General features: G+C 45.3%; 3 protein-coding genes and 1 long non-coding RNA gene across 5 annotated transcripts; 3 read left to right on the top strand and 1 right to left on the bottom strand.

The window, feature by feature from the left end:
- Nucleotides 1-2,531: 2,531 nt before the first annotated feature.
- On the top strand, nt 2,532-13,903 carry LOC117051523. The gene is made up of 3 exons (XR_004427192.1): nt 2,532-2,902; nt 10,403-10,554; nt 12,093-13,903. It is a non-coding gene; the product is annotated as an uncharacterized LOC117051523 (long non-coding RNA).
- Nucleotides 13,904-23,532: 9,629 nt separating this feature from the next.
- FABP3 (fatty acid binding protein 3) lies at nt 23,533-34,468 on the top strand. Its single transcript, XM_033158015.1, has 4 exons — nt 23,533-23,765; nt 30,316-30,488; nt 33,263-33,364; nt 34,297-34,468. Exons 1-4 carry the CDS (start codon nt 23,693-23,695, stop codon nt 34,348-34,350), a joined length of 402 nt encoding a protein of 133 aa, XP_033013906.1. The 5' UTR covers nt 23,533-23,692; the 3' UTR covers nt 34,351-34,468.
- Nucleotides 34,469-39,865: 5,397 nt separating this feature from the next.
- ZCCHC17 (zinc finger CCHC-type containing 17) lies at nt 39,866-48,683 on the bottom strand. 2 transcript variants are annotated; one of them, XM_033158013.1, is made up of 8 exons: nt 48,587-48,683; nt 46,965-47,084; nt 44,796-44,853; nt 44,521-44,621; nt 44,079-44,170; nt 42,791-42,891; nt 41,550-41,686; nt 39,866-40,587 (listed from the first exon to the last, which is right to left on the bottom strand). In XM_033158013.1, the coding sequence occupies exons 2-8, from the start codon at nt 47,004-47,006 to the stop codon at nt 40,405-40,407; spliced, it is 714 nt and encodes a 237-aa protein (XP_033013904.1). In that variant the 5' UTR covers nt 47,007-47,084; nt 48,587-48,683; the 3' UTR covers nt 39,866-40,404. The 2 variants fall into 2 exon arrangements, with proteins under 2 accessions (XP_033013904.1, XP_033013905.1); XM_033158014.1 differs by lacking the exon at nt 39,866-40,587 and having other exon boundaries at nt 41,549-41,657.
- Nucleotides 48,684-48,906: 223 nt separating this feature from the next.
- On the top strand, nt 48,907-62,319 carry SNRNP40 (small nuclear ribonucleoprotein U5 subunit 40). Its single transcript, XM_033158011.1, has 10 exons — nt 48,907-49,078; nt 50,849-50,978; nt 52,666-52,759; nt 53,850-54,015; nt 54,642-54,764; nt 55,337-55,457; nt 56,995-57,077; nt 57,512-57,573; nt 60,925-61,028; nt 61,876-62,319. The coding sequence occupies exons 1-10, from the start codon at nt 48,932-48,934 to the stop codon at nt 61,923-61,925; spliced, it is 1,080 nt and encodes a 359-aa protein (XP_033013902.1). The 5' UTR covers nt 48,907-48,931; the 3' UTR covers nt 61,926-62,319.
- The last annotated feature ends 6,958 nt before the right edge of the window (nt 62,320-69,277 follow it).

Raw genomic sequence — 69,277 nt, 5'->3', positions numbered from 1 at the left:
AGCCTTGTCCTGGAGATTGCACCTAGTCCTGCTGGACAGTTCTACTGCCTCAACAGTAATTGAGGAACCTGAGTCTCCCAGTTCCAGCATTGGTGAGAATGGGGCACTGCACTTAACAGTTACTTTGTACCAGTGTAGGGTCCTGCATTCCTCAGGATTCCTTATTAGTAGTGTGCTCCAAGCAGCTAGAAGACTGAAGATCCTAGGTAAGACATGGTGCAGCCAGGACTGACCATTCCACATGACGCACAAACTGAAGCTATTGTAGAATGTTGCTTCAGCAACATAAAACCTCAGGGTAAGCCTTAAATAAGGCTGCAGCTGAGTCTGGGTGATTTGCTTGACCACCTACTGGAAGTAACTCTTCTGGTTAAAAGGGCATAGCCTGTTTCAGCAGCCATGGACTCTGCAGTGCAGGGGAGGCAAAGGAGAGCATTTAGTTAGAAAACCACAAGAGGTGAACTATCTTTTAGTCCCCTTTAAGACTTTTCCTATTTTAGTACTAGGTCTTCATTTGGTTGACTGAGGGCCATAAAGGGATATACACACACAGATGCACACAATCCTCTAAGATGGGTTGCATCCCAGTTTTAGGGTTTTCTCTCTCTCTTTTCATAAAACAACCCCTACAAAACCTAAATACAACTAAATGGCAATAAGGAGAGAGAAAAAGAGGGGGGGACCCAAAATGGGTCCTGTCTTGACTATGGAAGAGTCTGGAGGAAGCAAGGTAGAGTGCCCAGCAGGGACAACGGACCAACAAGCAGAGACAGAGTAGCAACTGGGCAAGAACTAGACTCTGGAAACAAGAGTGGTCAGAGACAGCTTCAGAACCCTGGACAGGTCCCATGAAAGAGGCAACTTCTTCCAACAAAAGCTGGGTTCTTGCATAGTTCCCCAGCTTGGTTACCCTTCCCAAGCTCTGCCCTATTGCTGAAGAATGCAGATACTTGAAGGGGTGGTCCTCTGGCTTCACTCTTGTCACATCTCTGCTAACTCTTCAGTTGTGCACAGACTCAGTAGTACAGGAGGCCCTTGGGATCCTTGTGTAGGGGTCTCCAGTTCAGAAGGTCCTTAGCTGCTGGACAGGGTCTAGATTCAGATTTACACTTGCTGCCCTGGGGCCCTGAAACCTTGAGCCTTAGAGTGAAAACCAGGGCTGCCATTTGACAGACGAATGCAGCTGTGCGCAGAGGTGAAATAGGGAGCAGTTGGGTGGGCAGAGCTGCAACCCAGCCTGCAGCCCTCAGGTGTAATGGAATATGATGTGCCATCAACTAGCATGGAAGGAAGGTTCAAGTGGCTACCAGTTAGCTACCAGGCTAAGTTCAAAGTGTACTGGTGTACAAAGCCCTATACAGCTTTGGAACGGGATACCTAAAAGATTATCTCATTCATTATACACTCAACCAATCACTGTGCTCTGCTGGAAAGGGCCTCCTGCAGATACCATCTCACCAGGAGGTCCGTTCCATATGATGTAGGAATCAGCACTTTCACATGGTGGCACTTACCCCTTAGAACACCTTCCCAATACACATCGGACAGCCCCATTCACACTGCAGATTTAAAGCAGCATCATACCAGTTTAAGTAGGCATGGCTTCCCCCAAGGAATTATAGGAGCTCTAGATTGTTAAGCGTGCCGAGACTTGTTAGGAGCTAAAATATTCAGAGTGGCATAACAATCAATCCCTCTTCCCAGGGAACTCTGTGAATTGTAACTCTGTGAGGGGAATAGGGGCCTCCCTAACGACTCTCAGCAGCCTTAACAAACTACAGCTCCCATAACTCTTTGGGGGAAGTCGTGACTGTTAATAATATTATTATTTATACCCTGCCCATCTGGCTGGGTTTTCCCAGCCACTCTGGGCAGCTTACAGCAGATCTAAAAACACAATAATTTTGGCTGCTCCCATTGGAAGGAGCAAACATGCACTGCAGTAGATTTGCCAACCAGCTTCTCTGTGAAAATAACTGGGAAATAGTGGTGATGATGATGAAGAAGAAGAAGATGGTGATGAAGATGATGATAATATCTCTTCATCCTTCCCTGCATTGCAGGGCATTGGACTAGATGACCCTCAGGGTACTTTCCAACTCTACAAATCTATGATTCTGTGATTTTCTACTTCAACCCCTGAGCAACAGGTCATCAAATTTGTTGTTTGTTTGTTTGTTTGTTTGTTTGTTGTTACAAGTACTACTACCACCATTATTTGAACAAAAATCTACAGACACAGCAGCCCTCCCCAACAATAAAGGCAGTAACGAAAGCTTCAGGAGCAACAAATCATTGCTAACAACCAACCACAAACACCATCATAGCCTGTCAAAAGCCTTGGAAAAGAGGTATGGCTGCTGTCATTGGGTTAAAAAAAACTGCCAGAGACAAGCTAATCCACATCCCTGGCAGCTCCAAAATAGCCATGTGTAGAAAGGCAGGCACCAAGTGTTGTGCCAGCTGGGAGGCAGGAAAGCAGGAGGAAGGCAGGAGGGGGGGGGGAACGGAGAGAGGGGATTTACACAGGGTGTGTGGGAGAAGCAGAAGCCCTGCTTTCCCTGCTCCTAAACAGTGCAGAAGAGAAAGGAAATGGACCACTGCTAGGCCTGGTTAGCCAGGGGGAAAGCTGAAATGTATCCAGGTCTCCCCTTCAAAGCGGTTGGTAGATCCGGCAGGCAAATCAGGCAGCTAGCAGTCTGCTGATACCCAGAGCATCGTGAGAGCGGTTCAGCCAAGGAGAGAGAGAGAGAGAGACACGGAGAGATGCTTTTGTTGGCCATGGAGACTGTCTGGGCACAGTGAAACCCCTTTCCACAGGCAGATTCTATTCTCACCCCCAATCTCACCGGAGACCACCACAGCGGCAGAACCGGCTCTCCATTTCTTAGCAGTCCATCTGGTAAGCGTGCCTGGCTGCTTTGTGCCCTTGATGTGGAGGTGGCTGGATGGTTTGTGGAGGAAAAGAGAAAAAGGGAGGGATCTGGGAGGGAATGGGGGGGGAGGTGTTACAGGTGGCTTACGGTGGGTTCTACTATTCTGGATGTATATATGGATCAGTGCATTATTTATCCATCCAGATAGCTAGTGTATGTTCCTTGGGGGTTAAAGAAGAAGAAAATGTGTAGAAGAGAAAAGATGTGAGAGAGAGAGAGAGAGAGAGAGAGAGAGAGAGAGAGAGAGAGAGAGGAGAGAGAGAGAGAGAGAGAGGAGGAGGAGAGGAGAGAGAGAGAGAGGGAGAGAGAGAGGGAGAGAGAGAGAGAGAGAACTATGGGTGTGCAATGCAAATAAAATAAACTTTCTAAAAAGCAAAAAATTGTTCACTTGTCATTTCCATCTTTGAAGCCATGTGTGCGTTAGCAGGGTTTTTGTGTGTGACAAATACTCCAAGTGGAATGACTGACATTCTCATTGTGGTGGTGGTGGCGGTGATAAAAGGAGGAGCCCAGCTGAAACCTCGCCAAGCACACGAGCAGATGGCTCTTTAGTATAGTTGTCGTCTATTTGCACAAGTCACATAGTGGAGTCACAGTGGTTGTGGATTGTGACATCGGCTTGGCGAGTTTGGGGTGTGTCTGTGAAGCAATCGGAGAGGCTTCCCTACATATGTATTTGGTAGAGAAACATGTCTTCCCAGGTGCTTTGATTGTGCGGAGCCTCGGAAACTGGCTTCTGAAGGTCTCCTGTGATTAGGTGCTTCCTTGCAACATCAGGCTGGAAAGTTGAGGTGAGCAAAGAGAAGGATTGCTGAAGATGGAATTGGGTGGCATAATTTTGACACGAAGTCCATGCTATTTTCCAGCATTCATATAAATGGAAAAGACCATCGTCCGGTGGAAGAACACCTGCTTTGCATGCATTCGGTCCCAGGTGCAGTCACTGGCAATTCCAGGTAGGGCTGGAACCCCACCTGAAATCCTGGAGAACCACTTCCAGTCAGTGGAGGCAATGCTAAGCAATGGTCTGACTCTGTACAAGGCAGTTTCCTATGTTCCTGAACAGGCAACTGCACCAGGCAATAGCATCATCTCATTTTAATCCTATTTTATACACACACAGTCTTTCTCAGTACCTCGTTTAGACTCATGTGATCCAGTACCCAGATCCACCCACTGGTTGGCATCAGAATGCCACGTTTCACAAACCCACTCATCCATCAGTGTCCTACATCTGCCCAAATGAAGTCCCACAAACTTTATTCTCCATCTCTCTATCTCCAGCTTTTTCAGCCTGAAATTTTCCAGAGCAAACCCTAGTTTCAACAATGGGAACTAGCACATGGGGGAACCAATGTGGTTTTTTTTTGTGCACCCATACACCCAGAGAGGCCTTTCGTGGTGCCCACAGGGCCACCTCTCCCCAGTGAAATTAGTAGCCAATAGAATAGGGAGTGGGAGCGATGGTGTTGGTTGGGGGGGGGTGCACAGAAGATAGGAACATAGGAATGTGCTTTACACCGAGTCGGACCACTGGTCAATCTAGCTCAGCACTGTCCACAGCAACTAACAGCGACTCTTCAGGGTTTCAGGCAGAGGTCTCTTCCAATCCTACCTGGAGATGCCATGGATCAAACCTGTTACCTTCTGCATGCAAAGCAGAACCACAGCTCACATGTTGACTATAGTTTGTCTGCTTTACAAATTTGCCCTTGGGTCCTAAAAGGATAGCAACTCCTGGTCTAGCAGCATCTTTGTGCTGCATGCTGTGAAAATGAATTCTTCTCCTCTGCTGCTACTAATCCTCATTAAACCAAGAGAGCCAATTAAACAAGCCATCTCTGAATTTATGACTGTTCTACTTTGGAGCGCAGATAAGATTTCTAGCTTCTCCTTCATGACACATTAGCTTTCCAAATTCAGGGCGGTGAGCTATTTCCAAAAATGTAGTTCCTCAATATGTTTCTGAGGTGTATAAATCACATAGCAGATTGCACCATCTTGTGTGTGTGTGTCTGTGTCCCCCATTGTTTCAACAGTGGAAAGTAGGTGCACTCTTGTAGCACATATATACAGGTAAATGTTTGTGTGGGCGCACACATATCTTCATATATAGATAAAAACATAAGGCTGTCATCATGCTGCAGTTTGTGCATCTGCCAAAAGGTGGCCAAGGCAACTGCAGCATAATGGCAGGTAGGCATCTGAGGAAGCAGTGCAGGTGGAGAGTGGTTTGGTTAGGTGCAAAGGAAAGAGGGGTGGCCAGGTGCAGTTGGCAAAGGAGTTGACAGGTAGGATTGGCAAGTAAAGCAAGCAGGGGGAAGCAGCCTTGTGTGTGTGTGTGTGTGTGTGTGTGTGTGTGTGAGAGAGAGAGAGAGAGAGAGAGAGAGAGAGAGAGAGAGAGAGAGAGAGAGAGAACATTCAGCCAGCATTTAGTGATCCCATTTGTGAGGTGGTGGGAGGTTTCTCCTCTTTGATTTCTTTTCTCTAAGGATTTTGTTTTGTTTTGTTTTGGATTTTATTTTTTGTCCTTCTGAAAACCTTGGGTTTTCCCCAAGCCTGTTGATATGTAATTTTGTGGGTGTGGATGATGCTGTTTTGGCTACACATGCCATGATGGCCAGGGCTGATAGGAGTTATCTAAACCATTGCGGGGGGGGGGAGCATCAGAATGGGGAAAGCTGGTATGTAGAATATTTGGATCTGTTTATACTTGTTCTGATAACAGTTGCAGGTTAAAACAATACAGCAACATTTGCTGCCTGGAAATGCAGTTATGGGGAGTGGGAGGTTGAAAGGAAAGCACTACATTGGTAATTGTATTGCTACTGGCAAATGTAAGAGTCAGTAGGGTGTAGTGTTTGGAGCACTTGGCTAGAACCTGGGAGACCAGGGTTCAAATTCACATTCCACAATGAAGCTCACTGGGCAACTTTGGACCAGTCACTGCTTCCCGGCTGGAGGGAGGGGGAAATGGGGAGGGGCAGAGACAGGCATGCCACCTTGAGCTGCGTGGAAGAAAAGTAGGCTATAAATGAGGGCTTTGCACCAAATTTGGTGGAAATGCATACCAAATCAGGCCAAATAATGATCACTCAGAGTTAGGTTGCACTACCAGGAGAGATCTGGTGTTGGCAGAGGAGGAAGGAGAGACACATAGCTCCAGAGAAGCAGCAAAACCCTAGCAGAATTTAATCCTTCCCTCACCAACTGGTTTGGGTAGGTTGCAATCCTGCTTCTTCTTCAGTATGTTCCTTACAGGCAGGCCCTGGAAGGAAGCAAACCCCAGAAGGATTAAAATCCTTCTGACTACAGGAAACTCCTTCACAAGGTAGGGGTGCGGGAGGCGCTGTGATCTAAACCACTGAGCCTCTTGGGCTTGCCGATTGGAAGTTCAGTGGTTCGAATCCACATGACGGGGTGAGCTCCCGTTGCTCTGTCCCAGCTCCTGCCAACCTAGCAGTTTGAAAGCACGCCAGTGCAAGTAGATAAATAGGTACCACTGCAGCGGGAAGGTAAACGGCGCTTCCATGCACTCTGGCACTCATCATGGTGTCCCGTTGCGCCAGAAGTGGTTTAGTCATGCTGGCCACATGACCCAGAAAGCTGTGGACAAACGCTGGCTCCCTCGGCCTAAAAGTAAGATAAGCACCGCAACCCCATAGTTGCCTTTGACTGGATGTAACCGCCCACGGGTCCTTTGCCCTTTTTTACCTTTACTCCTTCACAAGCACCTTCTCCAAAGGGAAGGCAAAGCAGCACCCAGCAGGATTGAACCCTCCTGCTTGCTGGGTGGTTCAGGGGAAGAGAAAAACAGTGCCTCCTTCTCCCACGTCAGCAGGGGGAGGGGGACAGCTTACTTGCTCCTGCCCCGGGCCTTGCTTGCTGTTTATAGCAGGGTTGGGGAACCTGTGGTTTTCCAGATAGTGTTGGACTCCAACTCCCATTATCCCTGACCATTGTCCATGCTGGCTGGGGCTAATGGGAGTTAGAGTCCAACAACATGTGGAGGAACACAGGTTCCCCCATGCCTATTTCTTTATTTAGGCAATGCATGTGCAACATAATCACAATTGTCTCTTAAGTAGTGTCCATCAGACTCAACAAAACAGTAAAGATAAATTGGTTAAAATTATAAAATCATAGTTTATTCTGTTAGAAATTTGAGGCATCAGGGCTGAAACATGATGAATTCTCATCTAGAGAGATATAGATATGATATAGTATCATATGTATCATATATATATATATATATAATATATATATATATATATATAATATATATATATATAATCGTGTGTGTGTGTGTGAGAGAGAGAGAGGAGAGAGAGAGAGAGGAGAGAGAGAGATAGTGTGTGTGTGTGTGTGTGTGTGTGTGTGTGTGTGTGTGTGTGTGATTATGGCATTCCCAACCCAACCCCCCCCCCCAAAAAAAAAACCCAGAAAAGGCAAAATAGAGAAAAAGTAAATCTAGTAAGAATAACAATAATAGGAGCCATCCTTTGCAAACAGGATCCGTGGGAGCATATGTTACATGGCCTCTTTAAAGCTTAAATTGGCTCTAAGAGCTGAGTCACACATGTCTGGACACCAGTGAAACTTTTGTCACCTTGATTAGTCAATATTTTGACAGTTCTCACGTTTGGCTGAGAGTTATCTCCTCCATTAGAAAGCCTTGTCTTTGAGGTGCAAATTTCAACAGTGGCAACTCATCTGCGATGACTCATTTGCTCACCGTGAAACGTAATGAGTGAGTGTGTGTGTGCTGACCTTAAGAGTCACAAAGTACATGGGATACTCCAATTTTACAGAGTGCACTCCGGTTCATGAGTCAAATGGTTTTTTGGGGAGAAAAGCTGAATAGTCGTTTTTTTTGGGGGGGGGGAGTGTCACTGTTTCACCAGGGTGAGCATTTCCAGCCAAGAGGCTTACTAGAGAACAATGTTGTAGAGCAAGCTCATGATGTGTGGTTGCTATGGAAGATCAGAAGAGCATGCTGGGTAATTTTGGTCAGGTGACTCCATTTATCCTGTTCTGCTGAGGCTTGGGGCCCCCAAAAGAAATGGTGGTGATGAATCCCAGGTCAGCTCAAGTCAGGGGCACATCTACAATCAGCTAATAAAGTGCTTTTCAACAGTGTGCCATGGCACCTGGGTTGCCTTGAATGGTGGTTAGGGGTGCTGCGGGCAACACTGGCCTCTGTCTGTCTTTCTTTTCCTCCCTCCTCTGGTGCCCTCTTGCATCTCTGCCTCCCAAAGGCTTGCACAGCTATTTATTGCAGCAGCCCTAGCTATAAGCCCCGCAGGTGAATAGTGCCTCTGGGAAGCACCTCTCTTTGGGGCCGGAGGGCAGCTCAGAGACCAGGGGGCAGCAACAGTGGCTGCCCAGAGGACTCCCAAGGATAGTGGAGAGGAGAGGATGCTGAGGGAACACTCCACAAGAGAGGGTGTTTGAAAAGGGGTGAGGAGCTGCCAGCTCTGCAGGCTAGGGGTGACATAACTGGGCCCCTGAGCCCCACAGGGATGCCGCAGAAAGAATGTACACTGGTACCTTGGTAGTCGAACGACTTGGCTCCTGGGCAAATTGGCTCCCAAAAGCCGCAAACCTGGAAGTGGGTGTTCCAGTTTGCAAACATTTTTCAGAAGCCGAATGTCCAATGCAGCTTCCGCAGCTTCCAGTTGAGTGTAGGAAGCTCCTGCAGCCAATTGGAAGCCACTCCTTGGTTAAGTTAGAGAACCAAGGTAGCACTGTAGTTAAGTCAAGGGAGCCATGGGCTCAAAAGGTTGAAAACCTATGAGCTAATGGAACGTGCTTATTTTGGCATTGGCCTGATGCATAGGTGCCATCTCATGCCGAAGATTGCGGTTCAATGAAGGGCTTCAACTTTGCCCATTAACTTTGGGAGGAGGGCACCCAGTACCCACCAATATAATGGGTGCCAAAGCACCACAACCCCCTGGAGTGGCTCCAGTGGCCTGATGACTGTGGTAACACAAGAGGTGGGCTTTTCCCTGGTGACTCCAGTGTTGTGGAATGCCCTCCCTGCCGAAATACGAGCAGCACCAAGCAGTCCCCTGAACTGAACTTGTGCTTTTATTGTTCTTACTGTTTCTTCATTTTTTTTAATCGTTGTGCTTTTTAACTTTTTGCTTTATCATATATTTTATTGAAGATTTTTCAATGTTGTTGTGTATTTTAATTATGGATCAGAGTTGTGAACAGCTTAGAAACCATTATATCTTCTGCATAGGACTTAATTGAATATAACCCAAAAGCTCAAAGAACAATAAAATCAATCCAACGAACTCTGAAACAATAAAAACCAACCATACATACTCTCAAAACAGTTATATCATATATTGAACTGATCTTCTGTAAATGACTGGGTTATACCTCAGGGGGAAATTCCCTAAACAAAACTGTTTTCAGTCTGCGCCTGAACATCATCACACTAGGCACCTGTCTGATTTCAGCTGGCAATTGATTCCAGAGAGCTGGAGCTGCAACACTAAAAGCCCAGTTTCTAGTGCAGGCTAAGCACACCTCTGGGGCATTTGTTACTCTCAGCAGTGCTCCATTTGAGAAGTGCAGCTGCTGGGAAGGGATATAGCAGGAAAGGACTTTAAATGCTAAAAGCAAAACCTTGAACTGTGCCTCTTAGCATCTTGGCAGCCAGATCAACTCCTTCAGCAGAGGTGTAACACAATATCAACGGTGTGCCTTAATCAACAATCTACTGCATTCTGCAACAGCTCTTTGTTGAAGGGTTATATACAGACAGTAAATGCCCAACTATTAGGGATGTGGGGAACCTTTGGCCATCCAGATGTTGCCGAACTGCAGTTCCCATCATCCCTGGCCATTGGCCATGCTGGCTGGGCCTGATGGGACTTGCAGCTCAGGAACATCTGCAGGGCCAAAAGGTTCCCCTGCGGTAAGCAATTGCAACCCACATGCCTGGGAATTTAGCACTGCAGCTCTGTTGCCCCAGCAAGCTAGGCAAAGATAAAGGACCCCTGGAGAGTTAAGTCCAGTTAAGGCAACTATGGGGTTGTGGCACTCATCTTGCTTTCAGGCCGAGGGAGCCGGCATTGTCCACGGACAGCTTTCCGGGTCATGTAGCCAGCAGGACTAAACTGCTTTTAGTGCAATGGAACACCATGACGGAAACCAGAGTGCACTGAAATGCTGTTTACCTTCCAGATAGACAAAGGGTCTGCCCTAGTATAAGTCAGCTCCCTGTGTTCCTTTCTGGACGTTGCAACTTTCAAACTCCCTGCCTTTTGGACCCAATCAGGATGAGTTTTCCCATTAACAGGAGCAGATCTCCAGAGCAAGGAAATGCTGGTGGTGCCGTTTAGATCTGCATGGCTGGGGATCTAGCTCACTTAAGCTTTTTCTTCTATCTTGTAGGCATGTCAATAGGGGCCCTTGCCTAACTTGGAACTTCCTGTGTCTCGTTTCAGGGGAAGTATGACTGAGGTGGAGCCTGTGTTAGATTTTGCATCATCTGGGCGCACTGGTCGAAGGAACGCGTTGCCGGACATTCTGGGCTCGCCATCCGGCATCACTCCCACTGACTTGCCAATGAAACTGGCGGAAATGTCTCTAAACTCAGGTAGATAGCGGCCTTATTCTCTTACGCTTCCCATGCCAGTGGTAGCTTTGGCCAATGGATCTGATCCTAACATTCTTCCTCTGTTATAATGGACTTGTTGGTTTGAATGGCCCTAGTACACCCGAAACCTACTCAGTAATGAGATCGCCGAACCTGTGACTTCTTGCATGCAAACGAAACGGCTTGTGCAAGGACATAAAAATAGCCTGCTGGATCGGGCCAGTGGCTCATCAAGTCCAGCATCCTAATCTCACAGTGTCCAACCAGATGCCTGAGGGAAACCAGCGAGCAGAACATGAGCACAAGAGCCCTCTCCCCTTCCATGGTTTCCAGCAGCTGTTATTCAAAAGGATTGAGGTCTACAACTGTGGAGGCAGGGCATAAATATCATGTTGTTGTTGTTGTTGTTGTTCAGTCGTTCAGTCGTGTCCGACTCTTCGTGACCCCATGGACCAGAGTACGCCAGGCACGCCTATCCTTCACTGCCTCTCGCAGTTTGGCCAAACTCATGTTAGTAGCTTCAAGAACACTGTCCAACCATCTCATCCTCTGTCGTCCCCTTCTCCTTGTGCCCATAAATATCATGGGTAGTAGTTATTGCTAGTCCCCTCCTTCATGAATTTGTCTAATCCTATTTTAAAGCCATCCAAGTTGGTGGTCATCTGTCAAGGCTCTGCTATTCCTCCCCCAGTTGTAGCAAGAGCAGAGAAAACAAGGAGAGTCCTTTTTAATGAGTTTTATTCAATCCTAATAGCGAGAGACAAAAGAACACAACAAGCCTTAACATGGCGTTGCTCCAAACTGGGCTCCTCCTCCCTCCTTCCTATCAACAGCCCCTTCCCTTACAGTGGCCACTCGTGTTCAAATGCCTTTGAGTCCTTCATTCCTGTACTCCTAATGAACATCACATTCTGGGAGAAGGGGGATCAGATATACTTTCCAGTGACAATGTGTCAGCTGGCTGCCCTGCCCCAGTCCTACCCCCCCTCCTTCTTCTAACACTGCCCAACTCTTTTGTTCGCCTGTCTCTGACTTGGGACTTCCCTCAGATTCCTCAGACTCCTGCTGTAAATCAAAGCTGCATTCATCTTCTCCCACAGCGTCAGAAGAAGGGGGTGGGTGATCTCCAACATTCCTCCTCCTCTCTCTCGCCCTCTTGAGTCCAATCCCTGACATCACCATTGCCTCCTGGAAGAGCAAATTCCATAGTTTGAATGTGTACAGTATGAAGAAGTATTTTCTGTTATTTGTCCTAAATTTTCCAGCAAACAAAACCTAGTGTCCTAGACCTTACCATCAAGCTACAGCCTTATTCTCCACAGAGATTAATTACACAATTAAAAAAAACTGTTTCCACTGCAGTAGATGGTGAGGTGCATAACACAGGTTTTAGCAGGAGCCAAACTGCAGCAGAATAGAAACAGCACAGGCCGAGATGGAACCTTGTTCCCTCCTTGCATCTTTAATTGAAATGCACATTTTTCTGGCTGCTCCTTCGCTGATCTTGTCTCTTTGCTTGACCCCCTCCCCAATCCCAGACAGGTCTCAAGAAATGCAGTCGCCAGCCACAGAGGTGCCCCCACCCGTACCTCAAAGCCCAGAGCTGAAAGATACCTCTTAACCCCTCCTTGTGGAGGCATCGGAAGCCACATAGGACATGGAAGGACTTCCCAGTATCAGAAGACATTTGCCTGGAGTTGTGTGTGTGTTTGTGTGGGATGACCCAGCAAGGCTGTCTTACATCTCTCGGCATGGAGTGACAGAGGAAGACTGGGGGGATTCCACAGCATCTGTTTTACAAAGCTGAGGGCAGAACCTTGAAGGGAACATTTCTTCTGTGGACTTGAGGGGAGCGAAAGAAGAAGAAAAGGAGGGTCTGTTGAAAGGCCTAGCGAACCTAGGAAGCTGCCTTGTATCAACACAGACTATTGGTTCTAGCCAGCTCAGTATTGTCAACACTGATTGGCAGCAGCTGTCCAGGGTTTTCGGATGAGCATCTTTCTCAGCCCTATCTGGAGATGCTGAGGGTTAACCTGTCACCTTTGACAGACAAAGCATGTGCTCTGACCCTGAGATAGACCCCCTTCCCTAACTGTACACTTGCTATCCCTTAGAGGATCCTGAAGGTTATTAAAGGATCCAAGGTGTTCTTTCCTTCTTCTTCAGAGAGTGCATTCTTCACTGTGATGTTTGGGGGAACGACTTATTTATTTGGGATTTGGGATTTGGTGTTGTCGTTTTTTCACCAACAGATCCAGTATTCCTTTTCACACACAAGATGTTAGGGGCAAGATGTGAGATCAGCTTATCCTCCATCCCGGTTGATCCCCCACCAAGAGTGCAATTATGTCCTGTATACTTAGGAAATTTCTGTGGTTTGGGGAACAGAATTGCCCCAACCTCTCAAAAAGGAAAGAAATGTAATGGCATTACCAAAGTCATCACCAACCTGGTCTTCAAAAAGATGAATTTGGAATTCAAAACATTAAGATGGCAAAAAGTCTTGTTACATCTTAGAAACTACTTGGTTCACAGAAATATGGGTTGGTGTCTGTGTAGAATTTGATGTTGAGCTCATTCTGAAAATATCAGCTTTCTTTAGAGGGAAGGACTCAAATTTCAAATCCTCATGGTTGTGAAGCAATGCACACATTATAGAAATGACAGAAGGGTCTCACCATCTTCCCTTAGGTCACACACACACACACACACACACACACACCAGCTATTATCTTTTAGAAGGTCACAGGATGGCATTCTGCTAAAATTAGGAGGTGATTGTCAGGGTGTGTGACTTTTGTTGGGTGTTCCCTCTCCCTTTTCCTCCATCCTTTGAGTGCTGGTGCAAAGACAGGCCTAAAAATGTCCAGGCAACGCCTGAGAAACTATTACAATTGCAGGAGGGAGGGTCAGAAAGATTTCCAGTAGTCAAACAGATAGATATTTAAAACACAGAGTCCATATAGTCCTGATTATGGCACAGCTGCCATCCCAGTAATTGGCGGGATATTACCCTGCCTCCCATTGCATCAGAACAATGGCTTAAACACAAGGGAGTGGAAACACAGACAAAGGATAGAATGGAAATATAGAATGGAAATATAGACAAAGGCTGCCCCCCCCAAAAAAGACCTATTCCTGTTCCCAAAATCCACCACATTGAGCTTTCATGCCCACACACCACTGTTAAGAACATTGGATTGGTTTCCTCCAGGGCAAAAATTCAGAGCTGGAACTGACATGTTGTAGAAAAGTGGGTTGCCCCAGTTTCTAGAGTTATAAAGCACTCATGTTTAGTGAGGATCTGTTCGTGCTAATACTGCTCATTAAACTTCCACCATTCCAACAACTGTCTGGTTTTACTTCCTGGTTTTTATTCTGAAATGTAGCTCAATCCTTTTTGAGCTATTCTGCCCTGTGCATTAGTACCCTAGAGAAGCAGGTCTACACCCAGCATCTGACAGCTCCAGGGTGGGTGACATGGTAAATGACATAGAAGTGTCAGAAATAGGCTCCAATGGCCCTGGAAGGAATGTGGGGCTGGAGGGAGGCATGGCTCTCCCTTAGGATCCTCAGTATCGAGCTCTCCAATCCTACTGGAACTCTCCCCCTACATCTCCAGCAAACCATCTACCTGTATCATCCAGCCATGAGAGAAGCACAAATGATCAAGCATAAATGCCTACGACCCAAAATGAACTACGGCTTACTAGACAGAAATGCAAAAACGCCTTTGCTTTTATTTAGTTAAGGATTAGGGTACCTCAGGCCCAGGGGTCAAACTAGCCTTCCAGGCCTCTTGGGACTCTCCCGAGGCCACCTGCCCAGGCACAGCCTTTAAGGGAGGGTGGAGAGTGATGTGGCCAGATTGCCAAGGCAAAGCAGAGTTCCCATGTTTCACAGACTTAGCCTCCATCAAGCCTGCAGGAATAGTTCTACAGAGCCATAGTGTCATTCATGGGCCTGGAGTCAGCTTCACCTGCTGAACAGCAGCCTGAAGGGAAAGAAGGCTGGGGCCAGCTGGTTCTCATCAGTGCCTTCTCCTCCACATCCTTGAAGGCTGATCAGCTGCAGGTGGAGTCAGTCCTTCTCTCCCCCCCCCCTTCAGGCTGCTGTTCGACAGGTGAAGCTGACTCCTGGCCCATGACACATACTGGTTCCCATGGAGACAAAGGGAACGGTTGTAACTCAGTGGTGGAGCATCTGTTTCACGTGGTCCTCGGTCTAATCCCTGCCACCTACAGAGAGGACTGGGAGAGACTGCTGTCTGAAATTAGATTACACCAAGCTGGGTGTATGAGAGGCTTGTCTCAGAAGAAAGCATTTTACTAGGCTTCCATTGGTTTCAACGGATGAGCTGCAGTACCTTCTCTGGACGTTACGAGGGTGGCGCTGCAGCACAGGACATTGAAGATTAGTAGCTGCTTTCAACTGCAGCTACAGTACTTTCCACATGTGGCCCCCACTCAGTAATAGTCTCCAGGTGTAGTTGGACTCCAACTCCCATCAGCCCCAGACAGCATGATCAACATAATTAGCAGTCTGTCCCACCACCCACAGCCAAGGTTTGGGCCAACTCCAAACCACCTTGGTCTGCAAGATGTCAATCAATGTCCAAGAGGACAATGTGCTGAGCAAGGAAAGAGTTTGGGCAGCAAGAGGCTATAGTACAAATGCCCTTTGACTTCCTTCCGGTGCCCCCCATTACCTTGTTAGCAGCCACTTCAACTGCGGTTCAAGTTGGCCGTGTTGTGCAATCATTTTGTTCAAGTGGGCAGGGGTGTTAAAAAGTAACTATGCCAGAAGAGGCAAGCATTTGGAAGGAGAGCTCTGCACAAACCGGAATTTGCACAGTGAGCTTCGCTATGAAACACAATGGCATCCGAACCTGTTGAACACCAACCTACACAATTAGCAATCCTATACGAATTTAGTTCCTCAAGGAGGAATCCTTACGTAGCCCAAACTCATGAACAAGGGATAATGGAGGGGGTTATAAGATAAATAAGGGGAAGGTGTGTTCAGTGGTCACAGAATGCTGGCTGGCTGTTGGAGGAAGAGGAATGGAAAATCTGGGGAGGGGAGAGTGGAATAGAATGGTGTATTATGGAAGAAGATATGGCTGGCTGTCACCCTGAAAAGCAGCATTTCACACTGCAACATTGTGTTGCACGCAGGGCCGTCTTAAGGAGATCAGCCGCCGTGGCGCAGTGATCCCTCTGGTGCCCCCGGCGTACTGCCTCTCTGCTGCCTCCCTCTCTCACTTGCTGCCCCTTGGGAGGGGGGTGGGCAAGCAGGGGATGAGGGGCATGGCGCTGGAGTGGCGCGGGGCTCTACGCGCCCTTCCAGTGCTCCCGGGACGGGAGGCGAGGGTGGGCTCACAGCCCGCCCAGACCGGCATGGGCGGCAGCGGTTGCGCCGCCGGCGCGCGAGCGCCCGGCCAACAGCCCACCCTTGGGGGCAGGGTGGGTTGGGGAGGGGGGCGGCCGGTATGCTGGTGGGCTCGATCCTTCCGGCGCCCCCATGCGTCCAGGGTGTCCGGGGGAGAGTGCTGGTGGCGCAAGCACCCAGCCGCCCATGGGGGCGGGGGGGAGGCCGCCAGCAGGGCCGAGCTACTCCCCCCAGCTCGCTGCGCTCAAAGACAGGGCTGTGCCACCAGCGCGCGAGCGCCCACCCGCCCACCTGCCCATGGGGTCAGGTTGGGGAGGGAGCACCCGGTATGCCGGTGGGCTCGCGGGGGCGCTCCTGGGGGCCCGGCGCCCTGGTGCGCCGTGCCACCAGCCCAAATGGACGAGACGGCCCTGGTTGCATGTCTCAGTTTTTATAGACTGGCGGAGAGTGCTTGGCACTACCTGGGGTAGTTAAAGGGGAAAAAATAATTCTGATTTTTAAATGTGTAGTATGATTTGTGAGTTTTGGCCCATCATGCCAAAAAGTGGGTGAAATCATGCCGAAGCCATGATTTGGTCTTGATACAAAAATGGCTCCTGGCATCCAAACTACAATAAAGCGACTGTCCCTACCTCAGGAACTCTTGGACAAACCTTTGCCAAAAAATAGTTGAAGTCATGCCTAAGTGATGTTTTGGTCTGCCATCTTGATTCAAAATGGCACCCGCCTTCCAAATGTAAACAAAGGCTGCCGACCCCACCTCAGGAACCCTCATGCCAAGTTTGACGACAATATGTCAAGGGACCCATAGGGAACAGAGAGGTGGACAAACAGACAGACACGCCTCTTGCCAAAATATATAGCAGATGGGCATTGCGGCTGGTTGCAAGTTCCGAATCTAACACAGGCAGACAAGAATTTAAAAGGTCAGTGGTAGATGACATGGGCACAGCTTGGCCTCCAAACCTGGAGCAGTTATATAGTGCCTGCAAAGTCTCTCCTGCAGAGAGTGGGGAACTTTTTTGAGCCTGAGGGCCACGTTCACTCATGAACAATCTTCCAGGGGCCACACAACAGTAGCGGGCAGCACCAGAGGTAACAGTGGGTGCAGCAATGGGTGTTTCTCGAATTTCGAACAGCAGGCCACACCAAAGCTGCAGACTTTTAAACACCCCCAGTTTTCCATCATCCATCATGCCATGCAAGAGACATTATCCCAGTGCTAGGACACATTCCAGCAGGACAGAAGCACTTGAGGACACTAGCGGAGCAACCCCCACCAGCACTTGGAGTGTGCCCCACCAACACCCAAGATTGCCCAAGTTTTTGGGGGGAGATCATGGGCACTCTGGACAGCATCTCCGGTGCCCTGCAGCCTCAGTGCTGCCCAGTGTGCCTTCCTACCCTGCTGCTTGTGGAGAAAGGTGAGGTGTGTGGCCTAAGGAGTGTCCCCAAGGCCAGATATGCAAGACACATGGCCTCTAAACCTTGGGTTCCCCAACTCTATTGGTTATCCAGGTCGCCTGGTTGCTGAGGCAGTCACCTCAAGCAGTGCAGCAGACTGGGGACAGATGAGAAGGGTGGCAGATCAGGAAGAAAAGGGGTGCCCTCATGCGCCTTTGCCAATCCTCCTTTGGCTGTGGATGCTGTGGTGAACAAAGGCGTCGTGACACCCGGGGAGGGGCATCGCTACGTAGGGTGCATGTGCGGTGTCGCTACGTTCGATGCATGCACCGAACATAGCAACGCCGCACATGCACTGTACACAGCGGTTTGCCGGCGGTGCCACTCCAGCGATGGAGTGTACGGCGCTGGAGTGGCGGCACCGGCAAACCGCTATGTACAGTGCATGTGTGGCGTCGCTAGGTACAGCACATGTGTGCGATGCCACACATGCACTGTATATAGCGGTTTGCCGCTGATGCCAGGATCCTCTGCGAACAGCTGCAGCTGCGAACAGAGGATCCTTCACATGCAGCTGCGCCGCCGCGATGGCTAGTCACGCTACAGCGGCGATGTGAGCCCCTGCGGGGTGCCTTCTTGTCACCCCCCAGACATGGCACCCAGGGTGAACCACCGCCCCCCCCCCCCGCCCCTCCGTTGCAACGCCACTGTGTGGATGCAGCACCATGAGGAACTTGTTGCTGCCCACCTGGGCAGGGCTCTGAGGCCAGCAGGCTCCCCAACCTGTCTTCAGTCACCTCAGGTCATGGGTTCCCCACAGAGGCCAACATAGGGCAGTGGCAGAGTGCACAGCCCCCAGCCACTGCTCTTCCTGTTTGTCGCCCTTGGCCACTGGCTTGGGTCTGCCGTTCTCCGCTCAGAGCTCTTGCTGCTGCTCATGAAGCATCCTTAGCAAACTATGATTCCCAGGGTGGGTGCACTATTTTCTGATTTGCCTCAGGTGGTAAAATATCTTGGGCCGGTCCTGTCTCTGGTGCATTGCACAAGTTGCAGAACATTGAGGCGAGGCAGACCACTCTAAGCATGAGCTTGAGAAAGTTGACATTATTGAATGTTAACACTGCACAGGCCACATTCCATGCGATACTTGGCCCCTAACACAACTCAGATTTCCGTGTCAAAGTCAGATCCAAGAGCCGTTATTGCTGCCCTTAGTGCTGAGTCAGGTGACTACAGGCCCAAGGTGAACAGGGTGGGCAGTGCTTTCGTGAGCCATGTTGCTCTGCAGCTACTAGACAGCATGGCTTGTGCAGGAATCGGTAGCAATATGGACTGAGGCCACCTGGCGTCTCTTTCCACCAGTGGGCCAGGAGCCAGCACTGGGAAAGCAGCCTTTGGCAGGGTCAGCAGGACAGAGTGACCTTGCTGGGAAAGGAACATGCCCTAAATAGCCCGGTAGTATTGCACAAACCCGTTGAATAAATAATCACCGTCACTCTTCTGTCTGAAAGAGGATTGTCGCATCGGAGACTACCTTTACGGCAACAATTAGTTTCCCACAGTCGGACCAATCCAAAGCTAGTTCATGGGATCCGTATGTGCACATTAGAGTCCCTATGTGCAATAACTCTGAATCAAGGCTGGGTCTGTGTGTGGCCAAGTTGAAAAGAGGAGAGGGCTCCTGCACCTTTAAGAATTGTGTAGATAAGGGGGTTTTAGCAGTTGTCGCTATTAAAGGTGCAGGAGCCCTGTGCTCTTTAGCTTCCAGCCAGCTGAGTGGGAAGAGGCATCAAGCTGAGCACAGTAGAGAGAGCAGTGTCCATCTAGAATTGGCAGATTAGCCGGAGGTTAAATTCTGCTGCTTTAGCCGCATGTGCCAGTTCCCAACACAGAATCAAACCCTGCCCACCAGCTGGCATCATGCCCCGTGCATTAGAGTGATGGCCTCACAGGCCTAATTTGACTCCCAGTGGACCAGAGGTTCCACACCCATAGCCCAGGCACCCCCAAACTCGGCCCTCCAGATGTTTTGGGACTACAACTCCTATCATCCCTAGCTAACAGGACCAGTGGTCAGGGATGATGGGAATTGTAGTCCCAAAATATCAAAAGGGCCGAGTTCGGGGATGCCTGGCCTAGGCTATCCTCCTAGTGGTGCAGCAACAGAAACGGGGTCTTGTATGGTTTCAAATTGTATGGGGACTTCTTGTTGAGATTCCCGCACTGCAGGGAGTTCGATGAGATGACCCTGGGAGTTCCTTCCAATTCCACAATTCTATGAGATGGATCTAGAAACAGAATACAAAGTCCTTCTCTAGTTCTACACAATCCTTCTTTGTTTTTTTACATTAGTTCCCACCACCACCCACACCGACACATTTGGCATTTAATGATGTTTTATGATGCTTCTGCCTGCCTTTGACTTTTACTGCTGTTTGTTCCTTTTATAACCATTGCAGTTTCCATTGTGCTTTGCTTCATTTTGTTGGAAGCAGGAATGCTGCATGAATGACAGAACGCTAAAGAGGTAAAAGGTAAAGGACCCCTGGACGGTTAAGTCCAGTCAAAGACAACTATGGGGTTGCGGCGCTCATCTTGCTTTCAGGCTGAGGGAGCCGGCATTTGTCCACAGACAGCTTTCTGGGTCATGTGGCCAGCAGGACTAAACCGCTTCTGGCACAATGGTACACCATGACAGAAACCACCGTTTACCTTCCTGCTGCAGTGGTACCTATTTATCTACTTGCACTGGTGTGCTTTCGAACTGCTAGGTTGGCAGGAGCTGGGACCGAGCTCACCCCGTTGCAGGGATTTGAACCGCCGACCTTCTGATCGGCAAGTCCAAGAGGCTCAGTGCTTTAGACCAAAGCGCCACCCGCTAGCAGTACCCTATCAGTGGTGCTGTGGTTGCTGGGATGGTGCAAGGCAATGGTCATGGCAGCTCCATGTTGGCCATGACCTCACTGCCGCCTTGCCTCATCCCCATTCTGGGGAATGCAGTGCCACTGCCAGTTTACCCCTCTCATGCTCTGTGGCTGGTTGATATAGGCCACATTGAAGCCTATGAGGAAATGCTGAGTGGGTGCCAATATTTTAAATCAGGGGTGGCTAACCTTTTTATGCCCAAGGGGGTCCACTTTGCAGAACTAAAAAAAAAAAGTGAGTGGGATTTTGCAGCTCTGTGTATATTAATTAAAACGTTTGAACTTAAATTATAATTATTATATTTTTGGAACTTAAATTATAATTAAAGGCTACTATTAATTCTTAAAGAAATGGGAGTGCCTGATCACCTCATCTGTCTCCTGAGAAATCTCTATGTGGGACAAGAAGCTACAGTTAGAACTGGATATGGAACAACTGATTGGTTCAAAATTGGGGAAGGAGTACGACAAGGCTGTATATTGTCTCCCTGCTTATTTAACATATGCAGAATTCATCATGCAGAAGGCTTGACTGGATGAATCCCAAGCCGGAATTAAGATTACCAAAAGAAATATCAACAACCTCAGATATGCTGATGATACTACCTTGATGGCAGAAAGTGAGGAGGAATTAAAGAACCTTTTAATGAGGGTGAAAGAGGAGAGCGCAAAATATGGTCTGAAGCTCAACATCAAAAAAACTAAGATCATGGCCACTGGTCCCACCACCTCCTGGCAAATAGAAGGGGAAGAAATGGAGGCAGTGAGAGATTTTACTTTCTTGGGCTCCATGATCACTGCAGATGGTGACAGCAGTCACGAAATTAGAAGACGCCTGCTTCTTGGGAGAAAAGCAATGACAAACCTAGACAGCATCTTAAAAAGCAGAGACATCACCTTGCCAACAAAGGTCCGTACTGTATAGTTAAAGCTATGGTTTTTCTAGTAGTGATGTATGGAAGTGAGAGCTGGACCATAAAGAAGGCTAATTGCTGAAGAATTGATGCTTTTGAATTATGGTACAGGAGACTCTTGAGAGTCCCACAGACTGCAAGAAGATCAAACCTATCCATTCTTAAGGAAATCAGCCCTGCGTGCTCACTGGAAGGAAAGATCCTGAAGCCGAGGCTCCAATACTTTGGCCACCTCATGAGAAGAGAAGACTCCCTGGAAAAGACCCTGATGTTGGGAAAGATGGAGGGCACAAGGAGAAGGGGACGACAGAGGATGAGATGGTTGGACAGTGTTCTCGAAGCTACCAACATGAGTCTGACCAAACTGCGGGAGGAAGTGGAAGACAGGAGTGCCTGGCGAGCTCTGGTCCATGGGGTCACGAAGAGTTGGACACGACTAAACGACTAAACAACAACAAATTAATTCAACTACATTTTGGGGAGGTCTTGGGAGACCTTAATATGACTGTGTGTTGTGGTGAGGGGTGGAGACCCATGGGTCAGGAGTTTTACCATCCCTATTTTAAATGATGCTTCCTGAAGTATTTCAATCCAAACTCTCTTAAGACTCAGAAGGACAGAATGGAGATGCAAACAGGGACATGTACAGAGAACAGCAGCTTTTTAGGATGCTGAAAGTCACTACAGCTTTTTTGGGGGGGGGAGGTTAAGATTGCCGTGACTGGCTCACTATCCCTTTAACACAATGCATTCCCTAATAAACCCGTGGCTGATGGGAACATGACGTGGAGGGCACCAGCTTGCCAAAGGCTGTTCTAATGAATGTAGCGCCGACCCCTATTAACTTGAATGTCTGAAAAACACCTATCTGCAGGCCTTTAATCCGCTGCTGTATTGCAAAGGCTATGGCAGAAGGAACACAGAATCACAGAATTGTAAATTTGGAAGGGATCCCAATGGTCATCTAGTCCAACTCCCTGCAATGCAGGATTCCTGCCCACAGCCATCTCTGGGTGGGTGGGCTCAAACCACCAACCTTCTGGTTAACAGGCAGATGTACGGTACTGACCCATCAATAGGTGAGAGTCAGGGAGTGGGACTTGGGGATTTTAATAAGGGCCCACCTACCTCCCTGCAAACCCCACTTGAGTACTGAGCTTGCAGCACCTTAAAAAAACAAAAGGCTGACAGGTTGATTGTGGCATGCTCTTTCACAGATCCAAGGCACAAAATACTGTCCTCAGTTGACCGGAATATGTCTATATTTACACATGGGTAAAGGGGGGAGGGAATGTTGATAGTGGGGTCAAGAAGCAATAACATGCACAGGGAGAGAGCCAGCATGCTGCGAGTTCCAATCCTCACCCAGCCATGATGCAAGGGTCCATCTAGCTCAACATTGTCTACACTGACTGGCAGCAGCTCTCCAGGGTTTCAGACTGGGGGTGTCTCTCAGCTCCACCTGGCAAATGAAGTCGTGACCTTCTGTGTGCAAACCAGACACTCTGCCATTGAGCTGCAGCCCTTCCCTGTTTGCTGAGTGTAGTTGGTTGGTCTGTGCTATGAATTCCACCCAAAGATAGTGACAATCCAGAAATGCCCTCCGACTGCCATGCTGCGTACTCACCTACCTGGGAGTAAGCCACATTTGATTCAGAGGGGCTGGCTTCTGAGTAGATATATCTAAGATGGTGCTGTTAGCAGGACAGTCTCTCTCCCGCTCTCAAACACACACACACACAAATAGAGTGTACCCTACCTCACAGGGTTGTTGTGAAAATAAAATTGGAGGGAGAACAGTGTATACTGCAGCTCCTCATACAAAAGTGCAAGAGATTAGCCTATCATACAAGCGGCACCTACTGAAATTCCCTCTTCTTACCCCAGTTAAAGGTGGAGCAGCCTCATCCCCTTTTGCATTTGGCCTGCCTAGCAGGAAAGATGGCATAAAATTACAGTACAAGGACAATTATAATAATTAAAAAGGAAGCACAGATGACGCTGCAGCGGCCACTTCTATTTTATCATATCAATCTGGGCACAACCCCTTCTAAACCTGGTGATAGGCCACAGGCAAATTCTGCCAGGGACCACGTCTGTGGGGGGGGGGGGCTGGGATGGCCGAGAGGCTACACCAGTTGAATTCCAGCCTGTCTTGTCGAGACACTACACCAGTTGAATCCCAGCCTGTCTTGCAGCAGCACCACCAAAAGCGGCTCCACCCGGCAGGCGTTCCTAAAGGCTTCGAAAGCACTCGATAGCTCGTTCGGGCTCCTCCAATCTCCCGGCTTGTCACTTACAAGGGGTGGGGGTGCGGGGTATGACGGACAGCCCATCACTTGCTCTTTCCCACCCATGTGATCAGAAGCAAGAGCTATTTAAGGGAGGCCGGCGGCCGCGCCTGGAAAATATATATATATATAAATATAAAGAGCGCCAAGCCAGCAAGCGCGCTGCGTGAAAGCTTCTCTTCTCGCTGCACAAACATTCCCGGCAAGGCTCGCCATGGCTGAAGCTTTCGCAGGCGTCTGGAACCTGGTCGACAGCAGCAATTTCGACGATTACATGAAAGCTGTCGGTAAGAGCAGGGATACTATTTTTCCTTCCGTTTTGGGAGTGGGTAGGGGGAGATTGCCTACGAGGAGAACGCACGACCTTGCAGGCTGCTGGCACTGCAACCCCGAGAAGGCCAGCGTGGTTTTCCCTTCCACCATCAATCACTCGCCCGCCCGGGAGGCTGAAATGTTATCGGTGCATCTTGGAATGCGCTCGGCTTGGGCAGCTAGCTCGGTGCGGTGCCGTTTGATAACGCCGAGCGCCGGCGTGCTGGGGCGTTTTCTCCTCCGCAGCCATCTGGAAATCCCTTGGAGAAGTTGAGCCGCCAGCCACGTGGGCGGAGGGCAGGCATTTCATTCAAACATTGCTATTATTTTGTAGTACTGGAGGAGCCACGCGGCGGATTAGGCTGCCGGGAGAAACCTTCCCTCTTAATCCCTTCTGGGTGTAAATGCGTTTAATTCGGATCCTCGCCGTGGCTGCAGGTGGTGCGTAGGGTAGCTCGGGTATATTGCATTCTGCTGTCGCCACCCCCCGGAGGTGCAGAAAGCAGGATCCCCGCGTCACAGCATAATCCCAGGTCTACTGGGGGGGGGGGAGAGTCCTGTTGAATTCAATGGGGTTTACGTCCAGGTAAGGGTAGCTAGCGGTGGTTAGGGATTTGCAGCCATCCATTTGTTGTAGCAAAACGCAGCAAAGAGCCTTGGGGCGCCTGAAGAGCGAACGCGTGTACTAGGGTGGCGGCGGCTTTCCTGGATTTGCAGGAGAGAGGAAAAACGCCACGTGTGGAAAGGGTTGGGGACGCGCGTCTGCCGCTGCAGCGAGCAAATCTGCACGCTTCTCGGCGCTTTTCAGTAAGCCAAGAAAAAGGATCTCGCTGCCCAATCGTGAATCTCGAGTAGGATGTACAGTATTGTTTTAGCTCCCGTGCATGGTGGTTAGCCTAGAACTAAGCTTAATGGCGCTTGCTTCCGAGTAGACGCACAAAAGGTCTCGCGGTTAAGAGGCGCCCGGAGGCACCGGGCGAGGTTAGAGCGGTGAACCAAGTTTGGGGAAGAGGGCGGGGAAAGCCAGCCCGGGGCGCATCTTCCATTTGCGCTAGGCCACGCCGCCTCCGCCCAGGGCGCTCCTTTCTCTGTCTACGGGGCGATTGGTTTACGCTGGTTGGAATGGGGCCAAACCCCGCCCGCCCGCTTGGCTCTTGCAGCGTCTTGGCAGAGCCTGCCCGCCCGAGATTTATTCCTCCTCATCTTACTTTTAGGCCACAAGTTGGAAAAGGTGGAATTTATACATATCCAAAGCAAATGACTCAGTGACTTACTCGGAAGTAAGTCCCATCATAAGTAAGGCTTGTTCCGAAGTAAATTCAGGTAGAATCACTGCATAAATGGAGAGTTGAGCAGGAAACTTACTTTCTTTTGTTTCTCCAGTTTCATGTTCATTACGATGTTCATTGGATCATTACATTTATATGGCAGCTTTCCTCCCAGGAGCTCAAGGTGTCGTACATGGTTCCCCTTTCCTTCCCATTTTATCCTCACACAACAACCCTGTGCTGTGAAATAGACTGTGCTGTGAGCGACTGGCCCAAGGTCATCCAGATTTGAACCCTGGTCTCCCACGTCTTAGCCCGATATTCTAGCCACTACACCACACTGGCTCTCTTAATACGTTCTGCCTTTTATTCTCTCGCTTTTATATGTGAGCCCTGAGCAGCCCTATACATCCCCTCATTGTATTTATCTGGTAATCCACGCCCCCTACTCTTTATGGCAGGGGTAGGCAACCTAAGGCCCGGGGGCAGGATCCGGCCCAATCGCCTTCTCAACCCTGCCCGAGAACGGGAATCATGTTTTTACATGAGTAGAATGTGTCCTTTTATTTAAAATGCATCTCATCTCTGGGTTATTTGTGGGGCTGCCTGGTGTTTTTACATGAGTAGAATGTGTGTTTTTATTTAAAATGCATCTCTGGGTTATTTGTGGGGCATAAGAATTCGTTCAATTATTTTTTTTTCAAAATATAGTCCGGACCCCCACATGGTCAGAGGGACGGTTGCTGACCCCTGCTTTATGAGAAGGGCATGCCTCATTTGTGCTAGCTGCTACCATTGTCATTAGTTAGGGGTCAGAGCCCTCCTTAGACTCTCCACGGCTTTGTAATGCATATGTACCTAAGTGCATGAGGATTTCCACTAAAGCACCACGCAGTGCTCAGCCTGCCATTTTGCACAAAGCTTGAGGTATACTTGGAGCTGCTTATCATGATTGAAGGACTCCTCCCCCTTCAGATTTCTCCCTCTGTCTGCAAACTTGAGTAGTGAGTTGTGCTGGACTGGTACAAAAAAAAGAGACCCACTTAAGACACAAGCAGGGAGGTATCAGCATATGTGGAGAGAATCCTGAAGGGGAACCCCTCCCCCCCCAAAAAGGCTCCATGAGTACTGAGCATGCTCAGTAGCCATGGAATGTAGGGGGGGGGAAATCAGAGTTTGGGGGCATTGTATATAATGAAATTTAAAAGATATTCAAATTCCCATTCACAAAAAGACCAGAGGCCTTTTTAATTAGGGATTATGTCAACTGAAATCCAGAAAGAAGAACATTTTTTTTATGTACTACACAACATCTGCTGCCAGGATTCTGGTCGCAATGAACTGGACCTACAAAGGACCTACAAAGTCAGAATGGCAGGTAAAAATGACAGAATACATCCAATTGGCAATAATGATGGGGCGAGTTAGAGGGTACTCAATGCAGAAAGTGAATAAAGAATGAACAGTATTTAAAGAATATTTGAAAATCCTAATAGCAAAGACCTCCTGACAGAAATGATTCTTGTGATGTATAGACAACAAACTAAATGATATTTCTCTGAAGGAAATTAAGGAAACAAAGTATAATATGATGCTGTGTATCATATACAAAGTATAATATGATACTGTGTAAGAAATAATGAGACTTTGTTTTTTGAGAACAATCGGAAGTTTATTTTATCTTTTTCTTTCATTTATTTTCTTTTTTACTTTCCTTTTATTTTAATTTTTGTTGTGTAGTGTTTGTGCATAAATTGTAACATGGCAAATTGTAAATATGTGTCGAATGTTTTTGTTTGTTTGTTTGTTTTTAATAAAAATGCTTTATTTTAATGTTTCAAATTATAATACATACACATATTTCCGACAAAACATACACAACCTACATACATTTTTCAACATCTTAAAAACCAAACACTCCATCATACTTTCCTTATCTTCATCACACTCTACCCACCACCTTCCAACACCCCACACCCCACCCTGTGCATGACTTCCAGTCAACTCAGCTATAATTTCTTTCTGTTTCTCCTCTTTCTTTCTTCTAACACACTATTATTCCAATTTCTCGTTTATTTACAGTTCCCCTTTGTTGTCTAACTTATTTAATATCCAATAGTTGTAACGGAACTTGTTCATTATAATAGGAGATTTGACTTTTCAACATAATTTTTCAAGTATCCTCTGAACGCTTTCCAATCTTTGTCTGCCCTTTCTTTTGTGGTCCTTCCAATTTCTTCCATTATTTTAGACATATTGTGATATTCTAGAAGTTTGGCGAGCCATTCTGTTTTTGTTGGGATTGCTCCACTTTTCCAATTTTTTGCTATCAGTAACCTTGCGGCTACTGTTGCATATAAGTATAATGTTTTATCTTCCTTCTTTAAACTGTCTGGTACTATTCCCAGTAGGAAACCTTCTGGTGTTTTTTTAAAAGAGTATTTAAACATTCTTTTCATCTCGTTATATACAGTTTCCCAAAATCGGACTATGTTGTCGAATGTTTAATATATTTTTTTAAAGAAGAAATGTAGGATGACAGCTCAAAAGGAGAGAAGGGAAAATGGGAGGAGAGTGAAATTATCTGCTTAGAGAGAATATTGGGTGGCTGGAACCTTGGGACAAGAGCACTTCTATTAGGAGGGGGAATATGCTGCAACACTTTGTTGCAGGACCCACTTCTATTACTCCTTTAAACTCCAAAAACAAACATCTTTCAGATTGATGGGATATGAGGCTATGGCAGGGTTAAAGAATACAGCAGGTGAAATAGGCTCTTCAACAGAGCTATGGCATGAAGGGGCTCAAGGTGGTGTTCTGTGGTATGATGACTGGGCTGTTTGTTTTGTGCCTTTTTCAGCTGAAAAATGTTGGAGGCTGTGATGCTCTGTGGAATCATCTTGTGTGCTTGCTGGAACTGGGAAATGTTGCTGGGAGATTGCTTAAGAGTGGCAAATCAGTACAGGACAGGCAGGGCCTAATTTCAGGTAGCATGATATGCTGATTAAAAATTTAAAATACCAAAAATTTGGAAGAAATTGCAGATAAGGGCAAAGTACCTTTTGGCCCTGTTCACTCTTTGGCCAGGAAATTGGAAGATGAGATCAGGTTCACATGACGCCATACGTTTAAAATACTATGCTGCCACTTTAAACAGTTGTTGTTGTTGTTTAGCCGTTTAGTCCTGTCTGACTCTTCATGACCAAAGCTTCCCTCAAAGAATCCAGGGAGCTGTAGTTTAAGGGTGGTGAGATTTGTTAAGCAACTCCTATTCCCCTCACAGAGACATATTTTTTCAGAGTTGTCTGGGAAGAGGGATTGATTGTTAAACCACTCGGAGAATTGCAGCTCTGGGAGGAGAATGGGGGTCATCGAGCAACTCTCAGAACCCTTAACAAAAAAAAGACCCAGGGTTCTCTGACGGAAGCCATGAGTGCTACAAGTCCTATAACAGTGTTTTAAATGCATGGTGTGAATGTGGCCAAGTTTCTACCTTAATGAAAAACTGGGCAAAATCTTGCCTGCATGCTTTCTGTTGTATCTCTCAATAAGTAAAGAAGTTAGTGACTTGCTTATTTTCTGTGTGTGTGTATGAGAGTGAGAGTGAGAGTGAGAGAGAGAGAGAGAGAGAGAGAGAAAGAAAGAAAAGAAGAGGGATGGAATATTCCAGGGAAGGTCAGTTCCCATGGTGCTTATCTTCCTTCTTGGAAGACTAGCATACCTTATTGCACTCTGGGCAAGATAATTTTCCTCCTCCAAGGACACTCACATGCCTGAAGGCCCCAGTAGACATTGTGACATATTTGGAGGAACTAAGGGCGTTGATTTAACTGGCAATAGCAATCCGGGATCTCAGCAAATGCTTTCAACATTGTCTGCTAACTGGAATCCTTTTTAACTGGAGACCCAACAGTTGGGGTTTTCTACAAGAAAAGCAGCATGTTCTCCATCCCTGAGCTTCTGACCCTTCTGTTAATCATAGGAACCTATAACATAATCTTGTAAAGGGTCACACCATTGGCTCAGTCTTCTCTATATTTAGGGGTGGTGAAACCCAGGACCGGGGGGCCAAATCATTCTGTACAAAGATGAAAATTTATATTTGTTGCTTTGCCCACTTTTGCCTCTGGCCCCACCCACCATGTTGTGCTGTCCTTGGAAGACTGCCCAGAAGAGGATGTTGAATTGTAAAATTGGAAGGGACCACAAGGGTTCATCTAGTCCAGCCCCCTGCAATGCAGGAATCTTTTGCCCTACATGGGTCTCAAACCCACAACTCTGAGAGTAAGAGTCTCATGCTCTGCAGACTGAGCTTGAGCTGGAAAGTTTCTCAGCCCTTGCTCTGCATTGACTAGATATCAGACAAGTTGGGCATACTTGGCTGTACCTGAGGATGATGGGGACATCAAACCTGGTACCTTCTACATGCAAATCAGATGCTCTATCACTGAGCTTACAATCCTTTTCCCAATCACAGAGGATGTGGAAGAGATCTCAGTTTTAAAAGCGGAACTGACCCGGGGAACAGAAAGGAAAAACTCACCCACTCTGAGATTTTCTGACAGTTTTCATCTTTGGGAGATGTGGAGGTGAGGTCCACCACCCACCCCATCATCAAAGTAACTCTCATAAAATTGTATTGTATCTATTAGGCCACCTTTTCTTCAAGGGGCTCCCCATTTTAGCCTCCCAGCACCCCTGTAAGGTGTGCAAGGCTTGGTGAATGCCACTGGCCCAAGGTCATGCAGTGAGGCCTGATTTCTCTATCTCAGTAAGTCAAGAAGGACTCCCTTGCTCCACCTCCAGTGCAACTGATTTAATTTTGATGAATAAGCCTTTGTTCTTTTTGGTGGTGTAGCTGGGTGTTGGGTTATTGTGTTCTGTTGTGTGTGCACGTTTAACCAAGCAGTTTTGCGAGCAGCTCTCTTGAGAAGGTATGGGGGGAGCTTGGCTTGCTGAACTACAACTCCCATCAAACCCTAGTGAGCTGAACTACAACTCCCATCAACCCTAGTGAGCAACCCTAGTGGCCCTAATGGCCAGCAATGATGGGAGTTGTGGTTCAGTAACAACCGGAAGGTCAAAGATTCCCACACCACCACCACCTTTTTAATCCTTCATTAGGTTTCTTCTATTTTAACAAATCTGCTTTTCATACCAGCATCCCATCAACACTGGGATTATTATGGCACTGACTTCCAAGCTACTAGGCTGCTGATAATCCCCCCCCCCACTTTAATCTCTCATTTTCTTGCAGGCGTGGGCTTTGCCACGAGGCAGATGGCAAACCTGACCAAACCCACCACCATTATTGAGGTTGACGGCAACAAGATCACCCTCAAGACCCAGAGCACTTTCAAGAGCACAGAGATCAAATTCACAATAGGAGAAGAATTTGAGGAGACGACCGCAGATGACAGACATGTCAAGGTAGAGTTCTGGCTGTCAAGATTGTGATTGCATCCCTTGCTAGGTCCCATCAGGAGCTACAAAAGGGTTAGACAAGAATACAGAAGATGTTTTATAGCCGATCAGACTGATTTGTCTATTTTGCCCAAGACTGTCTAGTTTGACTGGCTATGTTGTCAGCTGCTAGGAGTCCAGGCTGGTCTATTTAGGGCAAATGGGGCACTACCACACCATCCTGGGTCTGGCCTCAGCCAGCCCTCACCTACTTGCCTTCTTACGTGCATCCAGTTCAAAGGAGCTTCCTGCTCCTTAGTCCCATAGTTGCCCTTGTAAAACTCAGCAGGGGATGGGGCAAAACCAGAATTAATTGATTCTGCTTGTCATTGACTCTGCCTTCCACCCTACCATTGCAAATGGACATCAGCCACCACTGCCTGCTGCCTGATCCTTGTCACTCGAGATGCCAGGACTGAACCAAATCAGTGGAGATTAAGTCTCACACTGGCCACGATGCCTATGCCCTGCCTCCACTTGGTTGGGAATCACAAGTGGGGAGAAGTTCTGTTGTGCTGTTGTCCTGCTTGCAGGCTTCCCGTGAGCACCTGGTTGCCCACTCTGACAACAGGATGCTGGGCAAGCTGGACCTTTGGCCTGATCTCATAGGGCTTTCCTTCTGTTCTTGGGGAGAAATGCCAAGGTGCTGCAGAAACACAAAGTGGTGAGGAGGGCCTGGGAGAGAGAATGCAGAAGGTCAGGAAATGGGAACATTTGACCCTCCGCTTGTTGCTGAACGACAGCTTCTATCAGCCCCACCCAGCATGACCAAAAGCCAGGAATGATGGAAGTTCTCCTTCTCCCCCTTATTTTCAACCTTTGCTTGCAGAGCTGCTGGGCTTGCTGCAAAGTGCAAAGCTGGCGAGATCCCACTCAGTCTCTTAACTTGCTTAGAAGTCTTCTCTACATTCATTCAAATTTGTGCCATGGGCATGTGACCAGAGTCCTTTAGGTACCTAGTCACACCCCTGCCATTGCATCTGACCAGACCAGAGCTTACCTGTTTTTATATAAGCGTTGGGTTTTTCTTTTAAGTGTTAGCAGTGCTTTTTTGGGGGGGGGGATACTCAAGAGTACACAGTACTGGCACCTCTTTTTGTTGTTGTTAAAAAGTGTGGCACTTACTGAAACAACTTCAGTAAAGTACTGAGTGTTAGGTTATTCCAGTCTCGGAGCAGAGTTAGATTTGATATCAATTTGGAACAAGTAGAACCTGTAACAAAAGCTGGGCAGGTGCATGCTTACTCTGGAGCAGACCATGCTGAACTCAGCAAGTCTTATTTTTGAGGAAACCAGCAGAGGTTTGCACTGAGCAACAACCTTAAGTTTGTATACTGGATTCCTATTCATCGAAGTGGTTTTCTCTTACCTGTTATCAGATCCTGAACAAACGAATTCCGCTGCTGTGACGTTGATAGTTATTGTCTGTCAAAAGAAGCTGTGCTACTGGTTTCTACCCTCAAATGACACAGCCTGCAGTTCTGAAGCCTTGCCGGGGGTGGGTGGGGTTTAAAATAAAAAAGTAGGTTAGAGTATATTAAAAGAATTCTTTTCAATAATCACATAGCCATGACTCACTGCAGGATCTCTGTTACTGGTGAGAGCAGCTTGTGATGATGCCACGGTATATTTTAAAAACAAGGGTTGTGAGCTGAAACTGATTTTAATTGAGGGGTTGAGTTTGAAAGGCCCATGAGTTTGTTTTTTAGATCCATTTTTGTCCTGGTATGTTAATGTGATGGGGAAAGAGGGCGTTTTGTTCCGCGTGGTGAAAGTTAAATTATTCCACTGCTTTTCCTTATTCTCCAAAAGGTACCTGTATTGAGGACTTGCTGGTGCAGTTTCAGTTACCCTTGCTTAAAGGAAAAAGCCAAATGACTTAATTGATTAAAAATATTGTTTTAAGTGGTGTACAGACACTTGTCAACCAAAACGTAACAAGCGGGGGGGGGGGGCAATGGAAATATCTCATTTGCATTCCATAGGAAGCGAGCATGTGTGAATTACTGGCAAGCTGCATGTTTGACCTTCGAAGCGAATGATTTTGACTGGCAGGCAGCCAGAGGACAAGATGTTAAAACAACATGTATGGCCTGCGAGAGGTTCTGCTTTAAGAGCTTCACAGGAGTTGCAGGGCACTCTGCACAGACGGCCTGAGCCTGAAGGTTAACAAAAGGATAGGCTTACAGCAGCTGGCAGCCTCACTGGCTCCCATGTGGGGCATATATAAGGGTGCGGGATATGACTCAGTTCACATTTAAAGGGGAACTTGCCTAACTTAAACCTTCTGAAACAATATGAGAACTGAAAGGGCCCAGTCATCCTTCAAAATCCACACTTAACTGAATTTTGCACTGTGGTTCTTTGGCCAAGTAATGGGTACAAAGATGTGGAGCATTGTTAGGAGACCTCTGTTCTTCCTCAGAGCTACACTTCCCAAGGTTTCCTGGGGGAAATGATTAAACCACTCTAGAAATTGCAGCTCTGGGACAGGAATAGGGGCTTCCTAACAACTCTCAGCATCCTTAACAAAGCTCCCAGGATTTTTTGGAGGAAGCCATGGCTGTTTAAAGTGGGATGATACTGCCTTAAATCCATGGTGCAGATGGGGCCTTGCTTACAACCCATCCAAGGGATGAAACTGTCTGTCCGCCTTCCTCCTCTGTACTCAGAATTCTTTTCTTTTACGAACCACAATTCTGCAGCTTTCTAATGAGCTTGATTTGATTTCTTTCTTTCAGTCCCTTGTGACACTAGATGGAGGGAAGCTCCTTCATGTGCAGAAATGGGATGGGAAGGAGACCTCGCTAGTCCGAGAACTGAAGGATGGAAAGTTGATTTTGGTAAGACAAAGTACGCTGCCCTTTACCTGTGGCCTACATGGGCAAGTTAAAAATTTGAAGAGAAAACTGCAAGGGAAGGAAATCACTCCTGGAAACTATTTAACCTGCCTCCAACCCCACCCCACCCCTGGTCACATGAAAATGTGCCTGGAAAAAAACAAGCAAGTAACTCTTTACTTTGGCTGCCTCTGCAATTTAATGGTCGGCTGGCTATATCAATTAGAAACATTTTGATCAACCGCAAGAGGTCCCCACTTAATCAGGCTGCAGAGTGGTTGTTTTTACTTTTTCAAAATTGTGCTTTAGACAAGTACGTGCAAGCCTTGTCGGTGGAGGCACTGCCCCACCCTGGGAACCCTTGTGCCAAGTTCGGAAATGATACCTCAAGAGCCAAACCTGTGCAAAAAAAAGTCAAACTGAAGTCCCATCTTGGTCCGCCATCTTGATTCAAGATGGCACACGGCATCCAAATGGTGACAAAGTCTTCTGCCCCCCAGCTTGGAAACCCTTGTGCCATGTTTGGCAACGATATTTCAAGAGGCAGCCAAATCTATGGAGAATAGACAGTCAAACCTCTTCCCAAAATATACAGTAGATATTAGCCCACTCTTATGGTTTTGTAATTAATGCCCTAAGACAGGGGCCCCCAAACTTACCCGGCCTTGATCCCGGTGTTGATCATGCGGAGGGTGGGGGAGCGCGCGCCCATACGTGTGCGTACTTGCTTTTTCTGGTGCACTTCCAGGTTGGCAAGACACCGGAAATGACGTTTTGCGCATGCGCAAAAGCTATTTCCGTCACTGCGCCAACCCGGAGATGGGCAACCACACCGTGCCGGTAAGAGCGGGTGGTGGGCGGGGCCGCACAATTGGCTCGCGTGGACTGCATCTGGCCCATGGACCTTGGTTTGGAGATGTCTTTTCTTCTTTCAGACTCTGACGATGGGCAACGTGATCTGCACCCGTACCTATCACAAAGCAGAATAAGAGCCTGTACCTGTTCTCTTGCCAAGTCATCCAATGCCAAACTTGTTGCCAAATTGCCTTTGTGATTCCCTTCCTCCCCACAAGTGGTTTTTTTTTTTGTATAGTTGTTGAATCTTTTTGAATCTGTTCAGTATTCAACTTGAACTCTCTCACCCTTTTCTTTTCTTTCATTGCTTTTTTTTAAAATACTGAAGAAGTGGGCGAGGCAGAAACAAACTATGTGGAAGTAATAAACCGAAATAGTTGTGTAATGGTGTCTGGCTGGGTCTCTGTCTGCTTGCCCTTGGTGACATAACTGGGATTATGACTAATAAACCATTCCATTTGTGTGGGGGGGAGGGCTTTTCAGCCCAGGGGCCACATACCTTCACAAGCAACCTTTAGGGGGCCATGTGGTAGTGATGAGCTGGGCCAGAGGCACAGACTCCTAACAGTAGGCTGCATTCCAGTAGCAACATTTCTACACACACCACTCAATGCAAACAAGAGACATTGTCATAGTTGAACACTGCAGGAGGGGTGGAGCCAGGTCTGGTGAGGGGTGTGGCTTATGGAGAATCCCAAGGGCTATACAGATAGATCTGGAATGTCACAGTTTGATCCCAAGGTTCCCCACCCATGGTTCATTTTACTGAAAATGTATTCCTCCTTTTCTGCCAACCATCAAAATGGATGTTTAAGGTGGTTAAGCAGATCAGAGCCCTAGCACAGTGTTTTTCAACCACTGTTCCGTGGCACACTAGTGTGCCGCGAGATGTTGCCTGGTGTGCCGTGGGAAAAATTGAAAAATTACTTTATATATAGTCAATATAGGCACAGAGTTAAATTTTTTAAACATTTTCTAATGGTGGTGTGCCTCGTGATTTTTTTCATGAAAGAAGTGTGCCTTTGCCCAAAAAAGGTTGAAAAACACTGCCCTAGCATTATCTGGGATAATTAAATTAATTGGTATGATTGCAGGTACTCGCTGTTACTATAGCCTCATCCTTGCCTGTTGGCAATTGTGTTACAGAGCTGCAGAATGAGTCCTGCAGTTCTAGCGTTTTGCATACAGACTAAACCTTAACAGTCCATTGTTTTGCCAAGCTGATTCGTCGGATGAGTATTGTATTATGGAGCCACAGGAGCTAAAGGTGACTCGCATTGTGGCGTCTTAAGACCCAGCTTTTGGACTGGCTGTTTTTTCTGGCCAGGTTAATATTGAGTGTAAGGGAATATGGACCAATTAATCTCCTCACCCAAAAGACCAAATTAAGAATGAGACTCTTCTAAAACAAAACAGAAACTTTGTTTCCACTTGGTGCTTTACCATTGCAAGGTGTAATACTTTGTTTCAAGCAGGCACTCGTAACAGAGATAATGTATTAAATATCTGAATGCAACACTTTCAACCTGTCGCTGGACAGAGAATTTTCTTTCTTTCTTTCTAGGATGGCTATTCTTCTACACCAGGGGTGGCCAACTCCCAAGAGACTGTGATCTACTCAGTTAAAAACTGGCAGTGATCTACCCCCAATATTGAGGTTCAGGTCAAAGTTGTTGAGCTTTTATTAGGAAGGAGGAAGACCCATGGAGTGGGGGGGGGGTTGGGTCAAATTGGTTGAGTTTTTTCAGGGAGGAGGTAAAATGTTGAGTTTTTTTAGGGGAGCCACAGTTGTTCAGCTTCTTTGGGGGGAGCCAGTGATCTACCAGTAGATCACGATCTACCTGTTGGACATGCCTGTTCTACACTATACAGTGGTACCTCGGGTTAAGAACTTAATTCATTCTGGAGGTCTGTTCTTAACCTGAAACAGTTCTTAACCTGAAGCACCACTTTAGCTAATGGGACCTCCCGCTGCCGCTGAGCACGATTTCTGTTCTTATCCTGAAGCAAAGTTCTTAACCTGAAGTGTTATTTCTGGGTTAGCGGAGTAGGTAACCTGAAGCACCACTGTATATAAAACCTTCCAGCCCCTTCCTATGATCCCAGCCTCCCCCTCAGGTAGACTGAACCTTGTCTGCCCACTTACAGATGTGCTATCAGCTACAGCCATTCTCAACCTTGGGTCCCCAGATGTTGCTGGACTACAACTCCCATCATCCCTGACCACTGGTCCTGTGAGCTAGGGATGATGGGAGGTGCGGTCCAGCAACATCTGGGGATCCAAGTTTGAGAAAGGCTGCCTGATAAACCCTGTGAGACTCCACTTGGATAGCCAGAGACGCCTTCTGCCTATACAAAGTCCCTGACTCCATACCCAGGTCCCTTTCTAACCCACATACAATCCCTGCCTGTTTGCTGTTGGACACGCCCCATCCCTATTTCATGGTAAATTTCCCCCTCTGATTAGCTGATCTGTATGCTAGCAAACCCACTGGTTGCTGGGTCACAAGGCAGATCTGAGGCCTGTCTGTCACACTCGCCTTCAAGCAATTTGATATGGAAGCTCTCTCGGCTGAACCATGCAATTCATTATCCAAGCTTCAGACAAAGCAAAGATGAGTTTCAGTGACTTTAAAATAGGAGGGCAGAGGGCATTTTCCTGGTTTTTTCTCTTCAGTTGAAGTAACCTGATCTAAACAGGTTTGTCTGAAGTTGTGGATGCCCAATATTAAAGTTTCCTAATGTGTGTGGTTTTCATTTAAAAATCTGTTGTGTGATTTCCACTGTCGTCGTCCCCTTCTATGGCTAGTCAGATGTATTCTGACATTATTTTACATGTTATACTTGTAGAAATACAGGCAACAAAGAAATGGGGATACTGCTTGCAAGAGGAAGTTTACGTTGCTTACAATGTTTGGTTCCAGGATCTTATAGAATCGGAATTACTAACCATTTGGGGGACAATAGGCCCATATTTGAGAAAGGTCTGTGGGTGCAGGTCACAAAATGACTTTCAATAGTGTCTTAGTTCAACATAAAAAATACACAAAGTACATATGTGATCATATAGACATTTATTGAAAGAAGACCACCTCACTATGTCAGAACATACTGTTGTAGTACTGAAGGCTACAAACCAGTGCCTTGGTGCAGGGACATCTGAACATGTATTAAGAATCCTTAAATGGCTTTCCCCATTTATATTGGCTGGGAACACAACAGCACAACACGAGCAAAGGCTCAGAAATCAAAGAAACCCATATTTCTAATTATCAAGGACTAGAGTCCCAATTTTTAGAAAGTAACCACAACATCCACAAATCAAAATATAAAAATTGCAGACTAGAGAATCGTAACACATAGAATGTCAACTCAACCTCATCCATGTGGAGTATATATACTGCTTTAAAACACACCAGCTGTGGTCTTGCATTGGAGATTATGCTGCAGTCCATAAGGATGCCAGTAAAGAATCAGAACCCAGCTGTTTTGGACGCTGAAGATGCTGAACAAAAAGTAAAATCTATTTGCATATCCATGAACTTAACATTGAGAATCCAGTATGGTGCCCCCCCCCTTTTAAAAGCACATGGCTAGTAGATGGTTTTAGCTGTTACTTTCTAAAAGCACCCATCTCAGACATGGATATCATGTACATCAGGACTGGCCAGGAAGTGTGTCTAGGATTGAATTCAGTTTCTTGAAAATCCTAGCTTTTTTAAAAGGTTTTATTATTATTAAATGATTTACTGTTACTGTGAATTTCCATTCTGTCATGAATGTGTTAACTCATGTGCTCCTTTGAAAGGCAGGGCTTAAAAATCTTCCGATCATCATCGCTTCAGTTTTTGTTTGGTGTCTGCAAAACTCCTTAAGAAACCCTTGACAGCCCTTAAGGACAACCTCATGCTCAGAGGGCAGGGCATAGAAAGAGAATAAGAGGCATTGTGTAATGCTGTAATTAATTAACGATAAACTGGAGTTGATCTTCAGGAATGCATCTGACCAGTACAGTACAGTGTCTGCTGGTACATTTTTTTAAAAGGTAATTTCAAAGTGCTGCTGCTTACCTTTAAAGCCCTACACAGATTGGGACCCATGGAAACCTGAAGCCACAGCTGTTCCCATGTCACCCTGCCCATGCACTGTCCTTTTTGGAGGCTGTGTCAGACTGGCCACCTTATCAGTGCCCATGTGGTTATCTTTCAATGCCAGAACACCACCTTATTCATTCAGACTTTTAAGCTTTACTACTATTACTACTACAACACTGCTGGTGGGCTGGATAGTTCAGATCCTCCATCAGTTTTTCCCATGAAAACTGGCTTAAGCATGAGAGAAGAGCAAAATACTTTTTTAAAAGCAAGCAGCCTACAAGACAGGTCAAAGACTAATTGCAGGCAACTGTGATCCAACTGGCATTCTCCAGCAACAAAGCACTGGGTGAGAATGACTGTTTCCCCTTCACTAAAACCAGGTGGAACTGGTTTGCACATCACATCAAACCAGCGTTCTCCCATTTACTACCCTGCAATTGCTCTGGACCACAACTCCCAAAACCTAGCCATGCACTGCTATCCTGGATTGGGCTGTTGGGAGTTGTAGCATCTGGAAACCACCAAAGTTGGAGGGCTGCATTAAACCATAGTCAAAACAAGCTGTAGTTTAATATGAATGAGTAGCATGCTAGGGCACGCTAAAAGTGTTGATGCTTTACTCCTCTCCTGCAGGGAAAGACTCCAGAATTTTGTTTGTGTTGCCTAAACCCAGGCTTGTGCTTATGGGGAAACAGACCACAGGTTTACACCAGGACATGACAAGCCTAACTGGCTTCCTTCCAAGCAGGAGAGGAGCAAAGCACCTATGATTTAAGCAGCATCAACCCAGAGACTGCTTGTCCACATTTAATTACATTTTCCTTTCCACGTATACCGGGCCAGTACAATGCCTGATTTATTGTCATTAGGAAAGGCAGTCAGGTGTATGATGTCCACAAGCAGTGAATCATCCCTGTAATAAGAGCTCTCATTCTACTTGCCTGACATTCTGTGGTTGGCAAACCAACTGAAGAAGCCTCATAGCAGAGGATTTTGGCAGAGACTTCCTAGTTAGTTTATACTGACACGCCCAGCATTGGAAAGCATTTTCCCTTGTCATGGTTTTGACGGAAGCACTTACGCAGAACGTAGAAGTGATCTTGCACTCTCTCTGAAAGAACCGATGACTAGGTGGTAGTCTAAAATAAACACCACAAAAAACTTTAATACAGTAACCCCAGAGAAACTAAGCTCTGCCAGGTCACTGCCTCAAAGGGAGACCATGTTACCTTCAGCTGCATTATGTCAGACGGACAGAATGTAAGTGTAATAAACAAACGAGCTGACCCTGGATTGCCGTTTAATAGACAAAGGAAGTAAGCCTGGGAAAATAGCCATGCCCTAAAGACTATTTTGTATCCAACAAAAAGAATTCTTCCTTTCTATTATTACCCAGCTGTTCCATTGGCCAAAATGTAACAGAAAGGGATCACACCTTAGGAGGGGGGAAAGGCTTTATTTCAGAGTTTAAATGGCTAGCAATAGAACCACAAAGCTCCTCTTCACATTTCAATTTGTACTTTTGCAACCCCTAGGGCTACTCAGTTAATGATTCTTCCTCCAGTGCTGCAGTATGAATGGGGCAAAAAAGCAGTGGAGTGATCGGTGCAGAACAAATCGACCCACATCAACCAAGGAGATGTGTCCACTGCTTTTTCTGCTGGCGTGCAGACAATGACTGGCGAGATGCTGAATCAACACACAGCTGCCACCCCGACTAAGGAAGCTGCATTGATTGCTAGTTCCATGCATGCTTCATGGAGATGGCTCGGGGTTGTTCCAAAGGAACTGCCTGGCACAAGGCCCAGAAAAATAAGGAGCTACAGAAGGAGAAGCGTTTCACATGAATGAGGGCAACATCTGTGGCAAGGAACACCCAACTGCAGCTGGCTTCTTCCATGCAGAGAAAAGTGGCAGTCCTTGTGGGAAAAAAATCGCAGGAAAACAACATTGCTTTTCAAAGGAGGAATCCCCTTTTGTTAATACAGTAATGCAAGTTGCACTAGCTCAACTATTCTTTTCTCCAGAAGATTATAGGAGCCCAGAGGGTGCACACTGTGTCAGCACAGCCTATGGCCTTGGATCCGCTTCTCAGTCCTTGTGCTTCTTCTTATGATGCTTCTTCTTTTTTCGCTTCTGGGATGCACTAGCTTTTTCAGTCCGTTTTGCTTTCTTCCTTGACGGCTGAACATCACCAGCATCTGACTCACTACTGTCAGAATCTCCCAGTTCGGAAGGAGTTTTGCTCTTGTGTTTCTTTTTTCTCTTTTTTTCCTGTTAAGAGAGAATACATTAGTGTGTGTAAGCTTTTCTGTTGGAGAGTATTAGGAAATGATTCTCTAAAAGCCGGTTCACATGTAATACTAAGAAGCACTATGGCTTAGCGCTAGCTAGCAAAGGGGCAGGTTCCTTAAGGGTAGATTGGAATTGTTGCACTTTTCACCCAGTACTGATGCTGAGTAGCTAAACCTGCACGTTTGCTAATACGCGCCAAACTATTATTTGGCTTAATGTTATGTGCAAACGCGCCCTCTACTCACTGATCCAAGCTGCATTTTGCAGCAACAATATTTGCAAAAACTGAACAGAAACCTAAATAGAAGTCAGATACAGAGCTCCTAACCCTTCTTAAGATGGTAAAGCAGCATCATTTGTCAAAATACAAAGTGCTGAGATGAAAAGGGGGCAGCACTTATTACTAAGATTTATATCCCATTTTTTATATAAAATATCCAAGGCAGGATAAGAATACTGAAACTATAAGAATAAAATCAAGAAAAAAGTGAAGGTACAACAGTGCTGTAACTATGGGGGAGCTAGTTGGGTTTTTGCCCAAGTTGACACCTTCAGAGAAGCGTCATTGAGGCTCCCAGCCTCTGTGTGTGTGTGTGTGCGCGCGCACACGCGCGCATGTGCACTGAACTGGGTCTTTGACTTGGGTCACATAAAGACTAGTTTTGCCCCTGGATAAGAAAATTAAACATCCTAATTGCAGAGCACCAATATTTTTTACTCTTTAAGTATGTTTAGATAGCCCTTTGGGGGGGAAAGAGCTTTTAAAAAAGTGCAAAGACCCACTCCCTACAGACACTGGGATTAAAATGGACTTACTTTTGAGTAGTCATGTACAAGATTGCTGACATTGTAACTGGCACTTTGCTGAGCTTGTTCTCCATGAATGTGGCAACAGAACTGTTACCACAATCCTGTACTCAATCCTGTCAGCCAATCTTTACCTTTTTTCTCTTCTTCACAAAATCTTCAGATTTATGTGCCTTCTTTTCTTCTTCTGGAGGGATTTCTTCTTCTTCCTCTGGAATCAGAGTGTACTTGGTCCCTCCTGGCTGCACGAAGCAATCTTTTGCAAAATGACCTTCAACACAATGTTTAAAAAATTAAAAAACTAAAACAAACTTTGTTGGTTACCACCTCACCGCCCCTACCGTGTTTTCTAGTACCTTAAAAGTAACACAGCAGTATTCATTTTTTCTAGCTACAGAAAGTTTTGCCATTATGGCCTGTAGTTCCTGAAACTACAAGAGGCCGTTCCCTGTATCCTCAGTCTTTGAAGGCTGCAAAGCAAGCTTGTGTTGGCTATACTGGAGCAGCAGGTAAGAGTTCTACCTACAGCACGTCTGGGAATTGCTGATTTCCATATCCACTCATGCTGGTATTTGTTACTGAGGACTTTATTACTTTTATACATACATACATACATACATACATAATTTTATTTGTATGTCACCTTTCCACCATTCAAACCATCCTCAAGGCAGCTTACATCATAAAAACCACCATAAAAACAATTAACAAAAATAGGCACAAAAAATAAATATTAAAAATACAAAACCAAACTGAAAAAATTCCAAATAAATCACAACAAAACCTAAAGTATACAAAGAACCAATGGCAACAACTCTCCCCCAAACAAAACACCCCAGCCCTTTAGCATACATAAGGTATATTTGCAAGTATAGTTTATACAAATATTGATATTGCTGCCAAGTTTGATGGATGAGCAGACTTGACTACCCCAAAACTCAGTTAAAAAGAAGTGGTCCAGTTCTCACTTGTGCTGTAAAAACACCCCCTAAATATTTCTAACATTCATAGCTTCACAATTAATTTTGAAGATGTTGTGAACAATATTTCAAAACTTTGCTGCCCTTGCTGCATTATTATTAAACAAACAATTATCCCACCCTTTGGCAAAAAAAGTGCACCCCACCCCTTTCTACCCTCCGAACAGCCCTGTGAGATAATTAGGTTGAGATACAGTAGCTGGACCATGGCCACCAAGCGAGAGCTACAGGGATGAGTTATTATTTGAACCCCAGTAACTCAGTTAGAAAGAAGTGGCCCAGTTCTCACTTGTGCTGTAAAAACACAAAGGTAAGACCCAATACCTTAAAGATTATGGCAACATGACACAAATGTTTTAAATAAATAAATAAATAGGAATTTGACCTCAACATACCTGGACAGCCACACTTTTTGCAAACTGTGTTTAAGACTGCTTCTAGAGTGATCTTCTGGCTGGTGTAGTCTTTGAATGAGCCTTTCTTCCGTGCATCTTGACTGTGTGCAGACATAAAAAAATTTAGTCACAGACAAAACCATTTGTTTTGAGGTGTAATCCTAGTTCAGCTGAAGCCAATAGCAAAATTCTAAGGAGCTTCATGTCAGAAATTAAGTCAGTCATTTTTAAACATGGCCTGAAGCTTTGGGGGAGCACCAATCAATGTGTCTTCCAGGGGACCCACATAAATCAATGCGGACAGGGTCCTCTTCCCAGCCAATTGGAACAAGCAGGATTCATGCAACAATAGCACCCTGTGCAAGGCACATCCTTGCTCCCTGCCTTTTGCTTCTCATGTGGTCTACTTTGAAGCAATTGGGAATAATAGGTCTCCTTTTCTTTGTGTGTGGCTTTTTGACAGAGGGGAGCTTATGGCTATCCGACTTTGGGAGTTTCTGTAGTCTTTTCGAAGAGGAGATCATAGCTGTCAACTTTTCCCTTTTCTTGCGAGGAATCCTATTCGGAATAAGGGAATTTCCCTTAAAAAAAGGGAAAAGTTGACGGCTATGGAGGAGATAGGGCAGATGCAGGTTACCTTCCAGGATACATGAAAAAAGATAGTTCTGCCCTGGCAACAGAGGCTCTACTCCAGCAAACTATACACCATTTAATTTAAAATTATTTTTCATAGGACAAGAGTGAAAGCAAGGTAAGCTAATCAGACATCATCTTGTGGTAGCTGAAACAATGAAAGTTCTGTGGCTGCCCCTGTGTCTTCATTGATCCAACAACCCAAAGGCAGAATCTGAATGGCTCTCCTCACTGTCACTCTTGCCGTGGGGGAAATCAATAAAAAGGATTTCAACTTGCTGGAATGTTGGTTGCTATCACAGTGCAATCACCACATCCTGTCCTGCTGGCTGCTGCTTGGTCTCTCAGGTCATTTGGATCCACCTGGGCTGCAAAGTCACAGATATGCACCCAGAAAATTGGCCCTAGCACCACCACTGCCCACTGGGATACAGCAAGGATGGGGAAATCATGGCCTCTTGATATTGTTGGAATATAACTTCCATCATCCCTGAACACTGGTCATGCTGATAGGGTGGGATGGGAGTTACAGTCCAACATCTGGAGGGCCACACATCCTGGGGATAAAGGGGAAAATGAAAGAATAAAAAAGGAAGAATAAAGGGCAATGCAATAAAGTCCATACCCCCACATAAGTGCAAAGTATTTCGCTTACTCGAGGGCCACATTGTTGGGGTCCAGGTCCTTTCCAGTTCCTTGATTAACAACCTTCATTGAAAGAGACAATTTTAACTTCTCATCTGTCTTCTGAAAGACAAGGAAATATTCTTTTGAATTTTTTTTTCCCCGTCAGACCTCAAAGAACAAATCAACAGGGGGGTTGTGATGAGGTACATTTCTACACAGAAGGAAAATCACCCCAACCAAAGAGTCATCAAAGCTAGTACTGCATCTCCTGCTTTCCTACCGGGCCTCTCATCATTAATTCAACATTAACATAAATGCAACATCAGCCATTGACAGGACTGTGGGGTACTTTCTTCAAAGTAAAATTTTTATGAGTGTGTACTTCTTTCTTAATGAAAACCTTCATGTAATTTGTTGAAGTGCAGAATCCTATTTTACAATCACCTCAGAAACGGAACAGTAATGTTTACCTCTTTTCCTATAAGTTTCACCCACACTTTTTCTCCCACATCCACCAACTCTGAGGGCTGGTCCACCCTGCAGTGTGACATGTGACTTTTGTGTACAAGGCCTACAAAGAAGTATGACGGAGAAAAAAAGTTTGTTAAGTACTGCTCTTTGACAGATGAAATGAACAGAAATGTCTTAGGAATCCTAATGGGTTAACATTGTATTTTGATTTCTAATCTTTCACTGTACTATAAAAACCAAAACACCATTTAATACAACTGATAGAGATCCAAACCTTGTTTCCTTGTTCCTGGAATTTTAATGAATGCTCCATATTCTGTCACAGAAGCAACCTGCAAAGAAAATAACATAATCATTGGTCAAAAAGGACCAACTAAGTTTGTCACTGGTATGAGCTTTCATGTGCATACAAACGACAAATTTAGTTGGTCTCTAAGGTGCTACTGGAAGGATTTTTTATTTGTTTGTTTCGACTACAGCAGACCAACACAGCTACCTACCTGTAACTAGTCAAAAAGGGTTAGCGTTCTATTTCCCTATAGTAACTTTTCATCTAATCCAGTATTGTCTACTGCGACACTGGCTGACCAGAATTTCAGGAAGAGGTTTTTCTCATCAATGGCTATCTGACCTCTTTACCTAGACATGGCAGGAACTGAACTTGGGATGTCTATGTGCAGGTATGGTCCCTCCCCATCTCATTCCATGTTGTATATTTCAAAAGCAGTCTACTATTTAGACTGCAGTCCGATGCATTCTTATCTTAATACAAGTCTAACTGAAGTCAGTGGGGCTTACTTCCAAGCAGGTTTGCACTATGAGTTATAAATTATAAGGTATCAAACCAAAAATAGCCACTGAGACATTTGAAACCTGAATACCTGGTCTCAATGAAGCCTGCCAAAATCCAACCCTTGTATTTAAGCACCAGGCTGGCAGTAATGAGAGACAATGAGATTGCATGCAGGCAACTACATGGAATTCTGTGTGCATGTGTGCAGACTAGCAGAGGAGGAAAAGAGCACTCTGTTTCACCTCTGAGATCAGAACAGTAAGTAACCAGGCTTTTGGAGAATGGAAGGCCCCACCTCCATGACCATCATAGAAATTCAGCAAGCTGCTGCAGGAAGCATTGAGCTCTCCATTCTTCTTCTGTCAGACCCCAGCAGGGTACCAAAACATTTTACAGGGTATAAACTGATGGGCTCATTTACAAGGCTGCAAAAGCAACAATTCCCTATTTCAGATATATCCTATCTGAGTCTATAGATTTTTTCAGGAGTAAAAAGATAACATGACTGCGTTGTTAAGAGGAATATTAAGACTATTCATTCCTTTTTACTCAGACATAAGTTCCTTGTTCAGGCTTGCAGCTTTTTTACTACTTTCTCTTTTTTGCCAGTTGCCAAATAATAAGGTGGAAAGCTTTCCAAAACTGATATAAGCACATATGTAAAACATATAAATTCATGTAGAAAAGGGAAAAGGAAAATTGCAAAATCTTATATATAAGGTCACTTATTTCAGTAAGTTCATGATGAGAGTACCTTCTCCTCTTATATTTGCATGCATTTATCTACTAACATTTTTACTATCCTTATTTTCATTATTAGTAATAATATTCCCCCTTCCCCAAAGTCAATTTAAGCATGTGTATGGTTATATCTCATCTCAATACAGTGGTGCCCCGCTAGACGAATGCCTCGCTAGACAAACGGCATTCGTCTAGTGGAAGCTGCCCCGCAAGACGAAAAAGTCTATGGGGCTGCTTCGCAAGACGAAAAAATTTCGTTTTTTTTTTTCGTTTAGCGGAGCGCGGCTGTCATTGCCTCTTCGCTATACGAAAAAACCGCTAGACGAAAAAATTCGCAGAACGAATTATTTTCGTCTAGCGGGGCACCACTGTATTTAACAATCAATTTCAATATTTGCCTATATTAAATACCATTTATTTTTCTGCCAGGAACATATAGCTTTTCATTATGGTATTATATTTCGCTCAAAAGGACATGATGCTTCATTATTTCATTTGCTTTTTCATTCTAGTAAGCTATATAAAAGCTCAACTTTTCAATAACATTATCCTGCTGTCCCATCTGCCTTACTTTAATATTAGTTAATTTAACTATTTGGGCAATGTTTAATTAGCCAATCTTGCTATTTCGGGGTCTTCTGCTTTTACCATGTTTCTGCTAGTCATTTGGGCTACAGTTGATAGATGAATGATAACTTTCTAACCTTCTTGCACATCCTTTAATCCTTTAATATACGCAAATAATGCTAAACATGGGTGTTTTGATATTCTTACTTTTTCAAGCATTTGTTCTGAATATATTATAAATATGGGCTGAGTCCAAAAGATAATTTAAATAGTTCAATCTAATGCAGACACAAATATTTCAAAGCTCATTACATTCTGAAAAGTAAGAGTTTTAACACATACCTCTCCTTGGAAAATATCATAGAGTTCTGGAATTACTTCCATTGCCTTAAATTATGAGAAGTTCCCACAAATCTCCTGGTCAGATTTTTCGTTATCCCTTGGAAGCATAAATCTCTTTCGCTGAAATGCAATCAAAAACACTCACTCATATACTAATTTCCAAATTATTTAGGCAGTACCCAGATGTTTTAAAGTGCTTCTCCTTCAGTCATTATTAGCAGCACCCTAGTAAAGTGGTATCTTGGTTTAAGAACAGCTTAGTTTATGAACAACTTGGATTAAGAACGCTGCAAACCCGGAAGTAGGTGTATTGGCTTGTAAACTTTGCCTTGGAAGCAGAACATGTTCCGCTTCCTGTTGAGTGTGTTCCATTTGTAAATTGTGTCCCTCGCTGCTATGGGAAAGCACGCCTTGATTTAAGAACGCTTTGGTTTAAGAACAGATTTCTGGAATGGATTAAGTTGGTAAACCAAGGTACCACTGTACCTAAAATGCTCAATAATTCACAAAATCCCAAATTTAACCATGTGGAAACCCTGTTCCTTTTACACGGTACATTTCCGAGCACAATTCAAAGTGTTGGTGCTGACCTCTAAAGTCTAAATGGCCTCAGCCAAGGAGGAGATCTCCACCCCATAGCTGTCAACTTTTCCCTTTTCTTGCGAGGGATCCTATTCGGAATAAGGGAATTTCCCTTTAAAAAAGGGAAAAGTTGACAGCTATGCCACCCCCATCGCTCAGCCTTGAAGTTCTCCTCCAAGGGTCTTCTGCTGGTTCCCTCACTGCGAAAAGCAAAGTTACAGGGAACCAGGCAGAGGGGGACTTCTTGGTAGTGGCACCCTCCCTGTGGAACGCCCTCCCTTCAGCTGTCAAGGAGATAAAATAATTACTCAGCTTTTAGAAGACATCTGAAGGCAGTCCTGTATCAGGAGGTTTTTAATGCTTGATGTTTTCATTATGTTTTTAGATATGCTGTAAGCTGCCCAGAGTGACTAGGGAAGGCCAGCCAGATGGGAGGAGTATAAATACAGTAATAAAATTACTATTACTATTAGTATTACTATTACACATTGCGGTCCTTAGTTACATTCTTTGTGCGGTTTTAAATGCATCTTCAACACCACTAGAATTCAAAAGCTGTGAATGTTTACAAATACTTGTCAGCTAAAAAAAATTTTTTGTTTGTTTGTTCTTTCTGTAACGGGAGGGGAAACTTCCATTCCCAGAGGTTCCTCCTGCGTGGTGTCATTATAATAAATGTTTATTAGGAGAGATTGCCTCAACTGATTTTGTTGAATGGTGTGCAGCATGGATGGATATTGCAACCCATCACTTTCTCCTCAACGATTTTGGGATCCTAGAGAGGCCATATAAATAACTCGCCGAATCTGAGCAGGAATCTTGACTCCACCAAGAAAAAAAATGATCCGATTTTTTATTTTATTTTGGAAGGCCTCCTCCTCCGCCTCCACCACCACCACACAGTTACCTGCGTGCAAGGCCCACTGAAGACAGTGTGGCCTACTTCCGAGTAGGCATACGTGGGGTGAAGGCCAGAACCCCCCCCCCTTCCATCACCGCAGCCCTTCCTCTCTCTCCTCCTGCTACTCCCACCGACTTACCACCTTCGGGAGAGAACGAAAATCCCCACAGCAACCGCCGTCTCCTTTACCCGTCCCCTTCCGCCTCTCCCCTCCAGCGCCGGCCTCCCACCAATCGGCGAGCAGCATAAACGCAACGTCTAACGCCTGCGCCGGCTCCACCAATCAGGGCGGGGCTCCGTGCTGAAGCAAGCGCGTGGGCAGCCGCGAGAAGTAAGGACAGCGTCCGCGAATGAGACGTCTCGGAAGGGGCGGGGCTTTTGTACGGAGCCGCCAATCGGAACGGGGAGGCGTCGGTTTCCCCCTCAGTTTGACGCGCCTTTGAGGCCTTGAGGGGAATCGTTTTCGACGAAGTCGGGGAGCACGATGATCGACCCGCAGAAACGGAAAGCGCCCGGCCCGGATATGGCTCTGGTAGCAGCGGCGTCCGGGGCTAAGAAGCCCCGCCACGAGCTTATCTTGGGGCCGGGGCCTGGCGCTGGGCAGCCGCCCCCGGGCGCCTTGTTGCAGGCGGTGAGTCCCTTGGGGAGCAGAGGCCGCGCGCCCCCCTCCCCCCTCTCTTTTAATATGCATTATTACCTCGCCATTATAGTGACTGAGGCTTTAGAGCGGCGGCGGGGAACCCGAGGCTGCTTAAATGCTGTGGGACTACAGCTCCCAGCAGCCCTTGCCAGCGTAGCCCACGATTAGGGATGACCTCTGGACGGCCTCGCGATTTCCTGCCCGTTTGTTTGTTTATTGCGATTATATTGCGTTTTTTTTTCCTTTCAGCACTCTAACCACTATGCCACCCAGAAGTAGTCCAGGTGCACATGGTATTAGTCCAGATTTCTCAACCTGGGGTCGCCAGGTGTAGTTGGACTACAACTCCCATAATCCCTAGCTAGAGGGACCAGTGGTCCCGGAATAATGGTAGCTGTGGTCCAACGACGTCTGACAGTGTTATAGTCCCAACACTGAAAGTCTGTTACAGACCAACATACCAACTGCTGCACCGCACTAGTCTCAGAAACACAGTTTTTTATATATATTCGTACATAGAAAGAGTGAACTAATGGGGGAGGGTCTTGAGGTGCTAACATTCTGAAAAGAGGAAGAGAAAAGCAGTGGAGGTGTAGCTGTTAAAGGGAAAGGTCCATTCTGTTACACAGACCCACATCGTTTTGAATGAGTGCTGAAAATAGCTTTTCATTGCCATCATTGTGGTTCTGTAGCTGTGTTTAGTGTTTAGAGTAACAGACACAGAAAGCTGCCTTATGCCGAGTCTAGAGTCAGACCATGGGTTCCTCTAGCTCAGTATTTTAATAGCACACATGGCTGCAAGAATGACAATTTAGCACCCAATGACTATAATTAGTTTGCATTAGTTAGATTTTTTTTATTTCACCTGGGTGATCAGTTAGACCAGCCTTCCCCAACACACTCCTGGGTTGTTGTTTTTAATTAAATATTTTTATTGGCATTTTGGACATTCTAACAAATATATAACATCCCCACCCCCATAACAGGTGTCAGGTTGTACATTATCATAAATAATTATTATTACTCAGTACAAGATGTCCAAATGGGCAGCCTATAATGTCCAAACACAAAAAAAATTTTATCCAACACAGAGTCATTCCAGAGAAGAATATAGTACAAGCCATACTGTTCAGGATAACCATGTCTTCAAATATGCTTTATCTTTAAGGACAGTTTTATTTATATATTGAATAAATGACCATCATGTTACATAAAATTTGTTCAGTTTTTCTGTTCTTTTCGTAATTTATAAGTTATTTTCTCAGTGGTAGCCAATTGGCAGTCATTTTTATACCATAAATCCAGGGATAATCCTTGCAAGGCCCTCCAGATGCTACACTACAATTCCCATCAGCCCCAATTAGCATGCTCAGTGGTTAGCATTGAAGAGTGCTATAGGCCAAAACATCTGAACAGAATAAGGTTAGGGTATTTTAATGCACTTGTTGAAGCTGTAAGTGGTTTGTGTTATAGCTTTTAGAATTAATCTTCATGGCTAAATTGTCGTGTTTTCGGACAGGTGGAAATGCTTACCTTTGCCACAAGACATTAGATCAGGGATGAAGAGCCAGTTGCCTTCCAGATGCTGTCGGACTATAATTCTTATCATCCCTGATCATTGGCCATGTTTGCTGAGGCTGTTGGGGTCCAACATCTTGGGTGCTACAGGTTCCTCATCTACGAGTAATAGTCATCTTTTCTGCATTCAGATGCAGACTCTCTTGTAACTTGTTGATTATTCTGCATTTTTTCATATTTCAGGGTCCCCCAAGATGTTCCTCTCTCCAGGCACCTATAATGTTGCTTTCAGGGCATGAAGGAGAAGTTTACTGTTGTAAGTTTCATCCTAATGGAGCCACCTTAGCATCAGCTGGATTTGACAGATTGATATGTAAGTCTACGTTATGAACTTCTAAATACAATTTGTTTGCTTAAAATTAATTAGGTTAGCACACAACATATCAAATTAACCAAGCACACATAACAGTAAATCAACCAAAGTATGCTGATTTAATTAATTAAAAGTAAACTTATGTGTGACTAATATCAAAGTTTTAATGATGTGTGTGATGGGTCACCAGCATGGTGCTTGTGAGTGGAGTGAAGTCCAACACTTCCCTCTCTTCATATTTGCCTTGAAAGAAGCCTTCCATTGTAGCCAATAGTCTTACCCCTGCCTAATTGCAACTGGGGAGAAGTGATATTTGGGGTCATAACTGGGAAGATCAGGGTCAATCCTTTCACCCAGCTGTGACACCCTTCCCCCAAATTGTTGTTGTTGTTGTCGTTCAGTCGTGTCCGACTCTTTGTAACCCCAAGGACCAGAGCACACCAGGCACGCCTATCTTTCACTGCCTCCCGCAGTTTGGCCAAACTCATGCTAGTCGCTTCGAGAACACTGTCCAGCCATCTCATCTTCTGTCGTCCCCTTCTCCTTGTGCCCCCAAATTGTTCCTTGATAAATAGGTTTTAGAAAAAGCTTTCAATTGGCTCCATGATAGTGGTGGTGTATGGCCGTTCTTAGTTGGTGGAGCAATTTGTCTGGTTAATTCTGATAACGAATAAGACTCCAGCATGCTAGCTAGTTATGTGACCCCCCAAGCATGGGGGGAGGTAGGAGTTATTGTTTGGTTTTATTTTTATTATGTATTTTGTGTTTTTATCTTGTGTTTTTATGCTGTGAACCTTCTTGAGATCTATGAATGAAGGGCAGTATACAAATTTTAATAATAATAATAATAATAATAATAATAATAATAATAATAATAATAATAATAATAATAATATAGTATGGGGAATCTTCCTGGAGATTGCAGCTGGGGATGGAAGGTTAACTTTTGCCTCCCCAGCTGGACTCGCCAGGAAGTCTACACACCCTTCACTAATTAGGGCATTTTAAAGAGGCCAGGTAATTTTGGTGACGACCCCTGTGATAAACAATAGTTTGCCATGGGTGCTCAAACAGCCCCTGGTTTGTTTCTCCTCTAATTCTAGTGGGAGCAACAATCACAATCCCTACCTTAGTTAATTTGAACCAGGAATCCTGGGAAGTGAAACAAACCATGATATTCACATGGGATGCAACAGTAAGCCAGATGAAAGCATCTGTTCTTTTCATCTGTTCCTCAGTAGGATGGTAGCCTTCTTTAAAACACATAGGCCACAGTGTACTAGCATGCTAGTATCTATTAAGGTTTACTTGTGAACTCAAAAGTGCACACACAGTGTGAAGATCAATATTTTAAATTGAAAAGAATCTGATCTTGCATTCATGATGAACCACAGACATTTTGGTGTGCTTACATACTGCAATACGGTTTCTTTGAAGCAATTGTGAATGTTTTCTCTCGCTGCCTTTGTTAGGTATAGAAGAGTTTTCCCCAGGTAAACTTGATACTCTTTTCTTAAAAACAACCACCACCCACCATCTGTTTCTGGAAGTTATACCTACTTGAAGGCTTCCATTGCTGCTTACAAAGCATTAGATCTGAAAAGTGCATCCAATTCATTAAGAGGATTTATCACTGGAAATCCCAACATGACTTCAGTATTTAATCTTGATCTTGCATTGATTCTAGTGTTATGGAACGTGTATGGGGACTGTGATAATTATGCCACTCTGAAAGGACATAGCGGAGCAGTTATGGAACTACATTATAACACTGATGGCAGGTTAGTACATATATAATTCTTGTTGTGGATATTTTTATCTGCTATTTAATTGATTAGCAATGACTTTTTTGTCATTTGGAGTATATTACTGAAGCTTGGTTACTTATATTTTGCTGCTTGTTGGTTCTAGTCTCTTGGTGATTTTCCTTTTAATATGTCAGAATAGTTCAGAACAAATTCGGAAAGCATGCTCAACAAATGAACTTGCTGTGGGTTATATCCAGCTAAATTCTATTTGGAGGAGGTTCATTGAAATTATTGAACCTTATTTAGTCATGTGTGTTAACTTCAGTGGGTCTACTATGAGTAGGACGGGCACTGAATACAACCCTATGATTTGGGGGGGGGATTGGATAGGAATGCAGGCAGGTGGTCACTATCACATTCTAGCCATTCAGTCCATTCCACTATTCCCTGCTGCTTTTCCTGATTTCTGCCAAACAGATCCTGGAGCAACATGCCAGTAGCAGTAAAAGCCTTTGTGGACTGGAGTGGTCCATGGCTGCCTGGCAGAACAAGGTTATTCAGGATGGCGATTCACTTACACCTAGGGATTTGTACAAGATTTTGTAACTTACACACCACCTATTTTTACAATTACTGATTTTTCTCTTATTTGTTTCTGTAAGCAGCTCTGAGAGCATTTTAGGTAAAGAGCAATAGTAAAAATGTTTCAATTAAATAAAGATTCTGCGGTAGTTGTATATAGTGGAACCTCAGTTTTCGAGTGTCTCAGAAGCCAAACATTTCAGAACCCGAACGCCAAAAACCTGGAAGTAAATGCTTCCGTTTTCGAACGCACCTCGAGAAACGAGGTTCCATTGTACTGCATATTTGGAAACCCTTTGGGATAACTGGATTTTGTCACTAAGCAGTGACCAAAAGAGTATGTTTGCCTTCCCTTTCCCACTCCACCAGAAGGCTGGCATTCTGGGCAAAATGCTTGACAGCTAGTAGTAGGTGTCTTGCTTTTTGCTGTCACTTCTAACTGTCTCTTACCTAAGGGCCATTTTTTTAAAATGTTGAATACCTTTTAATACATGTGAAATGCTGCTTTTCAGCACTTCATCAGCATTGCATTTTCTCCTAGCATGCTGTTCTCTGCCTCCACCGATAAAACTGTAGCAGTGTGGGATAGTGAGACAGGAGAGAGGGTGAAAAGACTCAAAGGTCACACATCATTTGTGAACTCCTGTTACCCAGCAAGACGTGGACCTCAGCTGGTCTGTACAGGCAGTGATGATGGGACAGTAAAGGTTAGTATGGATAATTGTCGTCTTGCATTGTAAATAGTCAATACTGAGTGTGGGTTTATGTGATCACATACCAATCTATGCTCTGGAAACCTCAAGGCTGGACTATTACAATGTGCTTTATGTGGGTCTTCTCTTGAAGACTGTTCAGAAGCTGCAACTGGCACACAGACCAAGGTGCTGGTGGACACAACTGACAGGACACAAGTTCTTAAATAGCTGTACAGTTGCCATTGTGCTTCTGAGCCCAATTCTAGGTGCTGCCATTTACAAAGCCCTGAAAGACTTGGCCCCCAAATATATGAAGGACCACCTCCTCCCATGTCAACATTTTTTAAGATTTGCAGAGGAGGCCCTGCTCTCAGTTCTGACACCATGTGAAGTTCATGGGGCAGCAGTGTGTGTGAGAGCCTTTTCTGTGTTGGCTCCCAGTTTGTTGAATGCCATCCCCTCCCAGGGACAGCTGCCCTTGTCAGTAAGTACTTTTTAATGTTGAATCAGGGTGCACCTTTTGTGCACAGGCCTTCAGGATTACGAGACCTTTCATGGCTTAGTTGTATTGAGCTATTTTTGGACCATATGGTGAAGGGTGGGTTCTGAATGTCTGTCTTGTTTGCTTTCACTTCCAGTTATGGGACATCAGGAAAAAAGCTGCTGTTCAAACATTTCAAAATACATATCAGGTGTTAGCTGTGACCTTCAATGATACCAGTGATCAGATAATATCTGGAGGCATAGACAATGATATCAAGGTAAGCTGTTTGTTAAACTGAACCTTCCTTACATTCCATATTTGTAACTGGGACAAAGGGCATATCTGCACTTGAAAAATAAACTAGTTTCAAACGAGTTTTAAGTTTTGAATTCCCCTAGACCCTTCTCCTCTCTCCTTAGAACACTTAACCACCTCCAGAAGGAGCAAGAAAGAAACAGAACAGCAGTGGTAGCTTCTAGTTTTCTTGGGGTGGGCATAAGGTTCTGCTGTGAAGACGAGTAGACAGTGCCATGGCACAGAGTGAGACCCATGAATTATTTGTTATGGGCTGTTCCTTCCCTTTAAAAGGGCAATTGGTCAACAGATGCTGGGATTTCCGTCTTTGAAGATCTGACATAGGTTATTTGTCTTGCAAGGACACTGGAAGTCTAAGAGACTATATCACAAATAAATAAATATCCATGCATTTGTTTGGGCTCTGCTCCTCATTTCGCAACTTCACTTGAAAGCTTCAGTAGCCCTATATAGAGCTAACTACTTTAAATACCTCTCTCTGTGTGTATGTATGTGTATGTGACACACCATATATCTGCTCATATATCCTTAAAGGTATGGGACCTTCGTCAGAACAAGCTAACTTACACGATGAGAGGACATGCTGATTCTGTCACAGGTCTCAGTCTGAGTTCAGAAGGCTCTTACTTGCTTTCCAATGCCATGGACAATACAGGTAACTGTTTCTGTTGGAAAATACCATTAAGGAACATGTAACCAAGCATACTACTCCTAGTCTTTACTAGTTTGCGGCCGGTATGTCAGAACTTGGAAATGTCTCCTAAAATGCACCAAGACTTTGGGTAGTTGCCAAAGTGAAGTGTGATGCGATCTATTATTGCCAGAAGCCTGCTTTTTGTCCCGTTGGGGCTGCCAGGGCACACGGCTACGACGATAGAAGAAGCCACAGCTGGCAGATTCTCTTGTCAAAATGCAGACTTGACACTGACCTCCTGGACAAGCTTCTGTAGGACTTTCGTCTCCCTCCCGCATTCATCATAGCATACCGTTTTCCTGATCTTAACTTGGGGTTGAAGAACCTGCAGCCCTCCAGATGCTGTCAGCATGGTCAGTGGTCAGAAGTTGTGACAGTTTAAACACCTGGAGGTTCCGCACCCCTCCATTAAGCATCACAGTGTTGTTGTTTTCTTTAGTTGCTTCTCTGATTAACAAATTCTTTGATGAGCTATCTCTACTACTTTTTTCCTCAATCCACCTACCATTCCTTCAAGTCCTCCTTTCTTGGTCCATCCTTCAGATTCCTTGTCTCTAGCTTGCCTGACCCTTAGGTTCCCTACACCCTGGGACAACATCCTCAGGCCGACTTTGTGAAATGACAGTCTCAGTCAAATTGAAGTTTCCCCCCTTCCCTCATGAACAGCTAGACTGCAAAAATGTTCCCTCTGTTCCCTGCGCAGCTGAATGTTCCCTACCACTACACCAGTTCAGTCAATCAACATTGAAGGCTTCACTGTCACACTAACAATATCTGTTCTGAATTATTTGATGTGCTGAGGATGCCGAAGGGAATTTTGTGTGTGTGAAGTTGTAGTCATGTCACCATCTAGAGGCTGCTTGTCAGTGGCTGAAACCATGCTGTAGCTATACCTGAATTCTGTCTGCAGTTGTGGTTGCTACCATCTCAAAAAGGTTGTTACAGGTCTGGGAAAGTTTGGGGGGGGGAGAGTAACCCAAAATGATTGAGTGGTTGGGGCACCTTCCCTGTGAAAAATGGCTGGAATTTTTGAGGCTGTGTAGTTTTTAGATGGGAGTGTATAATGAAAGCAGCTTCTCTTGATCACATCATGCTAGAACTTGGGCTTGCCTAATGGAACGATGCGTAAGTAATGTATGAAATTCACTGCCACAGGATGTGGTAACCGCCACTGACTTTAGATGGCTTTAAATAGAATTTAGACAAATTTTGGGGTGGGCAAATACTACCAATGGCTATATGGACCCTGCATGTTCAAAAACATTGTGCTACTGTGTGCCTGTTGCCTTTCTTCCCTGTTTTTGCCTTTCCCAGATGCATCTGTTTAGCCAGTGTGGGAAACAAAATACTGAACTAGGTGGCTCTCTGGTCAGATTGAGCAGATCAGTTCTTATGTCCTTAAACCTATTGGTTTACTGACCATCAAATCTGCGATATGGTGGGATAATACTCAACATGTTACTACGATTCTTAACTGCTTGTATGGGCTCTGTTCTAGTTCGTATCTGGGATGTTCGACCCTTTGCCCCTAAAGAGAGATGTGTAAAGATCCTCCAAGGGAATGTACATAATTTTGAGAAGGTGAGTTCTGTGCTGGATGAAATGCTCCTTGTTTATGGGTGGCAGCTAAGAATTAATTCATAAGTAAATGGCTTTTAAAATTTCAGATTGCCACAAACCTCTTAACAAGGTCTGTGCTCAAGATTAATGTGTGAGAAGAAATTCCAATTAAAGCTGCTGCAACAAGGTTTTTTTTAACTCCCAAGTGCAGCTGTAATGGCCTGTAAATTTTAGTATCTTGACATTCACAATCTATTTCACATAAGATAACAAGATACTGTGTATTTTTGGCAATAAAGTACAATATATATCTGCAGACTAAGCTTCCAAAGGCAAGCCATTATTGCTGCACTGGTGTTAATGTCTTAAAGCCTTGTCGAGTTTTTTATTTCAAAAAAAATCGGGGAAATGAAGGTATGCCTGGAATTGTGCTACTAAGTTTTCTTGTTCTTTAGAATCTCCTGCGATGTTCCTGGTCACCCGATGGAAGTAAAATAGCTGCTGGATCTGCAGACAGGTAAATTTTCATCTGAAAACCAGTGCTCTAGGTCCCAAGCTGCATGGGACTTTAACACACACACTCTCCATTGTGCTCGGAGACAGACTGGTATTGCCTTATAGGTGTGTTGCAGTAGCACATTACTACTTGAAAGGAATGGAATCTGTTCTTTAGCCTGGGATAGCTCAGTCGGTAGAACATGAGACGCTTAATCACAGAGTTGTGTGTGCAAGCCCCATGTTGGGCAAAAGATTCCTACATTACAGGGGCTTGAACTAGCTCACACTCGTGGTCCCTTCCAATTCTATGACACTGTGGTAAGGTTGTGAAAAGAACATAAAGTCACGGAAAGCAACATTCTAAACCCTAGAAGGTATCGTTGCACTCAGTGTGTTCCATTAGTGGATATTTGACTGGGAGTGTGTGCATGTTTGAAGGGGACTTCTTTGCTTCATCAGTTTGAAAACACAGTTCTAGAGACCTACTCAACACATAAGTTTTCATTGGGTAAGTCTGGGGTCAGCAAACCTTTTCAGCAGGGGGCCGGTCCACTGTCCCTCAGACCTTGGGGGGGGGGCAGACTATATTTTGAAAAAAATAATAATGATTGAATTCCTTTGCCCCACAAATAACCCAGAGATGCATCTTAAATAAAAGCACACATTCTACTCATGTAAAAACACGCTGATTCCTGGACCGTCTGCGGGCTGGATTTAGAAGGCGATTGGGCTGGATCCGGCCCCCGGGCCTTAGTTTGGGGACCCCTGGGCTAAGTAATATAGTTATCTAACCAAACTGTTCTTCTGAGACTTGTTCATCTCTAGCAAAGGAAGCTTAATAGCAGAATCTCTTCTATTAGTCATAATGAACTGGGGGGGGGGGAGCACGAAAGGTGTGAAAAGTACTTGGCTTTAACACTCGAGCCCCGTAAGAGAGCAGCATCCCAGTTCAAGCAGTGCTCTCTGCAGTCCTTGAAAATATATGCGGTGTATGTTCTTTTGATGTACATTTCCTAACTCAAGGACACCTTGGCCTGCTCAGTCCAGCCTGTTGCTCTGCGATCATGCTTTCCTTCCCCACCTCCTGTGCAAATGTTGGTGCCAGAGCAAGTGAGACAGCTTCCTAAATATAGTACATTAACTGCTGGTTAACTTATTTCAGTCCATATTGATGGATTGCTGATGAGCAGTGGCTTATGTATCTGGTGATCTTGTAAAGGGGAAAGAAGGGGGGTGTATCCAGAAGGTAGTAATTATGGTAGGAGGGGTATGCTCCTCTTTCGTTTTGCTTACAATATGTTGCTTATGACTTAGTAAAGGATATGAATTCCAGCTACAAACAGGACAGGACTCCCGTCTTGTTTTCTGGTGAAAGTAATAACTACTGAAAACTACTGAAAAACTGGTCTTTCAGCATCACTAATATTCAGCATGTATCATAATGCAATTTGTAGTAAATCCTTGAATTTTGAGCATTAGTTCCTGTCTCATGGGGTGTTACAAAATTTCTTTCCCTGTTTTGTGATATGCTTAAAAGTTGGGCTTTTCTTTGGAGACTCACTGATGGCACTAAGCAAGCGCATTAAATACTTCTGTGCTCCGTTGCCTTGTGCATCAAAGTTGACATAACCAAAGCTAGATGAGAGGGAACAGTGCAGACACATTGGAAAATACTTAATGGGTTTGATGAATCAGACCATAACAAGGTCATAATTCAGTTCAGAATGGCAACTTCTTAAAGTTGAGGGCACAGAATTTTAGAAAGTTTCGGTTATCAGACTTTCTGCAGTGTAAGTCTCTCATCTCCAGTCCAAGTACTGCAAGGTTCAAATGATGAAAGAACTGAAAGGCAGTGAAACATTTTTGAGGCAGTAGCTATTTAACCAGTTTTTAATACCCAATAGCTTTGAGAGCTTAACTGGCTGAAGTCACAGAAGGAATCTGAGTGCAGGGTGTTAGGATTAGCACTGAAGAGTCAACTTGTTAAATCTTGCGTCTTGAGCCTCCCATGCATATCAACATAAGGTTTCTGAAGGAATAGCTGTGTTCATCTGCTGCAGGAAAAACAAGCAAGTCTTCTGACATCTGTATTTCTAGATCAAATAGCAGCCAGTGCATGGCTACTTGGAAGTAACCCCCTCTGGATTCAATGTATCTTGCTTCTAACTAACTGTGCACAGGATTGTGGCCAAAGGACTGCTCAGCCATCACCTTAGTGAGCCATTTAAGTTTGGTTCATATGTCACTCACAGAGTTGTATTCCTCACTTCTTGTCACTTAAAAAGCCCATTATTGTCTTCCAGAGTATCTATATTCTGTTTGAAATTGCTCACCCCTTTTGGAGAAGACCTATTCTCATTTGAGTACACTCAAACCATATCTTACAGCATACTTGGATGGGAAACAAAAATATTCCACATCATGAGCATTTTGTGTCTGTTGCCAGAATGTAATAGAAAATACAATGCATCATATTTATTGTGCAAAGATCTGAGGGGCAGGTGTTCATATAGCATTATTAGCAAATTACTGGAATTTTTCAGATGCTCATATTGTGACTACACAGAGCGGAATTGTTTGCTAAAGCAGCAGATGATCAGAAATGAAGTTTTGAAAGATTTGACATTGCATTTTAGTGAACTTTTGTGAACTGTTAATTGCAACTTTCCATTGCAAATGAAAAGACGTGTTTGCCTATAGTCTTAAGGTACGAAGCTGTCAAATGCAGCAGCACATAGCTTTTGTGGAAGATTAAGTACTGAAGACAAATAATGAAGCTGAATGCACACCAGTTAAAAATAAGTTACAGGCTTGCTGTATACAGACAGACTTCAGATATTAGAAATAAGCAGTGTTATTTTATCCACAGTACTGAGTCAGACAGTGATGCAATATTAGTTTTTTTACAGAAATATATATCCCATGATATCACTAAAGCAAGCAAGCTGGTTTTTCAAAGTATGCAGTAGTTTTGCTTCATGAGTCACGAAATAATAACAGTCTTCCAATCTGTAGATCATTAAGTGAATACATCTGTTCACCTGAACGTGCAGTGCTACTCAGTGACTCGCATCTCCAAATTCAAGATATCTTATCAATTAGCTAGGTTTTCTTTTACTAACTTAAAACCAGCAGCAGGTGGTGTCAAACTAAGGTCATGCAGGCAACAGGTTTTCTTTCTACAGTAATATGACAGGCTGGTATCAGATCCAGGTACAGCAAAAGGGCTTCCTGGATAGTCTCTAGTAAACACAGCAGCTCATATAAGAGATCCTGAAATATTGAGTAACTGGGTCAAAACAGAGTTGCTCTTTTATTTTTAGTTCATTCCATTGGGAGGCTCTTACTCATGTTTTTTTTCTCATTACAGGTTTGTTTATGTGTGGGATACGACCTCCAGAAGAATTCTCTACAAGCTGCCAGGCCATGCTGGTTCAATAAATGAAGTGGCTTTTCATCCAGAGGAGCCAATTAGTAAGTTCTGTTTGAATTGCCAGGAAGCCTGGAAGTGGGTGCTTTTAATTAAGGAACATGACTTCTGTGGATTCATGATCGTAAAGAGAATCTGTTAGCCAGCACAGAGAGTCTCTTTCTTTCCCTCCCTGCCCTGTTCTTTTGGGTTGTCTTCTTATAGTAATGCTACAAAACACGAACAACATAAATATAACGTACTTGGGGGGAATTTAGTTGAACTCAAGTAGGTTGGATCTGTCCTCTCCAGAGAACTTTCAGCCCCTTTACAGGGTGACTTAAATTTTAAAGACGGGGGCAGGTAAACACCAAGCTGGAAGAGATCTACTTTTTCATTTTCATGCTTGACCTCAGAATTTGTTACTGGTACCATAATAGTGCTGTGTGGCCCTTCAAATGTTGTTGGGCTGCAACTCTGATTATTCTTGACCATTGTCCATGCTGACTGGGGCCAATGGGAGTTTAAGCTCAACAATGCCAGGAGGGCCACAGACTTCTGATCCCTGCTCTGTTTGGGATTCTTGAGAGGCTGCACCCTCTTGTGGCTACTTTCTAGTATTGGCAGTTTCTAGCATTTTGTTTTGCAGAGGAAGTCATAGCATTGCTACTGTTAGATAAAACACATTACAATGATTAATGTAGCTGCCTGAACTTTAGTCGGAGATGAAAGACGCAAACGCTGCATTTTAGAAAAATTTGGCCATTCTGGTTGGAGCATACATGTGGAGGCATGCGTGTGAGAATCAATTTAGTTATCAAGCGATACTGGAAATACAAGAGGGGTGGAATAAGATGGTCAAAACTGGTCCTTCACATTTTCTTCAAACGTGTTTGTATTTCTTCCCATCAGTACTTTCTGCCTCTAGTGACAAAAGGCTGTATATGGGGGAGATCCAGTGAGGAAGAGAGCCAGCACAGTTGTCATCTTGGATGTGTGGAACTGGATTGCTTCTGGCCAAGTTGGGTCTTTCTGCACAAAGTCTTGGAAGATGAAGAGACTTCAGAAAATGCCGTTTCATGTACAGAGTTAAATATTAACCACCTGTGTTTTAGAGGATCCCTCCTTGAATTCTTGACCATGTTATGCAGAATATTGAAAAGGCTTCTGGTTGCGAAACATTAAGATTTTTGAGATGGACATACAGATTTCTTATTTTTCCCTGCACAATGTGCTTTCGGCTTATTATTGAAATCATTTGACACTTGTAAAATGTGGAGTGTTCAATATTTCCTGTTTCCCTCCAGGTTTGCTTGTCCTTTTTATACAGAAAATAAATAGAATACTTTGCAAAAACTGTGTAGATGGAATTTATTGCTACGTATGCTTTTTGCCATTATTCAGCAGTGTTTTATCTACATAGGAGTGGGGCGGAGGGCAGGGGAGAGAGAAGGTCACACAAAGCGCGAAAAAGAAAAGAAAATGGACAACTAAATAAGCAATAGTATAAAACGAGGGTCGACAAACTACGGCCTGGGGGCTGGATGCGGGGCTCCCCCCCCCAGACTCATAAATCTGGCTCGCGGACCCTGCTGCCCACTCGGTCAGTCCCCACTCGTTGCGGATGCCTCGCCGCACGGGGACTGACTTCCATGATGCTGGCACGGTTTCGGATTGGCTGCAGGAGGCTCCTGCAGCCAATCCGAAGCCTCACCGCCTGTGCGCTGAGGTAAACCCGGCACGGCCATGGATGGAGAGGCGGGCAAGTGGCAGGTCTGGGCTGCACCATGGGCATCGTGATGGGCATGTCACGGGGCTTCAGTTGAAGCTTGGTGCGCCTCCTGGCCTGCTGCTGGTGGTGCGCTCGGTGGCGGCGCTGGAGCAGCTGGAGGGCGAGCTGCAAGCTGCCTCCCCGGCACTCCGCTTGCACGGCCTGCCCACCAACCTGGCCTCAGAAGACTGGCCACAGTATGTGGTGCATGCTGCCTGGGAGCTCCGCGGGGACGGGCCGATGGAGCAGCTGCTGCTCATCAGCGCTGGTAAGCAAGCAGTGCCAAAGCGCACTCAGTGTGTGCAGAGTGCATTTGTCTTCCAGGTCCAGAGGCAGCTGTGGGACCAGCTTGCAGGGTATTTATATTTTTCAAAATATAGTCTGGCCCCCCACAAGGTCTGAGGGACAGTGGACCGGTCCCCTGATGAAAATGTTTGTTGACCCCTGGTATAAAACTTAATCTCACAGGTGGCAATGATGCCCCACAGATGAAATTCTACTTTCTTTTAATAAATGTTCCATTGATGTACTGGGATGATGATCAAGTATTGTTTCAGCGCAGGCCTTCTTTGTGGATCCTCACAGGGTGTCATTAAGCGAATCTGTTCTAGCTGGCAAAATGATAGTCTGTTTCTTCCATTGTTTTTAAGGGTAGGGAAAGTCTTTACAAATTCTCAAGGGTTTCTGGAAAGCACAGAACTTCCTATTCCTGTGAGAGAATAAATATGTATATAAATGTGTGGTTGTAGAGATAGCAAATGAAGTGTCGCGAAGCAGAAAAGCAGCCGTTTTGCCAATTTGCTGCCAAAATCACAAACAGAAAATAAGAGGCTCAGGTTAATGGAGGCTAAAGTGTTTGAAAACATCTGTGTAATTGGGTGTAAGAACTCTTCAGTGTATTAAAATGAGAATTGTTCATCCTAACAGCTTGTAGGTGACAACGGAAAAATCTGGCTTAGTCTATACTTGATTGTGGCCTACAAACCAGATTGGCCTATCTCTATATTGAGGGTGGGATGGAAGCTGGCTTTTTATGAATCCATATACAACCCAAGACCCAAGCTTCTAAGATTTGCAGGTTGATTCTTACTGGGATAAAACGGGGGGGGGGGGGGGGGGGTCAATGAGTCTAATGTTTCTGGAAGATCTTCACTAACCCAAAACTGTGGATGTCCTCAGCTTTTCAGTATAGTGTGCACCGAATCACCTGGCATGGCTCACTCAGTAACAGAAGTAGTGTTGTGTCTGTAAATTAAAGAGCTCCCACCACTTTCATTGTCTGAGTCACTTTCGCAGGCACCTACCATCTAGTTTTTTGTACAGGGAGCAAACACAGCTGTAAAGCAGAAGTTGCAACCTGTTGAGCTGCAGGAGAAGAGGGCAGGGCAGGGCTAGCCAGTGTGGTACGTGCCAGGTACTGAACTGCAACTCCCATCAGCCCCTGCCAGAATTGCCAATGGGAGGGCATGATGGGAGTTGTAGTCCAGCAGCAAGTGGAAGGCACCATTTTGGCTATTCCTCATGTAGAGCATGAGCATATTTGGATTATACTATTTTCCATAAGGTGCAGCTGCCTTATCCCCCAATCCTTCTCCAGTGATCTGCCAAAACAGATGAGACGAATGTTTTCCTTTTAGTACTGTTGTGTTGTAAGTGGTTCTAGAATTGCTATTCCCCTTATAAATTGAAATACCTGTTGCACAGAATAAGGGCTCGCCACTTTGAACTCCTTTTGATCTACCATAATCCAGCGAGGGATTCCTTTAAGTCAGCAGCCTTCAAACTAAGCTTTAATTCAAAGCATGCATCTGAGGGACTGATATCTTAATATTCATTACGCACCTTTAGGCACCAGGCAAAAACTTTCCTTTTTAACCAGGCCTTTGCTTGATTTGATTGACATCCTGTGCCCTTTTTAAATGTTTTTTTTTGGGGGGGTATGGTTTTTATTTTCATTATATATTTTATGGTTTAAAATTTTGATTTTGTTCTGTGAACCGCCCTGAGACCTATATAGGGTGGCAACGCGTCCTCTGTCACTTCGTCTCCTGTGCTCACCTTTCCCCAGAGCAGGTTATTTGTGAATGGTTGGTACCTGTCACAAACCATTGGGACCTTGGTGGCCTTAGGGGTGGCTGTACTACTGCCTCTTTAAAGACAGTAGGAACTTTGTGTATAGGCACATTAACCACATCCTGGACCCTCCTGTTCATCCCCTGCTAAATAGATTTACCGATAAATAGCCATGTGGGACAGGGATTGAGGGGACAGGTAGTTTGAACATTACTGCAGACACCTTGCCCCTGGCTTTGGTCTGCATCCGCTGAAACTGATCACACAAAAGAAGCTAAAGCTACTGTGGCTGCCTCGCTAGGAGCTGCCATAGCCATATAGCACCAAGGCTGTTTTGAAAATGGGCAGCTTTATCTACAAAGTGCTATGCGAACATGTCACATCAGGATTTCGAGGGGTCCAGTGGTGTGTCCTACAGGAACAGTAAGTTCTGAACCACCCTGAAGAGTTACCCTAGATGGGTACTTGAGGGTGCAATAGAAGCAGTAAAGCATGCTGGCTTTGCTGTCCTCGCTGCCACATGGTAGATGCAATTATGCGCTCTAGCCAGTGTTCGATCAGCCTCAAGAGTGAGATTTATGCCACCTGCGCTCTTGTCATCATCCAGCCTGTTTCTTTGCCTGCAAGTCCCCAGAGTACCAGAGTGCTTCACAACGGCAGGGAGGGCACTGGGGGAAAAATTGTGTCTACAGCCCATCGTGCCGCAACGGTCCACAATGAGACAAAGGTCTCTGCAAGATCACCAGCTCTCTCCGCCAGAAAAGAATGAATATTTGCATCGCAGTTTTATGACCGCCACCAATGCTATATCCTGTCTTTCCCCTCGAAGAAGCATCCTAAGGGAAATGAGGGGTGCGGATTATAAGGAGAGATCTTGTTTGTTGATCAGTGATGACTGACGTGTGCACTGAAGATGCCCCATGCAGCTCGAGACTAATAAGGGAAAAGGCTGCGAATCTGATTGATGTTAATTAGAGATGACAGTGTCACCCAGATATGCCGAAGCTTTCTGGCTGCGTAGAAGATTTTCATGTCAGTAAGCAATATTGGTAACAAAGGAGAGCAGAGGTCGCTTGGAGCGCATTTGCGTGTGGATACACCAATCTGCACTTGGATTTTGGCAGCTGCGCCGTTGGGACTGCACAACGGAGGGAGTGGCCTCATTCTCACAGAGGCGATGACACTTCAGGGTGCAGCTAGCTGAAAATTAAGGAAAGCCAGGGTGGCTCATCCATGAGGCAACTGCCTCGGGTGGCAGGATCCACAGCAGGTGCAAAAGATCTGGTCTCCAAGGAGTGCTGCTGCTGCTGCCGCCACCACTGCCACTCCCCACCAAGCAGATCCCACAATGCCATCTCTACAGCAACCTCCTGGTGAATAGGAGGTGCTGCTGGTCTCCCACCCTCGTTCCAATGTAGATCTTTATTCCCCCCCCCCCGCCGCCGCCATTGTTCCTGATGTAGATCTTCACTTGCCCCTTCTTCCCCTGTGGGGGATGTGTCATTTTGCAGTTCGCCTCCAGTGCCAAATTGCCTTGGGCTGTCCCCAAGGAAGGCTGTGTATTTATTGGAGGGACTTGTAAGCACTGATTCAGATGATTAACAAAGATGTTGGGCCAGTTCTGGATTTAGCCATGCTTAGTACAGATCCGTTGAGATCAATGGGGCTTAAATGAGTTATAAGGCAGCTCTTGATTTGTGTCAGACTAAGTCTGGCCTGAATTCTGAATTTAGGGCTATGCAGTTTGTTTTAAAGCAGGTGGCATTACAAATAGCATTACACATAGTGTGGAGAGAGTGGACAGACATACAGTTAGTTAGTTAGTTAGTTAGTTAGTTAGTTAAGTTTAGTTTAGTTTAACTTTTTCAGCAGGGGGCTGGTCCACTGTCCCTCAGACCTTGTGGGGGGCCAGACTATATTTTGGGGAAAAAATATAAACAAATTCCTATGCCCCACAAATAACCCAGAGTTGCATTTTAAATAAAAGCACATATTCTACTCGTAAAAACACGCTGATTCCTGGACCATCCGCGGGCTGGATTTAGAACGCGATTGGGCTGGATCCGGCCCCCGGGCCTTAGTTTGCCAACCCATGGTTAGAGCATGTGTACCTCACTTGTCAGCCAAAAGGCTTACATTCATTCAATTGAAACATGACAGTCCCTGTCTGTGGGCTTACAATCAGAGAGAAAAAAGACTCAACAAGGGGAAAGGGGCTGGGAAGGAAGGGGGGGGAATCAAACTCAGGCACCAATCCTTAAACAGTTCTTTTAATGAGCATCTGGCACAGTTCAGGAGTAGGAGGTGACTGATAAAGCTGCTTTTTCAGCAAAGCTGATGGAATGAGTCCTGTTTCCTACCTGTCCCACTGAGGCAGTCTGAATGGTAAGGTTACTGGTAAAGGTGGGGAAGCTCAGTTTGTGATGGCTTTGACTCATGCAACCACCTCTGACAAAGTCAGTGTCTCTCATTTCCCGCATGGAGGGGCATATGTTTCTGCACTCACATTACAAGGACCAGCAGCATCAGCCACTACAAGCAGTATGGTGGAAGATTCAGGACAGACAGACCAAAAAAAGGAAAACTTGATGCTACAAAGATGTAGTGATGGCTGCCAACTTGGATGCCTTGAAAAGGCAGATTGGGCAACCCAGGCTCAGGCAGGCGCCAACACTGGTGATGTATCAGTGCCCATTAAAAACCATATTTATGCTCTCAAGCCTTTGCAAACACAAATCTGGAGTCCCTAAGGTCCCTAAGGATGGCATCTCGTCCGCCTCCTCCCAGCAACTCCTGCAGCCAAGCTAATGCCAAATGTTCTGATTTCCTTTCCTTTGGACCAACATAAGTGATGCACCGGGGGGGGGGTCCTGTTGTCTGGGCAGCCTAGGACCTCCATACACACTGCCCTGGATTGCACCCCATAGAGGTCACTTCAGTGCTGCTAACATTGCAAAAACAACATGGGAGACAGTAGTTTCAAGTCATAAGCTCAACCTGATTGGCCTAAGGTACGAGAGCTACAAGTTGCCTCCGTTGGCGGGATCATTGTGTCTCACTAGTCAGCTACTGGCTGCCTTAAGCCAGACAACCCCCAATCAACCAAGTGAGGAGAAATGGCTGCTGGGGGGAGTGCAGAGAGAAGAAACGCGATGGTGCATCTGCAGCAGCACAACTGGGCGCCTTTATCTGCCCCAGCCGCAAATAGACATGTCTCTCCTATATCAGTCTCTATAGGTAAAAGGTAAAGGACCCCAGGATGGTTAAGTCCAGTCAAAGGCAACTATGGGGTTGTGGCGCTCATCTCACTTTCAGGCCGAGGGAGCCATTGTTTGTCCACAGACAGCTTTCTGGGTCATGTGGCCAACATGACTAAACCACTTCTGGCGCAACAGGGCACCGTGATGGAAACCAATCGTGGATAAAATGGATTGCTTTAAAATATGGCAAAGGGACTTATCGAAATTCATATGGCAGGGAAAAAAGCCTAGAATTAAATTTAAGATTTTAACAGACTCTAAAGAGAGAGGAGGCTTTGCCCTGCCGGATTTAAAGATTTACTTTGAAGCAGCGGCCTTTTGCTGGTTAAAAGATTGGTTCAAACTAGAAAACGTTGATGTGTTGGACTTGGAAGGCTTTGATAATATGTTTGGATGGCACGCTTATCTTTGGTATGATAAGGCAAAAGTTCACAAGACTTTTAAGAATCATATAATTAGAAAAGCCCTGTACCAGGTTTGGATGAGGTATAAAGACTTGTTAGAGAGAAAGACTCCTAGATGGATTTCACCGGTGGAGGCCAAGGCCTATAAGAGACCTAATATGTCTGCAAGTTGGTTAAGATATGCAGATATATTGCAGCGAGAAGGTGAGTCAATTAAGCTGAAAAGCTATGACCAAGTAAAAAGTCGAGTCACCGACTGGCTGCAATATCATCAGATTTATGAGATATTTAAAGCAGACAAGAAAATTGGTTTTCAAATGGAAAAATCAAAACTGGAAACAGAACTGATTGAATCGAACTCTAAAAACCTTTCCAAGATGTATAACTTGTTGCTAGAGTGGCATACGAAAGACGAATTGGTTAAATCGACAATGATAGATTGGGCGAAAGATGTGGGTCACAACATTATGATGGATGACTGGGAGAGATTGTGGAAGAAAGGTATCAAATTTACAGCTTGTAATAGTTTAAGAGAAAATATTATGAAAATGCTCTATAGATGGTATCTGACACCAGTTAAGATAGCTAAGATGAATCCTACAATGACTAATGTGTGTTGGAAATGTAAATCAACGAAAGGTACCTTTTATCATATGTGGTGGTCATGTCCAGGGGTAAATGCTTTCTGGGACAAGATTTACAATGAACTTAAGAAGGTAATGAAAATTACCTTTAGTAAGAAACCAGAGGCATTTCTTTTGAGCATGACCAACGAAGAGATACCCAGCCAGGATAGAGTATTCTTT

Source organism: Lacerta agilis, chromosome 8, assembly GCF_009819535.1.
Source record: "Lacerta agilis isolate rLacAgi1 chromosome 8, rLacAgi1.pri, whole genome shotgun sequence".
Taxonomy (NCBI): Eukaryota; Metazoa; Chordata; class Lepidosauria; order Squamata; family Lacertidae; genus Lacerta; species Lacerta agilis.
Note: the sequence above shows the minus strand (reverse complement) of the source record. Positions and strands in the feature narration are given on the sequence as shown.

Excerpts from the sequence above, each read along its gene's own strand:
- SNRNP40 (XM_033158011.1), top strand. The coding sequence starts at position 48,932 with ATGATCGACCCGCAGAAACGGAAAGCGCCCGGCCCGGATATGGCTCTG. Across the intron at positions 57,078-57,511 it reads ATGTACATAATTTTGAGAAG|AATCTCCTGCGATGTTCCTG; the intron begins GTGAGTTCTGTG and ends CTTGTTCTTTAG. Across the intron at positions 57,574-60,924 it reads GCTGCTGGATCTGCAGACAG|GTTTGTTTATGTGTGGGATA; the intron begins GTAAATTTTCAT and ends TTCTCATTACAG.
- ZCCHC17 (XM_033158013.1), bottom strand. The coding sequence starts at position 47,006 with ATGGAAGTAATTCCAGAACTCTATGATATTTTCCAAGGAGAG. Across the intron at positions 41,687-42,790 it reads CAAAAAGTGTGGCTGTCCAG|GTCATTTTGCAAAAGATTGC; the intron begins GTATGTTGAGGT and ends ATTGTGTTGAAG. Across the intron at positions 40,588-41,549 it reads TTGTGAAGAAGAGAAAAAAG|GAAAAAAAGAGAAAAAAGAA; the intron begins GTAAAGATTGGC and ends CTCTCTTAACAG.
- FABP3 (XM_033158015.1), top strand. The coding sequence starts at position 23,693 with ATGGCTGAAGCTTTCGCAGGCGTCTGGAACCTGGTCGACAGCAGCAAT. Across the intron at positions 23,766-30,315 it reads CGATTACATGAAAGCTGTCG|GCGTGGGCTTTGCCACGAGG; the intron begins GTAAGAGCAGGG and ends ATTTTCTTGCAG. Across the intron at positions 30,489-33,262 it reads CAGATGACAGACATGTCAAG|TCCCTTGTGACACTAGATGG; the intron begins GTAGAGTTCTGG and ends TCTTTCTTTCAG.